The sequence below is a fragment of the Schistocerca serialis genome, chromosome 7, assembly GCF_023864345.2.
Source record: "Schistocerca serialis cubense isolate TAMUIC-IGC-003099 chromosome 7, iqSchSeri2.2, whole genome shotgun sequence".
Taxonomy (NCBI): domain Eukaryota; kingdom Metazoa; phylum Arthropoda; class Insecta; order Orthoptera; family Acrididae; genus Schistocerca; species Schistocerca serialis.
The window spans coordinates 492,136,726-492,208,814 of NC_064644.1; positions in this window are offsets into that span (position 1 = coordinate 492,136,726).

Here is a 72,089-nt window from a genome sequence, read left to right on the forward strand (position 1 = left end):
GAGTAATGATATTGCTTTTCCTAGTAGCACAGCCACATAACATTAATTCTAGGAAATAGCATTTTCGAGCAGCCAGTAAGGAGAAGAGGGAACCGGAGAAATCAAGTAAGAAGTAAATACATACACTAAAAGAATGCTCATTTGGCACATGCGAATTTAACGTTCAGATATTACGAATTGATACGTGATTCTTACTAAGGTTCATACAACAGATTCGGCGCAAATTGTGTTAGACGCTAGTAATGGAATGCATATACATTAATTCTAAATTAAACTTATGTATATTTAGTGTAGAGTAAGAGGCCAAAACACACATGTCTGAAGTATTCCATATGATAATACACTGAATACACAAATTCATTTTTGGGATCAGATGCTGTGAAGTATGCTGTAGAACTCCCTGTTCCGTTGAGGAAGAAATGGCAATATTGTCAACAGCTCTTTCTGTTTTGCAACCGACAAAATACGCTGGTCTTTCAGATGAAATATGGCGTGCATCAGCCATTGTATTTCAATACGTTGACATTTTTGAATTCTTATATTTCGCAACAGGCATTTTGAATTGCTATTTGAGATGGATGAGTGTGACACATTTTAATCCTACCACTTATGGATATCTCATATTGCTGCTTTGAAAACATTATTTCAGCAGTATCTTTAAAATCATTACATGGAATGAGTTCATAGCTTTAGCTGATTCAAAAATGTAGTCTAAATATAATGCAGAGCAAAAGCTTCTGTTAACTTACTTCGTTTCCCTAAAATTGCAAAATCTCTGTTGCAGATCTAAAAGCTCTGCCTGCTTACCAAAATCTCGTGAGTTATCTCTTCAGACCATCCTAGGCCCAATGGAGGACACGTTGACGCATGGAATTTGGTCCTCCAGACTAAAGTACTGCTTGGCACCAAGACCATACGCCTATAGTAATGAACAGTTGAAAACATTTTCTCCATGGTTTGAGACTTAGAGCAAATCTAGGGACGTGAAATAGAGTATCTACAACACAAAAACACGTTTTGTAAAAAATGGCTATTAGAACATTTGATATTTCACTTTTCATTTGTCGATGGTAACAAAAAAAATTACAACACCATAAAAAAGCGTTTTTGTTAAAACTCCTGACATACAGTAATGGATTGAAAGGTAAACTGTTATTCATGACTGTCACCTTCCCACTGACAGTTGACACCCAGGTCATTAATATGAAAGAATAGTTCTCTACTCTCCACCAAATCGTGAAATTATACTCACAAAGCTCACGCTGCTGCTTGTAAAACATGGTTTGATCATAAGGAACTATGAGCCCGTTAAACTCTAATGCTCCTAGTCATTTCTCACTACAATGTGTCTGATCAACATTAATAATAATAACAATGGTAAATTGTTATGTGCATATTTTCAACACATAGCACCCTACATTGCCTTTGCAATCAATGTTTGCAAGATTTACCACATGAAACCTAGGCCATGGTGAAAGATCAGTAGCCCCCTGTTTGTTAGCACAGATATCCATTTTCTTTAATTTGTTAATCGACAGACTATGGTGTGAGGTATCAGTGACAATGGTTAGGGACAAAATATCTGTACTCTGGCTAAACTTGCATTCATTTCTGAACATTCATTTAAAATACCAATGGCCGTAGTATTTCTAGCTCTGAGGATATTAGAATCACAAGATACTGAAAATACTGTCTTTGATTCGTTTTTCATAATCAGTTTTCAGAAGGGAAACGTTCTATCCTTCCGTTACCACAACTGCAGTTCGCATTTTTCACATGCAGGTAAGCCACTTCCTTCTTTATTCACTAAACCCTGATTTTTTACCGTTGTAGGTTTTGAATTGTAGTTAACTTTGTTAACGTCCCAAATGAAAAAGCATAAGATACGCAGCACCATGTCATATGTTCATTTGGTTCAAAGCAGGTTAAAGGTGCCTTGGTGCCTCTAGCAGTGATGAACCGCAGATACCTGCACAGCGATATGTCTTCATCTGCGGTATAAGATGTGGAGGTGACGATGGGTGTCGCATCTCCACTACCCCGCTGAATTTTCCAGTCATAACCGCACAGAAAACGTCCGATTGTTTGCAACAGCAGGTGAAGCACAGCAATCAATATTCCCGTTATCTGGTAGCTCCTCTACATCCAATTATGAATTATGTAGGAGTAACGTTTTAAAGTGATATGAAATGGAACGAAATCACCGTGTTCGTTGTAGGGTAGGCGAATAGTCGACTTCGTTTTATTGGGAAAATTTTCGGAGAGTGCAGCTGCCTATGAAGGAGACTGCAATAGAACACTTATGCGACCCACTCCATTTGGAATCGCCACTAGGTCGGATTAAAGTAAAACGTCGAAGCAATTCAAATGCGTCCTGTAAGATTTCTTAACTGTAGTATCAACACGTGACTGTTACGAAAATTTTCCGTGAATTCAAATGGGGGGGGGGGAGGGGGAGGGGACACGACGTTCTTTTAGCGAAACCTTAATGAGAAATTTAGGGAACAGGCAATTGACACTGAATTGCCTCGCATAAGGAAGGCGAAGACATAAAGAGTTCTTACTGAGGTACAGACAGTCGTTACTTCCTCGCTCCGTTTGTGAGTGGTTACAGTGGTACAATGTACCCTGTGCCATACACCGTGCGGTAGCTTACGCAGTATGTATGTTGATGTAGATGTAGAGTGAGTGGCTTCAACTGGATAGCGTACTTGAAGGTCTCTCTGTCTCGCCGATTCGTGGATACCATAAAGACTAGAGGCTATGTTAGACAGTGTTACCGTGATGTCTCCTCGATGTAGCAAAATTTTCTGTGTAGTATGGTAACGTAACAATTAGCACGCTCCTTTAGGGTCATTTCTGAGACGAGGAAAACGTATATAAAGTACCACTGTTGACTAAATATCGAAAAGACCGTTACCAGCTGAATGTTTCATCGCACCTCTACAGGAAACAGTAAAATAATGGGGCAAAATTGTGGGCTAGAGGATGTATCACCACGTTGCTTCCTGAGAAGGTTTAAATGGTGGCACTGTTATAACCCATACTTATTATCCGCACTTCTGATAAACGATTACGTTGCTACATGAAATGTGCATCTCCTGCATGGGCATCTACAGAAATTTATTCAAAATGCTTTAAAATTCTATCCTCTCATGATGAAAAGCAAGAGCTCCAAAATTTTTATATGAACTCTCTTAAGGCTTCTTAAATAAAGCAAACTCTTTTAACATTCCACATGTCTATTCTGCATGACTATATCTTTATTATTCTACATAGTCACCCGGCTGATGAACACATTTCTCCTGACGAGAATCCAGTTTGTTGATATCTTCACTGTAGACTTCGTAGACGGAGCAATAACCTCACCTCTGCTTTCACCTCTTCATCATTATAAAAGTGAAGTTCTAACGAGTTCCTTAAGTCTTGGAAACATTCCGAGCTCTGTAACAAGCGTCGGTGTAAGTAGGCCTACTACAGTTTCCTTCATGACTAGCACCAACGACTCGATGGCGCGTATTACAGATTTCGATACAATCATCACCGTACACTGCTTCGTTCTTCTCCGGATTCCAATTGGAGGCATGTTTTCCTCAGTTAGAAACTCGATTATAGCACGCTGTTTCTCACACACCGCCAAGTTACACGCAACGGTTTGGAGCCCTCTAGCGTCAGAGCCTCTTGTGTCAGCGAAGCGGGGAAATCGACCGAGTAATATGAATGATATGTGATAGCTCGACCGATATTGATAACATAATTAAAAATCCGGAGATATATGTACATGGCATCCCCAAAAAACACCGACAAGCCTTAGGGACAGGTTTCTTATACCGAAACAAGAAAAATGTTTGAAAATTTCTCGGGTATTCAGCCGGGTAGCTAGCACAAGAAAAAATGCCAAGTAAACATGAGCTCTTATGCCTTAAGAGCTATGAGCACGTGGTCAGTAGAAGAGAGCTTTGCCAAGTAATGTTGCACGTGCACATTTTCTGATAACAACTGATGTGTCGACAGAAGTGCCGACACAGTGTTATTTTGAGGGGGCCAATAGGCACGCTATCTATGCAGACGGGCGTGAATTCTGGAACAGGATAAGTAGTGAATTCTAACAAGAAAAGTATGCAGCTCCTCGAATACTTATCTTTATTCCATCCTTGTGGTACATCGCTCTTGATAATACAAATAAGACTATCTTCAGATACGGTTAATGGCGCCTTGCTAGGTCGTAGCCATAGACTTAGCTGAAGGCTATTCTAACTGTCTCTCGGCAAATGAGAGAAAGCTTCGTCAGTGTAGTCGCTAGCAAAGTCGTCGTACAACTGGGGGCGAGTGCTATATCGTATCTCGAGACCTGCCTTGTGGTGGCGCTCGGTCTGCGATCACACAGTGGAGACACGCGGGTCCGACATGTACTAAATGGACCGCGGCCGATTTAAACTACCACCTAGCAAGTGTGGTGTCTGGCGGTGACACCACAACAACATTAGATGAGAGACTGCAGTGACAAATAGGATAACCTGCCAGCCTCATATTCTAGGGAATAATGGGAAATCAGGTGTAGTGATATTAGTTTATTTAATTTCGCACTCCCCCCAAATCACTTCTGACGAATAATCAGGCACATAATAATGATGCCTTAGAGGATAAATTCCCATCTGCGACTATGGTAATGTTTAGGATTGATCTAGCAGTACAAGCTATGCGAGTCTACGTAATACCCAGCAGGCTCGGAACTATTTTCGACAACTCTTAGAATCGTTAAATATATTCTGCCAGGTTCGATAAACTATTTTCTTGCAAAATCTCCACGGCAAATTTCGATTGCAACAAGTTTTGCGTAAAATATACTTTACTTTAAAGGAGATTCCTGTAGTTCATTTGGCGTGGCAAAATAGCAGTTACATCTTTAGTGTTTTGCGGAAGAATATTTCTTTCTCAGAGAACCATCTACTCAGTTGCAATACTTTTATGTATTTGTTTTTCTCTTGTGACGTTATCTGCAAAGGCACGTTTATGCTCAAACGAACTAAGCACATTTATGAAATTCCACATATTTGATCTGTGTATGTACGATGAAATGATCGACTCATAAACATGTGATGACACCATTATTAACTTAATGCAATTTTGTCATATGATGACATGTTGGAGACCGTCGCTGTTTTGGAAGACAAATGTTGATCGTGTTAGGACAGCAACCAGCCACAAATTTACTTTGAGTTCCTTTATTCACAGGAAACCGTTACCGGTTTCGAATCGTTGCGATTCATCATCAGACGGTTTACACGCTTTCTTTCTACATTTGGTGTGTTTTTTACAGATTAATTGTCCTAAAATATAAATAAAACACAATTACAAACACGCCACACACAGATGGTTGCATTACAGATTTTCGTTGCATGTGACTTACGTGAAACGTCGGTTACGAGTGATTGTTTCTATAACGTTCATCCAATCGATGTAAATGCATTCCCACTGCATCCTCGTTGTTGCACACGTAATAGTTGTCACTGTACACTTTAGACTTGTCGCTGAGTTCATTCCAACCACGCACAACATGTTTTGGTACATACAAAGAGCTTACAAACATATGGGTGTCACAGATGCTATGATATATCGTAACATTTGACGATGATGTCCTATGTTTGGAAAGGACCATATATTCTTTTACAAAACTCTAATGTCTTTTACATTAGTGTAGAGAGATTGAATTTTTTTTATAATTTATATATAAATCTGTTATTGCTAATTTAATTATAAAGTTTTTTATATATATTTAGAGCTGTATAGGTAAAATAGTACATTATTTTATTACATTTGGCAGTATGAGAATTATAGTAACATATAAATTTTCTACTTGATCTGCAGATAGGTGTATTAATATTATTTGCTTTGGAGGCTGGAAAGTAATTTTTGGAAATTTTTCAGGAAAGGGGCGTTAGCCAACTCTGTTTGTTCGTTAAGGATATAGTCTGGGGTGCTGTTTTTGTGTGTGTGTATTTCTAATTCTTCTAATATATTCATAGTGGCCACTTTTTCTGTTAGATGTAAAATCTTTAAGTTGTCCTCAATGTTACCCACTGAATGGTTTTCTTCAGCAGTATGGGCTGCAAATGCTGATTTGTTCAAGTTACCAAGTCTTAGGGCGTCAATATGTTCTTTATATCTAATTTCAAAACTTCTGCCTGTCTGTCCAATGTAGAATTTTGGGCATGTATCACACTTGAGTTTGTATATTCCTGATTTATGGTAGGGACTCTTGGAGGTGTTTACATCATGTATCACTTTTTGTTGTAATTTATTTTTTGTGGAAAAGCTGATTCTGATATTTTTCTTCTTTCTAAATAAGCTTGCTATTTGGTATGAGAGTGGGCTTATGTATGGGAGAGTAGCATATTTAGGTTTGACTTCAGTGGCACACTGATTTGGCTTGAAGTGACTGCTGTGAAGTGGATCTGTGGGTTTTGTCTGCATTTTGTTGTGGAGTTTTTCTATTATTTTGGGTTTATATTCATTATTATGAGCAACTGTTTTAATTATGTTGATTTCATTTTGTTGGTCTGTGTCACTCATTGGTACTTTTTTATTTCGGTGTAGCATCGTTCTGAAATATGCCATTTTTTGTTGGCGGGGGTGGCAAGATGAGTTGCTAATACTGACATCTGTGGTGATAGGTTTTCTGTAAATACTGAATTGATGTTTATTGTTACTATTGCAAATTTTCAGGTCAAGAAAGTTAATGCTTTTATTAGTTTCATGTTCAACTGTGAATTTAATATTTTTGTGCATTTTGTTAAGATCTGCTGCTAATGTATCTATTTCATTGCTTGTACCATCAAAAAGCAGTATTGTATCACCAACATATCTTCTGTGGTATATTATTTTGTTTGAGGTGTGCTGGTTGGCAGAAAAGAATTTTTGTTCTATATGGTTGATGTAAATGTCAGCCAATATCCCAGCTAAGCTACTTCCCATTGCCAAGCCATCATGTTGTTGGTACAGTTTGTTGTTGAAGCTAAAGTAATTATGGTCTAGAATAAGTGAAAGTATTTCTATGAGTTCACAGATCTCTGCAACACTAATTTTCTTATATTTAAGCAGATTGTTTCTTATAATGTTAATAGTCTCTTTTACAGGGATGTTTGTGTACAGGTTGACTATGTCTAGTGATGCTAATTTAGCTGTTGGTGGGATGTGGATGTCTTTAATTAAGCTTATGAGTTCAAGTGTGTTATGTATGGTGTAGTTATTTTAAAATGTATAGTATTTGGTAATGAGGTCTTTTAATTTACGGCTTATGAAGTATGCAGGGCTGTTTCTTGAGTTAACAATCGGGCGAATGGGACAATTTTCTTTATGAACCTTTGGCTGTGCACGCAGTTTTGGTGCCGAGGGATTCATTGTTATGCAGTTACGTATTTCATATTTGTTCAGTAAAAAGTTACAGTTTTGTAGTAGCTTTCGGAGTTTAGTTTGGAGTTTTACTGTAGGATCCGTCTTTATTTCAGTAATATTGTTACTATGGAAAAATTGCAAGGTTTTCTCTACATATTCCCTTTCATGCATTATGATTAAAGAATTTCCTTTGTCAGCTTTTACTATGAGTGCTTTACTTTCAGACAGTTTGCTATTAATATTTTTCACATCTTTAAGTTCAGTGTTTTTGTGGGTATTATTTGTTTGAAGTTGTTTCATTATCAGTTTATTTGTCTTGTATGCAACTGCATTTTTCTCACATGTGTCTAGTTTTGCTGTGTCACAAGCAAGTTTTGTGCAGGCTATGAGGTTTTTAACACTGTGATTATTGAGATTTGTTCCAATATTATGTTTCAGACCTTTATTTAACAAAGTGAGTTCACTGCTGCTAAATTGGATATCAGTTGTATTAATGACTCTATCAAAAAATTTGTGTTGGCTTAGCTGTTTGTTATTATCAAACTCTGGATTGTTCATAGATTTTAAGGCTTCAATTTTCTTTTTGTGTTTGGATAGGATTATCTTTTGTTCTTTGTCTACTTTATCGTCTATGTGCTGTAGGATGTGCGAGAATTGTAAAGGTGAGAGGCTGTGTCCTAGCTGCAGATGCAAGTTGTACATGACATTGTTTAAGTGTTCTTTTTTCTTGTATTGCATTTTAATCTCTGTTTTTAACCATATATTTTCACATTTCTGCTTAGCAAATCTGGCAGCTTTAGTTTTGCAGTTAATTTTGACTTTGACATATTTTGGGACTATTTTAAGTGACATACACTCTTTGTTGAATTTAATGTTAAGAGACGTTTTCATTAGGTTACTTTTATGTTTCTTGAAAGCATGTATATTTCTCATTACCTGGCGAGGTAAGCTTAATGCAATTTTGTCATATGATGACATGTTGGAGACCGTGGCTGTTTTTGAAGACAAATGTTGATCGTGTTAGGACATCAACCAGCCACAAATTTACTTTGAGTTCCTTTATTCAAAGGAAACCGTTACCGGTTTCGAATCGTTGCGATTCATCATCAGACGGTTTACACGCTTTCTTTCTACATTTGGTGTGTTTTTTACAGATTAATTGTCCTAAAATATAAATAAAACACAATTACAAACACGCCACACCATCTGTGTGTGGCGTGTTTGTAATTGTGTTTTATTTATATTTTAGGACACACCATCTGTGTGTGGCGTGTTTGTAATTGTGTTTTATTTATATTTTAGGACAATTAATCTGTAAAAAACACACCAAATGTAGAAAGAAAGCGTGTAAACCGTCTGATGATGAATCGCAACGATTCGAAACCGGTAACGGTTTCCTTTGAATAAAGGAACTCAAAGTAAATTTGTGGCTGGTTGATGTCCTAACACGATCAACATTTGTCTTCAAAAACAGCCACGGTCTCCAACATGTCATCATATGACAAAATTGCATTAAGCTTACCTCGCCAGGTAATGAGAAATATACATGCTTTCAAGAAACATAAAAGTAACCTAATGAAAACGTCTCTTAACATTAAATTCAACAAAGAGTGTATGTCACTTAAAATAGTCCTAAAATATGTCAAAGTCAAAATTAACTGCAAAACTAAAGCTGCCAGATTTGCTAAGCAGAAATGTGAAAATATATGGTTAAAAACAGAGATTAAAATGCAATACAAGAAAAAAGAACACTTAAACAATGTCATGTACAACTTGCATCTGCAGCTAGGACACAGCCTCTCACCTTTACAATTCTCGCACATCCTACAGCACATAGACGATAAAGTAGACAAAGAACAAAAGATAATCCTATCCAAACACAAAAAGAAAATTGAAGCCTTAAAATCTATGAACAATCCAGAGTTTGATAATAACAAACAGCTACGCCGACACAAATTTTTTGATAGAGTCATTAATACAACTGATATCCAATTTAGCAGCAGTGAACTCACTTTGTTAAATAAAGGTCTGAAACATAATATTGGAACAAATTTCAATAATCACAGTGTTAAAAACCTCATAGCCTGCACAAAACTTGCTTGTGACACAGCAAAACTAGACACATGTGAGAAAAATGCAGTTGCGTACAAGACAAATAAACTGATAATGAAACAACTTCAAACAAATAATACCCACAAAAACACTGAACTTAAAGATTTGAAAAATATTAATAGCAAACTGTCTGAAAGTGAAGCACTCATAGTAATAGCTGACAAAGGAAATTCTTTAATCATAATGCATGAAAGGGAATATGTAGAGAAAACCTTGCAATTTTTCCATAGTAACAATATTACTGAAATAAAGACGGATCCTACAGTAAAACTCCAAACTAAACTCCGAAAGCTACTACAAAACTGTAACTTTTTACTGAACAAATATGAAATACGTAACTGCATAACAATGAATCCCTCGGCACCAAAACTGCGTGCACAGCCAAAGGTTCATAAAGAAAATTGTCCCATTCGCCCGATTGTTAACTCAAGAAACAGCCCTGCATACTTCATAAGCCGTAAATTAAAAGACCTCATTACCAAATACTATACATTTTAAAATAACTACACCATACATAACACACATGAACTCATAAGCTTAATTAAAGACATCCACATCCCACCAACAGCTAAATTAGCATCACTAGACATAGTCAACCTGTACACAAACATCCCTGTAAAAGAGACTATTAACATTATAAGAAACAATCTGCTTAAATATAAGAAAATTAGTGTTGCAGAGATCTGTGAACTCATAGAAATACTTTCACTTATTCTAGACCATAATTACTTTAGCTTCAACAACAAACTGTACCAACAACATGATGGCTTGGCAATGGGAAGTAGCTTAGCTGGGATATTGGCTGACATTTACATCAACCGTATAGAACAAAAATTCTTTTCTGCCAACCAGCACACCTCAAACAAAATAATATACCACAGAAGATATGTTGGTGATACAATACTGCTTTTTGATGGTACAAGCAATGAAATAGATACATTAGCAGCAGATCTTAACAAAATGCACAAAAATATTAAATTCACAGTTGAACATGAAACTAATAAAAGCATTAACTTTCTTGACCTGAAAATTTGCAATAGTAACAATAAACATAAATTCAGTATTTACAGAAAACCTACCACCACAGATGTCAGTATTAGCAACTCATCTTGCCACCCCCGCCAACAAAAAATGGCATATTTCAGAACGATGCTACACCGAAATAAAAAAGTACCAATGAGTGACACAGACCAACAAAATGAAATCAACATAATTAAAACAGTTGCTCATAATAATGAATTGTTGTTGTTGTTGTGGTCTTCAGTCCTGAGACTGGTTTGATGCAGCCCTCCATGCTACTCTATCCTGTGCAAGCCTTTTCATCTCCCAGTACCTACTGCAACCCACATCCTTCTGAATCTGCTTAGTGTAATCATCTCTTGGTCTCCCTCTAAGATTTTTACCCTCCACGCTGCCCTCCAATACTAAATTGGTGATCTCTTGATGCCTCAGAACATGTCCTATCAACCGATCCCTTCTTCTGGTCAAGTTGTGCCACAAACTTCTCTTCTCCCCAATCCTATTCAATACTTCCTCATTAGTTATGTGATCTACCCATCTAATCTTCAGCATTCTTCTGTAGCACCACATTTCGAAAGCTTCTATTCTCTTCTTGTCCAAACTATTTATCGTCCATGTTTCACTTCCATACATGGCTACACTCCATACGAATACTTTCAGAAATGACTTCCTGACACTTAAATCAATACTGGATGTTAACAAATTTCTCTTCTTCAGAAACGCTTTCCTTGCCATTGCCAGCCTACATTTTATATCCTCTCTACTTCGACCATCATCAGTTATTTTGCTCCCCAAATAGCAAAACTCCTTTACTACTTTAAGTGCCTCATTTCCTAATCTAATTCCCTCAGCATCACCTGACTTAATTAGACTACATTCCATTATCCTTGTTTTGCTTTTGTTGATGTTCATCTTATATCCTCCTTTCAAGACACTGTCCATTCCATTCAACTGCTCTTCCAAGTCCTTTGCTGTCTCTGACAGAATTACAATGTCATCGGCGAACCTCAAAGTTTTTATTTCTTCTCCATGAATTTTAATACCTACTCCGAATTTTTCTTTTGTTTCCTTTACTGCTTGCTCAATATACAGATTGAACAACATCGGGGAGAGGCTACAACCCTGTCTTACTCCCTTCCCAACCACTGCTTCCCTTTCATGTCCCTCGACTCTTATAACTGCCATCTGGTTTCTGTACAAATTGTAAATAGCCTTTCGCTCCCTGTATTTTACCCCTGCCACCTTTAGAATTTGAAAGAGAGTATTCCAGTCAACATTGTCAAAAGCTTTCTCTAAGTCTACAAAGGCTAGAAACGTAGGTTTGCCTTTCCTTAATCTTTCTTCTAAGATAAGTCGTAAGGTCAGTATTGCCTCACGTGTTCCAGTGTTTCTACGGAATCCAAACTGATCTTCCCCGAGGTTGGCTTCTACTAGTTTTTCCATTCGTCTGTAAAGAATTCGTGTTAGTATTTTGCAGCTGTGACTTATTAAGCTGATAGTTCGGTAATTTTCACATCTGTCAACACCTGCTTTCTTTGGGATTGGAATTATTATATTCTTCTTGAAGTCTGAGGGTATTTCGCCTGTTTCATACATCTTGCTCACCAAATGGTAGAGTTTTGTCAGGACTGGCTCTCCCACGGCCGTCAGTAGTTCCAATGGAATATTGTCTACTCCGGGGGCCTTGTTTCGACTCAGGTCTTTCAGTGCTCTGTCAAACTCTTCACGCAGTATCATATCTCCCATTTCATCTTCATCTACATCCTCTTCCATTTCCATAATATTGTCCTCAAGTACATCTCCCTTGTATAGACCCTCTATATACTCCTTCCACCTTTCTGCTTTCCCTTCTTTGCTTAGAACTGGGTTTCCATCTGAGCTCTTGATATTCATACAAGTCGTTCTCTTACCTCCAAAGGTCTCTTTAATTTTCCTGTAGGCGGTATCTATCTTACCCCTAGTGAGATAGGCCTCTACATCCTTACATTTGTCCTCTAGCCATCCCTGCTTAGCCATTTTGCACTTCCTGTCGATCTCATTTTTGAGACGTTTGTATTCCTTTTTGCCTGTTTCACTTACTGCATTTTTATATTTTCTCCTTTCATCAATTAAATTCAATATTTCTTCTGTTACCCAAGGATTTCTACTAGCCCTCGTCTTTTTACCTACCTGATCCTCTGCTGCCTTCACTACTTCATCCCTCAAAGCTACCCATTCTTCTTCTACTGTATTTATTTCCCCCATTCCTGTCAATTGCTCCCTTATGCTCTCCCTGAATCTCTGTACCACCTCTGGTTCTTTTAGTTTATCCAGGTCCCATCTCCTTAAATTCCCACCTTTTTGCAGTTTCTTCAGTTTAATAATGAATATAAACCCAAAATAATAGAAAAACTCCACAACAAAATGCAGACAAAACCCACAGATCCACTTCACAGCAGTCACTTCAAGCCAAATCAGTGTGCCACTGAAGCCAAACCTAAATATGCTACTCTCCCATACATAAGCCCACTCTCATACCAAATAGCAAGCTTATTTAGAAAGAAGAAAAATATCAGAATCAGCTTTTCCACAAAAAATAAATTACAACAAAAAGTGATACATGATGTAAACACCTCCAAGAGTCCCTACCATAAATCAGGAATATACAAACTCAAGTGTGATACATGCCCAAAATTCTACATTGGACAGACAGGCAGAAGTTTTGAAATTAGATATAAAGAACATATTGACGCCCTAAGACTTGGTAACTTGAACAAATCAGCATTTGCAGCCCATACTGCTGAAGAAAACCATTCAGTGGGTAACATTGAGGACAACTTAAAGATTTTACATCTAACAGAAAAAGTGGCCACTATGAATATATTAGAAGAATTAGAAATACACACACACAAAAACAGCACCCCAGACTATATCCTTAACGAACAAACAGAGTTGGCTAACGCCCCTTTCCTGAAAAATTTCCAAAAATTACTTTCCAGCCTCCAAAGCAAATAATATTAATACACCTATCTGCAGATCAAGTAGAAAATTTATATGTTACTATAATTCTCATACTGCCAAATGTAATAAAATAATGTACTATTTTACCTATACAGCTCTAAATATATATAAAAAACTTTATAATTAAATTAGCAATAACAGATTTATATATAAATTATAAAAAAAATTCAATCTCTCTACACTAATGTAAAAGACATTAGAGTTTTGTAAAAGAATATATGGTCCTTTCCAAACATAGGACATCATCGTCAAATGTTACGATATATCATAGCATCTGTGACACCCATATGTTTGTAAGCTCTTTGTATGTACCAAAACATGTTGTGCGTGGTTGGAATGAACTCAGCGACAAATCTAAAGTGTACAGTGACAACTATTACGTGTGCAACAACGAGGATGCAGTGGGAATGCATTTACATCGATTGGATGAACGTTATAGAAACAATCACTCGAAACCGACGTTTCACGTAAGTCACATGCAACGAAAATCTGCAATGCAACCATCTGTGTGTGGCGTGTTTGTAATTGTGTTTTATTTATATTTTAGGACAATTAATCTGTAAAAAACACACCAAATGTAGAAAGAAAGCGTGTAAACCGTCTGATGATGAATCGCAACGATTCGAAACCGGTAACGGTTTCCTGTGAATAAAGGAACTCAAAGTAAATTTGTGGCTGGTTGCTGTCCTAACAAGATCAACAATTATTAACTTAGTCTGTGCATATGTTCCCTACTACGTGGTTAGCGTGTGTGCTATGCACTGAAGAGCCAAAGAAACTGGTACACCTGCCTAATATCGAGAAGGGCCCCCGTGAGCTATCAGAAGTGCCCCAACACGACTTGGCATGGACTCGACTAATGTATCAAATAGTGCTGGAGTGGACTGACATCATGAATCCTGCAGGGCTGTCCATAAATCCGTAGGAGTACGAGGATGTGGAGATCCCTTCTGAAGAGCACGTTGCAAGACACCCCAGATACGCTCAATAATGTTCATGTATGGGGATTTTGGTTCAGCGGAAGTGTTTAAACTCAGAAGAGTGCTGCTGGAACCACTCTATAGCAGTCCTGAACATATGGGGTGTCACACTGTCCTGCTGGAATTGCCGAAGTCGTCTGAATGCACGACGGACATGAATGAGTGCAGGTGCTCAGACAGGATGCTTAGGTACGAGTTACCTGTGAGGGTCGTACCTAGACATACCATGGGTCCCGTATCACTCCAACTGCACGGGACCCTCACCATTACAGAGCCCCCAGCAGCTTGAAGAGTCCCCTGCTGACATGCAGGGTCCATGGATTCATGAAGTTGTCCTCATACCCATACACTTCCATCCACTAGATACAATTTGAAACGAGACTCGTCCACCAGGCAACATATTACCAGTCATCAACAGTCCAATGTTGGCGTTGACGGACCCAGGCGAGGCATGAAGCTTTGTGTTTGCTGTCACCAAGAGTACACGAGTGCTCCTTTGTTTCAAAAAGCCCATGTCGATGATGTTTCGATGAATGGTTCGCACGCTGACACTTGCTAATGGCGCAGCATTGAAATCTGCAGCAATTTGCGGAAGGGTTGCACTTCTGTCACGTTGAACGATTACCTCAGAGATGCTCTGTCCCATGGCTCGTGCGCCAACACCTCGTTCAAAGTCACTTAAATCTTGATAACCTGCCATCGTGGCAGCAGTAACCGAGCTGAAACTACGTCAGACACTTGTTATCTTGTATAGGCGTTGCCGCCTGCAGCACCGTATTCTGCCTCTTTACAAATGTCCGTACTTGAATATGCATGCATATACCTGTTTCCTTGGCGCTTCAGTGTATATTTTTTGTATAAAGTGTTTCAGTCATGGTGTGCGGTTTGCCTTTTTATTTTCCAAGTTTTCCCGATTCTTTATAACGACTTATTTTGATGTGCTTTGTTATTTCTTCCAGTGGAATAAGTGGCATGTAACTGAAACACGAATATATTCTAATTAGTTACGAACGGAGGTCTTATCCCACAGCTGTAGTACTGTCTCGCTGTATGATAGTTCTCGTGTGTGTGTGTGTGTGTGTGTGTCTGTGAGTGTGTGTATGTGTTTGTATGTTTGTACCGTTTTCCTAACACTGAAACGCGTAGATGTGTGTTTAAACTTACTTAGAACAGGCGTAAAAAAACGGAAGCTTGTCCAGCAATCTGTTTATACCTGTAGAGCAGCTGTACACGGTCTTTCATCATTACAGGCACAGACTAAATGGGCGACTTACAGTGAAACAAGCATGTAATCCTTCAAAACATAGATATGAGAAACCAATGGTTTCCCCGATATGACGTATGGACGAGCGCAGTCATGTCAGTGTTAGAAAACTATTAATGTCTAAAGCAACGTTTATTTCCAAAACACTGCAACTGAGACGTAAAATATATAGTGATAAACTGCTCTCGTTTGATTTCATCATTTTTCAGGAGAGCTAAGTACTTGCAAACTGCGTTTCGACAACAGGCATATTGGTCATGCCTCGCCAATTCAGTGGCCTTCCAGGTCGCCTTGTTTCAACGTGGTGAATAACTATTATTATTACTTTTTTTTAGGGGTAGGGCGCGGGGGACTTATATTTAGAAACTTTGGCATTTGCCAGTCCTGTACACAGTGCTTATGAACTCCGGGAAGCAAGGAACGATGAGGAGACAGGTTGAAGCCTGCCTTCACTTGAACTGTGGCAATTTGGAACAGGTATTGCAATGTGTTTGCCCTCAAATGCCTATCGACAGTCTGGATCCCGGAGCTCTGTTGTAAGCTGGTGACGTGCTCAGTCGTAATACGTAATGAACATTTTTGGGAAGTGACTATCAATAGCAGTCAGTTAATGTATGAAATGCATGTTTGACCATCAGCTCCTTTTTTATTTAAATCCCCAATATCGACCGTTTTCAGTGACTGAACATCTTCACGGATTCTATCTCAAGACACAAGAAATACATGTTGTAGATAGGACGTATTACAAAATCTTTTCCAACGAAGTGCAAAATATAGCGGAATAATTACAGGGATAAACCAGTTTAGGCCACACATCACATCTGTCGTTACTTAAATAGTGGCCAAATCTCATATGTAGAGCATGCCATGAATTCTAGACGTTTTAAAGCCAAACAGGCTAATAACATGAGTAAACAGACCAGTACTGGAGTGACAAAGTGCTGCAATTGTACAAAATATTGAGGAATTAGTCAAAGATCTTTACAAAGTGTTTTCGTGGTTACAGTAACGAAACAATACTATAAAATATTAACTACATTTAGAAGAAAACATCGTATGTATCTTTTGTGCGTGTGGACCTTGGGTGATATTTAAACCTATTTCTGCACAATGTATTTTAACTTGCTTTCATGTTATGGATACTATTTTCATTACAATCAAAATATCCACGGGTGTACTGCTGGTCTACAGTGTCCAACGGGCACAATATTTCGGCGATCATACATGTCGCCATCATCAGGTGAACTGATGGACTGTGAACGCGCCAGCACGGTCATGAGGAAGCCCGGCGTGTACCAGATTCTGTGTCAATGTGGCAAGTCGTATATTGGTCAGCTGATGCGTACTGTCGAAGATCGATGCCGTGAACACCAGAGGCACACTCGACTGATGTATCCGAGCAAGTCGGCGGCCGCTGAACATTGTTTGTCGGAAAATCACGCTATGGAGTATGAACGCACGAGGATTCTGGTACAGACGTCGAGATACTGGGACAGCGTTGTTAGAGAGGCCATCGAAATTCGCACCAATGACGACCTCATAAACCGAGACTGTGGCTATAATCTTAGCAAGGCTTGGGAACCAGCTATTGGGTTAATCAAGAGTAAATCGAGCAAACGTATAGTAGTGACGACCACGGTGGACAGAGCCATCACTCCGACGTCATCTCAGACGCCGTCGCAATCTAACCCAGTTCCCTCTGAGCAGCCATAGCGTACTGATCTCCGTGCCGGCACGTTCACAGGAGCTCAGTTCGTCAGTTCACCTGATGATGGCGACATGTATGATCGCCGAAATATTGTGCCCGTTGGACACTGTAGACCGGCAGTACACCCGCGGATATTTTGATTATCAAATACGCCGGGAGAAACTCAAGAATCATATTTTCATTACGTTTATGAAATAATTGACGTTTGTTTATGTAGATTTCATGGAGTATATGCAATGATTATGCTACTGTTTAACATTAGGTTTTTATCATGATTTCTACCTTATATTGTAAGATCGATATTATTTTATGTTCTGGGTAGCAAATTGGTCTTTCTGTTTACATGTGAAACTCTACCAAATATGTTCTTCAAAGATAGTCCTGTTCATTGCACGCAGTAGGAAACTTATCATAGATGTATATCACCGAAATATTATTGTACCATATGACGAATATACTTTGAACAGATCTTTCACTAATTTCTCAATATTTTGTACAATTGTTGCAATTATGCCTCTGATTCTCTCTTCAGCACTTTTCTGTTTACGCATGTTATTAGTATGTTTGCCTTTAAATATCCTGTGTGCTATGCTGAAGTCATGACATGCTCTACATAAGCGACGTGGTCCTTGTGGCAGATGAAATGCTGTTGCCTAAACTGTTTTAGGCCTGTAACTACTCATGTATATTTTGCACATCTTCGGAGAAATTTTGTGACATTTCCTGTATACTACATGTATTTTTTGTACCTTTGGATAGGATCCGTGAAGATGGTCTGTGACTGAAACCGGCCGATATTTGAGCTTCAAATAAAAAAGCAGCCGATTGTCAAACATGCAGTTTATACGTCTAATACGTCTTATCGGGAAAACATACGCGCCCGGTGGACATCTTATCTTTCTGTATATATATGATGCAAAGAATGTTAACGAACAGTTTCTTTTAATCCTGTGAACTGGATTAGGAAACTTTGTGCGCTGCACCTTTACGTTCTTTTTGAATTTGTATTTTGAAAGCTACTTGAAAATGGATATGGTGAGTAAAAAGATACTTCTATTTCCACTTGTGATATAGGCTTTCAAGGAACGTCGCACTTGCGTCATTTTTTGGCAACGATGTAAGGTGCCGGACGGCGGTGTCACAGACAGTATTGCACCCACCTATTATTCTGGCGAATCAGGTTTCGAGACTCCGTCTGGACCTGGTGATCCAAGTTTACTCCATTTTGTACTTACTCAAAATCACTTCTGACGAATAACAAGGTGGCACATCCTCCCTCATTCATATTTTTCTAAGTTTTCCTCTCTAGTGAACTCATCATCAATTTGACGTTTACCATCAGCTCTCCCATTAACCCTTCAGAATTTTCGAAAATCTGATGTCAGCTGATAAGTAACTCATTATGATGTCTTAGTGTATAAAACTCCACCTGCAACAGTGGTAATGTTTAGAGGTACTATGAGTTTTTTATTTTTCTGACCTGATCCGAAATAACCGACAAAGCCGTTACTCAACGATACGTGTACCTAATAGAACATAATTTTATCTAGGGGAACAAGATATGACCGCGCACGTAATACTCAGTAAATTTATAGCTATTTTCGGTAATGTTTACAAACTCTTTCTGAGTAGTGCTATTATTTGTTGCATAATTTCCACGCCAGAGATTGAGTACAGCCTGTTTTGGCAAAAAGTCCGTCGTTTTTGAAGGGGTTTCGTACAGTTTCTTTCGTGCAGTCAAGTAGTACTTCTGTCTTCAGTGTTTGCGCAAGTTTATTTCTTTCTCTGAGGAACGTCGGCTCAGTGGCCATATTTGCCGTATGATGGTTTTTTTCTCTTGAAAAGTGACCTGCAAAGACACGGTTCTGATACGTGGTGTTCAGAACACTTCAATTTGAAATTCTGTATATGTGGCATATGTATGCAGACTGAAAAGGTCTACAGATTGACACGTGAATAACACCTTTGTTAGATTATTTTGTCTGTCCGTATGTCTTTGCTCATTAGACAGTCTTGTGTTCTGTTACTTGTATTGTATGTTAGTTTCCAATATTTCCCCTATTATGTGATTAGTGTTAGTGCGCTATGTACTATTTCAGTTCAGTTCTTTTGCGATCTCTGCGTTTACCATCTTTTAGCTTTCTAATTCTTTACCACGACCTGTTTTGTCTCTGCTCGTTTCTGTCTTCTGTTGGATTAAGTAGAATGTAAATTGAAGATCAATTTTTGCGCATCATCCGTGTATGGGCGTCTCAACATATATCTAGAGTTTTGTCCAGCATCTGATAATTCGCAACAACGAAACTAGTTGAGAATATTAGCACGGACTTCAGAATCACACCTTCTTCAATTATGCTTTAGTGCAGAATGGTGTTTCGCATGTTCGTACCTGCAGAGCAGCTTCACAGAGCGGGTTGTTGACACGCCAATCTGGCGAGCGTGTACAGATATTTATTTTGAGAAGGTTGAGGGAGAAAATAGGAGTGGAACAAGGACGTGACTGTAAAAGCTGGATGATACCGTATCTCATGACAATTTCCGAGATGTGATTGACAGAACTGGCGATGTAGCTAACGTAACTCAAAGCGAAGAGCACTGATTTAATATATATATTCTAATAGACGTAATGTAAACTTCTTCGGAGTTATGTGACAGTACAGCATTAGAGGAGTGAAGTCAACGTTTAACATTAAGAAATCTGTCCTCACTGGGACACGAGCCAATACCCTGACAGAATCTTCATTACTCTTTCTGATATACCAGCACATACTTGTTCATGATCTCATAAAGGAGAACATGACGCTTAGTGATGCCATTCACGTGCCTGAAAATAAGTTCACTGTCGGAAGTGACAAATACAGCAGCAAATAAACGAAAAAATTTGCATCCTATTGTAAGTAGGCTGTTTAGGTTTTTATATTGGTAACGTCACGTAGCGCTCTGCATGAAAATCACTGGCTGTGCTGTGTGTAGTCTGTGGCTGGGTGGCATTGTTGTAATATTCGCTATTGTAGTGTTGGGCAGTTGGCTGTTAACAGCGCATAGCGTTGCGAAGTTGCAGGTGAGCCGCCAGCAGTGGTGGATGTGGGGAGAGAGACGGCGGAACTTTGAGAGCGGACGATCTGGTCGTGTGTCCATCAGAGACAGTAAATTTGTAACATTGGATATCATGGACTGATATATATATTATGACTTTTGAACACTATTAAGGTAAATACATTGTTTGTTCTCTATCAAAATCTTTCTTTTGCTAACTATTCCTATCAGTACTTAGTGCCTTCAGTAGTTAGAATCTTTTATTTAGCTGGCAGTAGTGGCGCTCGCTGTTTTGCAGTAGTTCTAGTAACGAAGATTTTTGCGAGGTAAGTGACTTGTGAAACGTATAGGTTAATGTTAGTCAGGGCCATTCTTTTGTAGGGATTTTTGAAAGTCAGATTGCGTTGCGTCAAAAATATTGTGTGTCAGTTTAGTAATGGTCAGATTAAGTAAAGAGATGAATGTCTGAGTACGTTCAGTTTTGCTCAGCTGTTTGAAAATCAAATAACGTAAGGGGTTTACCAGCACAATCATTCATTAATTTTTCTAAGGGGACGTTACACTATAACAAACGGTATGGCCTTTTATGAAATACATCTAAGCTGTGGACCCACATACAAACAAGACCTTTATGATATATTACGAACTACTTAGACTTCCTGATTATTATTCATTAAGTAGCTAACGGCGCGGTAGCGATATAGGGAAATTTCAGCATCCTTTCGGAACTGACAACTGTCCACTTTAGCATGTAGGATTCAATTAAAAACGTAGCTATATAATTATAATTACGGCTGTAACACTATGATTAGCGTTTCGAATAGCGGAATGAATACTTTATTTGATACCAGTGTAGAATGAGAAAAGCTATGGCCATTTCTGTGCGTTCCTAATGTTGGTTATAATGACAAATTTTACTGCTGACTTGTTTGAGTTGAGATTATTCACTGCTCTGTCAAAATCTGACTACATTTTTGACTTACCAATTTCTTCAAGAGTAACCTCCTTCTCTTCTTCTATACTTCTTTGTGGCAGTTCACTCTGACGTATTTTCTCTGCTGTGTGCCAGTCATCTGCCTGTCTTTCTTTTTTGCGTTTAATAGTTGTGTTCCGTCTGCATCTCGTAGGTTAGAAGCTTTACTTTTTACTTTTCTGAAGCTGAGTCTTCATGAACACTATTTGAATTTTTTCTACGACCATATCGTTCTCAGTATCTTTACATCGTACTCTCATTTATCCTGACGGTTCACTATGCATTTCCTTTTCGTTTAAATCCTAGCAAGCTTTATCGCTGGAGTACTACTTCACTCTTAAAATTCTTCTATTTTCTTTCTTCTTCTACCCTCAACATCGAGTATTTCCTCAGCCGCCCACTTTCCTTTCACATCCACTTACGCTATATCTATAGTGCCCTCTCATCTATTAATTAACATGTTCTTTATTGTATTGCACCGTCCGTCTGTTTAACTACTCTAAACGTTTCTTTAGGCCATTGGACATTACCTTACAGAATGTTCACTTCATCTCATCGAGTCTGCCCTCTTATTGCAGCTTTCCTACCAGCTGTGATTTTCATCTTTGTTCACATATTCTGTTTTTCCAATTCCTCAATTTCCACATAAACTCTCTTTATTTTCTGAACGTTCCATTGTGATGTGGGCATGTTAACCACTGCTGTGATGGTTACTGTTGGTGGGTTTTAAGACCTCATAATAATAATTCAGACGCTGCCTAATTCAGTGTAGCTTACCCTATTATCTAGCTCCCTATTTGAAAGAATCGCGCCACCTACTGTACCATTCACTGCTGCTATTGTTGTTACCCTGTACTTATCTGACCAGCATTCTCTTTCCTCTTTCCACCGTACTGCACTAATACATACTGTTTAACTTTATCAAAGCAGTCTCTCTTTTCATACGTTCAACATTGCATGTTTGGATTGTTAGAACTTTATTATTTTTCGTCCTCCTGCTTGATAACCCTCTCCGGAGCATTCTCTTAAAGGAAGACTAGTTGAACTCCGGAATTCTGGTCATTATAATATATTTAATGGTTATGGATACACTATGCGCGTTTTTGCCTGGACTTTTACATCCTCCAGTCGTCAGTCCGTGTTAACAGAGATTATCCGAATATTAACTACACATGACACCTAATGGCAGAGTCCACACAGACGAGGCTGTCCACAGCACGCCGCCGCTGCGGCTGGTTGCTGCCTACCGCATTTCCCGTAGCGCTGCCTCGCAGCTAGGCCTCCGCTCCGTGCATGTGTCCATGACGCTCACATGGGAACTTAGGTTTGTGCCTCAGGATCTTGGCTCCTGTCCCAGTGATCTCTGGCTCTGAATGTGTGTGTGTGTGTGTGAAAGAGAGAGAGAGAGAGACAGAACTGGATCGCAATATGTCTCTGGTTTCAAATTTATCTGCTATTCACAAGGTTTCTTCTTCAAATTCAAATGGCTCTGAGCACTATGGGACGTAACATCTATGGTCATCAGTCCCCTAGAACTTGGAACTACTTAAACCTAACCAACCTAAGGACATCACACAACACCCAGTCAACACGAGGCAGAGAAAATCCCTGACCCCGCCGGGAATCGAACCCGGGAACGCGGGCGCGGGGATGAGAACGCTACCGCACGACCATGAGCTGCGGACGTTTCTTCTTCAAATGTGTAATATTTCGAACAAACATTTTTATTTATTACGGAAGATGGTTCAAATGGCTCTGAGCACTATGGTACTTAACTTCTGAGGTCATCAGTCCCCTAGAACTTAGAACTACTTAAACCTAATTAACCTAAGGACATTAGACACTTCCATGCCCAAGGCAGGATTCGAACCTGCGACCGTAGCGGTCGCGCGGTTCCAAACTGTAGCGCCTAGAACCGCTCTATTACGGAAGAGAAGCGGATGATAATTTTAATGTGTTTTCGTCATTTGTGAGTTAAATAAACGTTGCCCAACAGAGGAGAGAAGCGAAGGGCATGACATATGCGCACATGTCACACTTGCAGCCTACGGGCAAGTGGAGCGATCGCGTGATATCCGCGATCACGTGCCCAAGCTCGTCATGTGTACCTGCCCACATCAAGAAGCTCAGTGGCTTGTCTCACTAAGCGAGGACGCACTGGTGATCTTCGGCAACTTCCGCCAACGTTCGCGAAGGGTATTCGCACTCTCTCTCGCACACCGCAGACACACCCAGACCACGCCTATAGGCCACGCGCTTGCAGGGTTCTACCATAGGGTCCAGAATTGTAGTAATTACTTAGAATCATGTACAGTGGGAGTACACGACACTACACACATTACCACTTGGAAATGGCCGAAACTGGTGATTGTGACCGAAGGTAAAAAAGCAACTGGAGCTGTTATTGGAATCAAGGCAACATTGCTTTGCTACGTCTGTTCAGGCAATGCTTCAGATTCCCCTTACATGGAAAGATTGGCTGCCTTCTTTGTCTTTAGTCAATCTAGCACATGAATTTCTAAATTTTGCATGAAAATTGCAGTTTATTAGTCAGTCCTATTAGAGTCAGTGATTTCTTACATCCTGTGACTATGGATAGACTCACCGTATTGTTGTGTATGGAAACGAAACAACGCTGCTGATAGTATATTTGATACATATCAAACATAACCAGAAATAACCACATTATAAATAAACAAATAAGTGGTTTTGGGATCATCTCTGCATATTTGGAATTCCAGGCTGATGTTTAGTGGCCAAATTAACAACTTAACATCTAGGTTTGTGCTATACATAACTAATATTACTATAATTCCCGATCTGGCTTTCATTGTCCGCATCTGGTACCATAATTGATAAACATTCTGATGGTATGATATGGAGTAATGGTGTAAAACGCTAAGAGTATTGGCCAGTTGTAATAGTAAATCAGTTAACAAATAAATGTCGCTTGACACACAGTCTCGTGAAACAGGAAAAACCTGACACCACTCTGGAGCCATGCTTGTCAGTGCAACTATTCTAATCAAATCTTCTAGGTTTTCAAGCCACGTGACTTCGATTAAACCACTTGAGCCATCTTCGTCAGGAGTAAAGCCCAGTTTTATGGAGCACGCTCGATATGCCGTTTGTATAGGCGCTATTGCAACGTGTGGAACATTCCAGAGCGGGCCGTAGTGAGCATTGCTCGGGAAGGTGAGACAGCCAGCTGATAACCGCTCCAGCCCACCACAGGACCGGGTGAGTGAAGAAGTGTTGCGACGGGACGGCGCCACGTTTGAAACTGTCGCTCCCGACCTCCTATAGCTGACATTAGTCTTTGTTGCCATTCAGAATCCAGAGCCCAACCCCATGCCCTGCAGTGAACGACTGGTCTCGATTACGATTGTTTATTCTCGTCTCGGTCCCCCAGTAAAACGGACGAAACGATGACTCATAAGAGGAACACTCCTTCTGATGCTAATGCTGATGCTTAGTGAGCGTCTAAGGAGAGCAATCAGCTATCACCATCAGTCTCCTGTCCACCACCCATGACACGAGCAGTGGACCCAACCTGTGTACAAGAATACGCCTCTGTTCATAAATTGTGCTTCATTTACGTTTTTCATGGAATGTTCAGCTGCGGCCACCTTTACTCACCATTTGTTCAATACGCCGCATGTGCTCAGAACAACACTAAGCAAAGGTGCGAATAGAAAATGCTTCTGCATTCGTAGGCGACACCGTACACACCTAGTATTCGAGGACGTGCGTCATCTTTAGAGGGCCGTAACGTATCTTGTATTCTGGAGGTGCACCGGAACACTGGACTCAGTCCATGTTTCGGCAACTAGCACTCCATCTTTCTGGTCGTTGTTCCACAATATGGAAGAAATGTAACCGGATTCGCCTCCTCCGCTGGCTCCAGTAGCGAACTATTTCTACTCTTGACGGCAATGGCGTGTGCTCAGTACATCGCTAAGCAAAGGTGAGAATAGTAAATGCCCGTGCATTCATAGGCGACACCGTATACACCTACTATTCGGAGACGTGCGTCGTCTTTAAAGGGACGTAACGTATCTTGTATCCTGGAGGCGCCCCATCTTCCTAGTCGTCGTTACACAATATGGAGCCGGCTTCGCCATTTCCGCTGGCTCCAGTAGGGAACAAAATTTAATCTTGACGGCGTAATATCGGGCATTTTAATCCAAGTGACGTCGCTTGAAAACAGAAAATTTTATCGATGAAGGCAACTGTCGAAAACTCCGAGGACAAACACAACTACTTATTTTAATGTGCATCACGTCTTTAAACGCCTTGTGTAGACAGACACAGAATAAGAAAAGGACAGACAGAGAGAGAGTTACGGTCGGGGAGTGCGGGGGGGGGGGGGCAGAGGAGAGAGAGAGGGATGATAAGAGGATTGGAGACAATGGGAGATAGTAGGGGGCGGATTGTTCGAAGTTTACCAATGGGCAGTGACAGAGAGGGGTGGGGGAGGAGCACTAGACTAATGAGCAGTTCTTAAGAAGTACTGCTTTGAACAACAGTGAATAAAGTTCTATCGCCACTGGAGTACAGCCATGCCCCAGCACCCTCCTGTTGTGGCGTAACAAGACAGCTACGCCACACTGAAGTAGCCGAAAGGCACGCGTAATCTCTCTTAGGCTAGAGAGAGGTCTGAAACAGGATACGTAATAAGTGGTAACAAGAAAAGTACGTAGCTGTTTTAATACTTAACTTTTAATCGTCCTTGTTGTATACATCGTTCTTGATGAGACATTTCATACGATAACTATCAAACTATGTAAGGCTAATGGCGCCTTGCTAGGTTGTAGCCATGGACTTAGCTGAAGGCTATTCTAACTGTCTCTCGGCAAATGAGAGAAAGGCTTCGTCAGTGTAGTCGCTAGCAAAGTCGTCGTACAACTGGGGCGAGTGCTAGTCCGTATCTCGAGACCTGCCTTGTGGTGGCGCTCGGTCTGCGATCACACAGTGGCGACACGCGGGTCCGACATGTACTAAATGGACCGCGGCCGATTTAAGCTACCACCTAGCAAGTGTGGTGTCTGGCGGTGACACCACACCTCCGACATGACATCTCCCAATGGCCGGAATATGGCTGTGTACAACATGTTTGTGGTATTAGTCGCCTTATCAGTTTGAGGTTTAATGTTGGATAGGACCTGAATAGCTCTAGTAGGGATCCAGTTTGAAACTTACTATGAATATTTACTGCGTCTGTTAGCCCAGATCAAATTGTATGCGTGATGTGATCAGGTGAATTTAAGTTTTTCCAATTTCAGTGTCTGTGAAAAGTTATACTGTATCTATCAGATAGGAAAACTGCCACTAGCACAAGATAAACATCTGCTGGGCTGGGTGTGCAACTAGTGAAGTTTCTAATACTGCAGTTTTGCTGTGACTAGGAGGGTGACTGTCGCATTATATTTTCAAATGAAGTTTTTTTATTACAGGCTGACTTGTAGATAGGCTGATGTCTAGATTATGTGTGTGGCCGATGTTTCACTTGTAAGTCAGCGAAACTAGCGAATGATATGGCATTTCCGTTATATTTCACTTCACGTTTTCTCATGTTTTATTATGTAGTACACACTCCGGCCCCGGTAGCTGAGTGGTCAGCGTGACAGAATGCCAATCCTAAGGTCCCGGGTTCGATTTTCGGCTGGGTCGGAGATTTTCTCCGCTCAGGGACTGGGTGTTGTGTTGTCCTAATCATTTCATCCCCATCGACGCGCAGGTCGCCGAAGTGGCGTCAACTCGAAAGACCTGCACCAGGCGAACGGTCTACCCAACGGGAGGCCCTAGCCACACGACATTTCATGTAATACTTATAAGCTTATGCTGCTCTAAATTGGCGAACAGGCAAGATTGGTAGACCTATCTCTACAGAAAGCCACAGACGGTCACGAACCATGGGAAAGGTGGTATCAGTAGAAGCAGTGTCGTTCTGGAGCGTGTAGAGGGAGCGGTGATTTACCTACAAGGCTGGACGTAAAGAGCCATACTTTGATTACTTACATTTACTGTTTAAATGTTTGTCACGGATCCCAGCTATGCTGACGACGTTGTCCACACTGACAGGTTTGTAATTATAATTCCAGTAACTTTAAATTAGTGCTAGAAGGGTAAATAAAAATATCAGTTAACGTTTTAAATCACGAGCAGAATGAGATGGCCAACAATAAACGTACCTTGAGGGCCAGGCGCGAAACAGGCTAGCTCATTAGGCAGTTTGTAACTTGAACACCAGAAACTCGTGAGACGAGTGGATATTTTGTCTTATTCAAATTTTGTTAAAGTCCACAAAAGGGTTGGAAAAAGGTTGTAAGGAAGTCTAGCATTCATATGCATGATGGCCACATGTTGTTACTATGCTTATTTCAGTTTATCAGAAGTAAGTAGTGTTCAAATGGGCCTCAACTAGGCAGTGTTCAAATGAGCCTTGGGAAACGTTTATAATAGGCAGTCGTCGATTAGTATCCCGGCAGGCAATACGTGTGCGCCTGTACGATTCTTAAGTTTGTGTGATAGTGAATTAATCCTTGAATTGCCTCGTAAAATATATTTATATGATACTGCACAGACATGGAAATCGTGTGGAGAGGTCTTGCGAACTGTTATGGTGTTCAATAAACGATCATTTGTATTCGAAATCTTTGATGCAGACATTGCTGCTGGTCTGACTTACAGGATTTTTTTCAGGCCGCAGTCATGTCGGAGATTTGATGTTTTACCAGATTCCTGATATTCACAGTACACTCGTGAAATGGTCCTACGGGAAAATTCCCACTTCCTCACTACATCGGAGATGCTGTGTCCAATGGCTCGTCCGCCCACTATAGCACCACATTCAGAGTCACTTAAATCTTGGTAACCTGCCATCGTGGCAGCAGTAACCGAGCTGAAACTACGTCAGACAGTTGTTATCTTGTATAGGCGTTGCCGTCTGCAGCACCGTATTCTGCCTCTTTACAAATGTCCGTACTTGAATATGTATCCATATACCTGTTTCTTTGTCGCTTCAGTGTATATTTTTTGTATAAAGTGTTTCAGTCATGGTGTGCGGTTTGCCTTTTTATTTTCCAAGTTTTCCCGATTCTTTATAAGGACTTATTTTGATGTGCATTGTTAGTTCTTCCAGTGGAATAAGTGGCATGTAACTGAAACACGAAAATTTCTAATTAGCTACGAACGGAGATCTTATCCCACAGCCGTAGTACTGTCTCGCTGTATGATAGTTCTCGTGTGTGTGTGTGTGTGTGTGTGTGTGTGTGTGTGTGTGTGCTTGTATATTTGTACCGACTTCCTAACAGTGAAACGCTTACATAGAACAGGCATAAACAAACCGAAGCTTATCCCCGGTGTTTCATCATTACAGGCACAGACTAAATGGGCGACTTACAGTGAAAGAAGCATATAAACCTTAAAAACATAGATATGAGAAACCAATGGTTTCCCCAATATGACGTATGGATGAGCGCAGTCATGTCAGTGTTAGAAAACTCTTAATGTCTAAAGCAACGTTTATTTCCAAAACACTGCAACTGAGACGTAAAATATATAGTGATAAACTGCTCTCGTTTGATTTGATCATTATTCAGGACAGCTAAGTACTTGCAAACTGCGTTTAGACAACAGGCGTATTGGTCATGCCCCGCCAGTTCAGTTGCTCCCAGGTCTCCTCATTCAGCGTGCTGAATGACTATTAATAATACTTGTTTTTTAGGTGGCGGGGGGGGGGGGGGTGGCGGGGGGATGGATGTTTAGAAACTTTGGCGTTTGCCAGTCCTGTTCAGTGCTTATGAACTCCGGGAAACTAGGAATGATGTTAGACAGGTTGAAGCCTGCCTTCACTTGAAACGTGACAATTTGGAAGAGTTATTGCAATGTGTTTGCTCTCAAATGCATATCGACAGTCTGGATCCCTGACGTGCTCAGTCGTAATATGTTGTGAACATTTTTGGAAAGTGACTATCAACACCAGTCAGTTAATGTATAAAATGCACGTTTGACCGTCAGCTCCTTTTTATTTAAAACCCAAATATCGACCTCTTTCAGTCACAGAACATCTTCATGGATTCCAAAGCCAAGACACAAGAAATACGTACTATAGATAGGACATGTTACAAAATATTTTCCAACGAAGAACAAAATATAGCTGAATACTTACAGGGTTAAAACAGTTTAGTCCACAACATCACATCTGTAATTACTTAAATAATGGCGAAATCTCGTACGTAGAGCATTCCATGAATTACAGTACGATATGCAGAAGTTCGAATGCCACGAGTAAGCAGACCAGTACTGGAGTGACAAAGTGCTGTAATTGTACAAAATATTGAGGAATTAGTCAAAGATCTTTACAAAGTGTTTTCGTGGTTACAGTAACGAAACAATACTATAAGATATTAACTACATTTAGAGGAAAACCTCTTATGTAACTTATTAGCGTATGGACGTTGGGTGACATTTAAACTTATTTCTGCACAATGTATTTCAACTTGCTTTTATGTTATAGATACTATTTTTATTACGTTTATGAAATAATTGACGTTTGTTTATGTAGATATCATGGATTATATGCAATGATTATGCTAGTGTTAAACATTAGGTTTTTATCACGATTTCTACCTTATATTGTAAGATCGATATTATTTTATGTTTGAGGTAGCAAATTCGTCTTTCTGTTTACATGTGAAACTCTACCAAAGATGTTCGTCAAAGATAGTCCTGTTCATTGCACTCAGTAAGAAACTTATTATCAATATATATCATCGAGATATTCTTGTACCACATGACGAAAATACTTTGTGCAGATCTTTAACTAATTCCTCAATGTTTTGTACAATTCTTGCACCTATGCCTCAGATTCTCTCTTCAGTACGTTTCTGTTTACGTATGTTATTAGTATTTTTGCCTTCAAATGTCCTTTGTGCTATGCTGGAAGTCATGGCATGCTCTACATATGCGGCGTGGCCATTGTAACAGATGAAAGGTTGTTGCCTAAACTATTTTAACCCTGTAAGGACTCATGTATATTTTGCACTTCCTCAGTGAAGAATTTGTAAAATTTCCTGTATACTACATGTATTTTTTGTACCTTTGAGTAGGTACCTTTGAATAGGTACCTTTGAATAGGTCTTAAATGGCTACACAGGATAATTGAAATGGTCTGGGAGTCGGGAGAGGTTCCATCAGACTGGACAAAAGCAGTAATCACACCAATCTTTAAACATGGAAACAGAAAAGATTGTAGCAACTACAGAGGTATCTCTTTAATCAGCGTTGTGGGTAAAATCTTCTCAGGTATTGTTGAAAGGAAAGTGCGAGTATTAGTTGAGGACCAATTGGATGAAAATCAGTGTGGGTTTAGGCCTCTTAGAGGTTGTTAGGACTAGATCTTTAGCTTACGGCAAATAATGGAGAAGTGTTATGAGTGGAACAGGGAATTGTATCTATGCTTTATAGATCTAGAAAAGGCATATGACCGGGTTGCTAGGAGGAAGTTATTGTCTGTTCTACAAGAGTATGGAATAGGAGGCAAACTTTTGCAAGCAATTAAAGGTCTTTACATGGATAGTCAGGCAGCAGTTAGAGTTGACGGTAAATTGAGTTCATGGTTCAGAGTAGTTTCAGGGGTAAGACAAGGCTGCAACCTGTCTCCACTGTTGTTTATATTATTTATGGATCATATGTTGAAAACAATAGACTGGCTGGGTGAGATTAAGATATGTGAACACAAAATAAGCAGTCTTGCATATGCGGATGACTTAGTTGTGATGGCAGATTCGATTGAAAGTTTGCAAAGTAATATTTCAGAGCTAGATCAGAAATGTAAGGACTATGGTATGAAGATTAGCATCTCCAAAACGAAAGTAATGTCAGTGGGAAAGAAATATAAACGGATTGAGTGCCAAATAGGAGGAACAAAGTTAGAACAGGTGGACGGTTTCAAGTACTTAGGATGCATATTCTCACAGGATGGCAACATAGTGAAAGAACTGGAAGCGAGGTGTAGCAAAGCTAATGCAGTGAGCGCTCAGCTACGATCTACTCTCTTCTGCAAGAAGGAAGTCAGTACCAAGCCTAAGTTATCTGTGCACCGTTCAATCTTTCGACCAACTTTGTTGTACGGGAGCGAAAGCTGGGTGGATTCAGGTTACCTTATCAACAAGGTTGAGGTTACGGATATGAAAGTAGCTAGGATGATTGCAGGTACTAGTAGATGGGAACAATGGCAGGAGGGTGTCCACAATGAGGAAATCAAAGAAAAACTGGGAATGAACTCTATGGATGTAGCAGTCGGGGCGAACAGGCTTAGATGGTGGGGTCATGTTACACGCATGGGAAAAGCAAGGTTACCCAAGAGACTCATGGATTCAGCAGTAGAGGGTAGGAGGAGTCGGGGCAGACCGAGGAGAAGGTACCTGGATTCGGTTAAGAATGATTTTGAAGTAATAGGTTTAACATCAGAAGAGGCACCAATGTTAACACTGAATAGGGGATCATGGAGGAACTGTATAAGGGGGGCTATGCTCCAGACTGAACGCTGAAAGGCATAATCAGTCTTAAATGATGATGATGATGATGATGATGATCGAATAGGATCCGTGAAGATGGTCTGTGACTGAAACCGGCAGCTGATGGCCAAACATGCATTTTATACGTCTAATACGTCTTACCGGGAAAACATCCGCGCCCGGTGGACATCTTATCTTTCCCTTATCTTTCTGTATATATATGACCCGAACAATGTTAACTAACAGATATCTTCAAGTTCTTTTAGCCCTGTGAACTTGATAAGGAAGCTTTGTTTGCTACATCTTTACGTTCTTTTTGATTTTGAAAGCTATCTGAAAATTAATATGGTGAGTAAAAACGTCCCACTTGGGTCATTTTCTGGCAACGATGTAAGGTACCGGACGGCGGTGTCACAGACAGTATTGCACCCACCTATTATTCTGGCGAATCAGGTTTCGAGATTCCGTCTGGACGTGGTGGTTCAATTTACTTCATTTCGTACTTACTCAAAATCACTTCTGACGAGTAACAAAGTGGATTCATCGAGTCAGTCATTGGCACTTCCACCCTTATCCATATTTTTCTAAGTTTTCCTCTCTAGTGGACTCGTTATCAATTTGACGTTTGCCATCAGCTCTCCCATTAACCCTTCAGAATTTCCGAAAATCTATTGTCAACTGATAAGTAACAAATTATGGTATCTTAGAGTATAAAACCCCACCTGCAATAGTGGTAATGTTTACAGGTACTATGAGTTTTTTTATTGTTCTGACATGATCCGAAGTAACCGACAAAGCCGTTAGTCAACGATTCGTGTACCTAATAGAACATAATTGTATCTAGGGGAACAAGATATGATCGCGCACATAATACTCAGTAAATACACAGCTATTTTCGGTAATGCTTACAAACTCTTTCTGCATAGTGCTATTATTTGTTGCATAATAACAGTGAATAAGATTCTATCGCCACTGAAGTACAGCCACGCCAAGCACCCTCCGACATGACGTCTGCCAATGTCCGGAATAAGGCTGTGTACAACATTTTTGTGGCATTAGTCACGTTATCAATTTGAGGTGTAATGTTGTATAGGGCCAGAATAACTCTAGTTGGCATCCAGCTTTGAAGCTTAGCATGAATATTTACTTTGTCTGTTAGCCCAGGTGAATATGGATGCATCACGTGATCAGGTGAATTTAAGATTCCCCTATTTCGGTGTCTAGGAAAAAGTAATGCTGTATCTATCAGACAGGAAAACTGCCACTAACAGAAGATAAACATCTGCTGGGCTGGGTGTACGACTAGTGAAGTTTCTAATACTGCAGTTTTGCTGTGACCAGGAAGGTGACTGTCGCATTATATTTTCAAACGAAGTTTTTTATTACAGGATGACCTGTACACAGGCTGATGTCTAGATTATGTGTGTGGCCGGTGCTTCAGTTCTAAGTCAGCGAAACTGGCGAATGATGTGGCATTTCTGTCATATTTCAGCTCACGTTTTATCGTGTTTCATTATGTAGTACATATAAGGTTATGCTGCTCTAAATTGGCGAACAGGCAAGATTGGTAGACCTATCTCTACAGAAAGCCACAGACGGTCACGAACCATGGGAAAGGTGGTATCAGTAGAAGCAGTGTCGTTCTGGAGCGTGTAGAGGGAGCGGTGAGTTACCTACAAGGCTTGACGTAAAGAGCCATACTTTGATTACTTACATTTACTGTTTAAATGTTTGTCACGGATCCCAGCTATGCTGACGACGTTCTCCACACTGACAGGTTTGTAATTATAATTCCAGTAACTTTAAATTAGTGCTTGAAGTGTAAATAAAAATATCAGTTAACGTTTTAAATCATGAGCAGAATGAGATGGCCAACAATAAACGTACCTTGAGGGCCAGGCGCGAAACAGGCTAGATCATTAGGCAGTTTGTAACTTGAACACCAGAGACTCGTGAGACGAGGGGATATTTTGTCTTATTCAAATTTTGTTAAATCCAAAAAAAGGTTGGAAAAAGGTTGTAAGGAAGTCTAGCGTTCATATGCATGATGGCCACATGTTGTTACTATGCTTATTTCAGTTTATCAGAAGTAAGTAGTGTTCAAATGGGCCTCAACTAGGCAGTGTTCAAATGAGCCTTGGGAAACGTTTATAATAGGCAGTCGTCGATTAGTATCCCGGCAGGCAATACGTGTGCGCCTGTACGATTCTTAAGTTTGTGTGATAGTGAATTAATCCTTGAATTGCCTCGTAAAATATATTTATATGATACTGCACAGACATGGAAATCGTGTGGAGAGGTCTTGTAAACTGTTATGGTGTTCAATAAACGATCATTTGTATTCGAAATCTTCGATGCAGACATTGCTGCTGGGCTGACTTACAGGATTTTTTTCAGGCCGCAGCGATGTCGGAGAATTGATGTTTTACCAGATTCCTGATATTCACGGTACATTCGTGAAATGGTCTTATGGGAAAATTCCCACTTCCTCGCTACCTCGGAGATGCTGTGTCCAATGGCTCGTCCGCCCACTATAGCACCACATTCAAAGTCACTTAAATCTTGGTAACCTGCCATCGTGGCAGCAGTAACCGAGCTGAAACTACGTCAGACAGTTGTTATCTTGTATAGGCGTTGCCGTCTGCAGCACCGTATTCTGCCTCTTTACAAATGTCCGTACTTGAATATGCATGCGTATACTTGTTCCTTTGGCGCTTCATTGTATATTTTTTGTATAAAGTGTTTCAATCGTGGTGTGTGCTTTGCCTTTTTATTTTCCGAGTTTTCCCCATTCTTTATAACGACTTATTTTGATGTGCTTTGTTATTTCTTCCAGTGGAATAAGTGACATGTAACTGAAACACGAATATATTCTAATTAGTTACGAACGGAAGTCTTATCCCACAGCTGTAGTACTGTCTCGCTGTATGATAGTTCTCGTGTGTGTGTGTGTGTGTGTGTGTGTGTGTGTGTGTGTGTGTGTGTGTGTGTGTGTGTGTACTGATTTCGTAACACTGAAACGCGTAGATGTGTGTTTAAACTTACTTAGAACAGGCATAAACAAACGGAAGCTTATCCAGCAATCTGTTTATACCTGTAGAGCAGCTGTACACGGTCTTTCATCATTACAGGCACAGACTAAATGGGCGACTTACAGTGAAACAAGCATGTAATCCGTAAAAACATAGATATGAGAAACCAATGGTTTTCCTGATATGACGTATGGACGAGCGCAGTCATGTCAGTGTTAATAAACTATTAATGTCTAAAGCAACGTTTATTTCCAAAACACTGCAACTGAGACGTAGAATATATAGTGATAAACTGCTCTCGTTTGATTTCATCTCCCACGCCCGGGTTCCCGGGTTCGATTCCCGGCGGGGTCAGGGATTTTCTCTGCCTCGTGATGGCTGGATGTTGTATGCTGTCCTTAGGTTAGTTAGGTTTAAGTAGTTCTAAGTTCTAGGGGACTGATGACCATAGATGTTAAGTCCCATAGTGCTCAGAGCCATTTGAACCATTTTTTGATTTCATCATTTTTCAGGACAGCTAAGTACTTGCAAACTGCGTTTCGACAACAGGCGTATTGGTCATGCCTCGCCAATTCAGTGGCCTCCCAGGTCGCCTTATTTCAACGTGGTGAATAACTATTTTTATTACTTTTTTTTAGGGGTAGGGCGCGGGGAGACTTATATTTAGAAACTTTGGCATTTGCCAGTCCTGTACACAGTGCTTATGAACTCCGGGAAGCAAGGAACGATGAGGAGACAGGTTGAAGCCTGCCTTCACTTGAACCGTGGCAATTTGGAACAGTTATTGCAATGTGTTTGCCCTCAAATGCCTATCGACAGTCTGGATCCCGGAGCTCTGTTGTAAGCTGGTGACGTGCTCAGTCGTAATATGTAGTGAACATTTTTGGGAAGTGACTATCAACAGCAGTCATTTAATGTATGAAATGCATGTTTGATCATCAGCTCCTTTTTTATTTACATCCCAAATATCGACCGCTTTGAGTCACAGAACGTCTTCACGGATTCTATCTCAAGACACAAGAAATACATGTCGTAGATAGGACACGTTACAAAATCTTTTCCAACGAAGTACAAAATATATCTGAATACTTACAGGGTTAAAACAGTTTAGCCCACAGCATCACATCTGTCACTACTTAAATAATGGCCAAATCTCATATGTAGAGCATGCCATGAATTACAGTACGATTTGCAGGAGTTTTAAAGTGAAAGCGGCTAATAACACGAGTAAGCAGACCAGTACTGGAGTGACAAAGTGCTGTTATTTGTTGCATAATCTCCACGCCAAAGATTGATTGCAGCCCGTTTTGGCAAAAAGTCCGTCGTTTTTGTAGGGGTTTCGTACAGATTCTTTCGTGCAGTCAAATAGTACTTCTGTCTTAAGTGTTTGCGCAAGATTATTTCTTTCTCTGAGGAACATCGGCTCAATGGCCATATTTTTGTATGATGGTTTTTTTCTCTTGAGACGTGACCTGCAAAGACACGGTTCTGATGCGTGGTGTTCAGAACACTTCAATTTGAAATTCTGTATTTGTGGCATATGTATGTAGACTGAAAAGGCCTACAGATTACCACGTGAATAACACCTTTGTTAGATTTGTCTGTGCGTATGTCATTGCTCGTAAGACAGTCCTGAGTTCTGTTACTTGTATTGTATGTTAGTTTTCAATATTTCCCCTATTATGTGATTAGTGTTAGTGTGCTATGTACTATCTCAGTTCAGTTCTTTTGCGATCTCTGCGTTTACCTTCTCTTGGGTTTCTAATTCTTTACCACGACCTGTTTTGTCTGCTCTTTTCTGTCTTCTGGTGCATTAAGTAGCATGTAAATTCAAGATCAATTTTTGCGCATCATCCGTGTATGGGCGTCTCAACATATATCTGGAGTTTTGTCCAGCATCTGATAGTTCGCAACAACGAAACTAGTTGAGAATAATAGCACGGTCTTCAGAATCACACCTTCTTCAATTATGCATTAGTGCAGAATGCTGTTTCGCATGTTCTTACCTGCAGAGCAGCTTCACAGAGCGGGTGGTAGACACGCCAATATGGCGAGCGTGTACAGATATTCATTTTGAGAAGGCTGAGGGAGACAATAGGAGTGGAACAAGGACGTGACTGTAAAAGCTGGATGATACCGTATCTCATGACAATTTCCGAGATGTGATTGATAATCCTGGCGATGTAGCTAACGTAACTCAAAGCGGAGAGCACTGTTTTAATATATATATTCAAGTAGAAGTAACCATGAAGCTCTGTCAGGCATGTGCGTTACTTTATTTTGACTTGGTTCTATACCGTTTCAGGTCAAATATACTAATCATGAATAATGACCATCTATTTTATATGGCCCGTATTGCCGGATCTTACAGATTAGATGTAGACTTGATCGTAAGTTCATTCATGACCATTGTGTGCTGAGTCAATAGGATGTTCATGTACTGTAACCATAGCTAAACAAATGCTTAACATTTACATCTCAAAAAAAATTTTTAGACCTAGTCATAATAATGACGATGTTGGCTTCATATTATCCTTCCCACTCCAAAGTTCTTTTTAGGCGATTAAACTTTGTGCTTAAGCACAAAATTTTCCTAGACAGGCCATACATGTAAGCACATGATGTCTTCCTCATATCATGACTAACGAATACTTCATAAATGGTAAGACAGTCGATCTAAGTACGTTCTGCACAGGATAACTTACACGCCCTTTTCCTCAGCTATACCTTTCTTTTATTTCACTTTACTAGTAAATTCAAGGTCAGGAGTTAGGTTCCCGTCTTGTCCCAACAAGTACCCATCACAAAGTTTAGGTGCAGGCGCAAGGTATTGTGTGCGCCTCGGTGGGCCTCATGACGCTACGGTCAGTCCCAGTACAGAATTCGTGGCTGCTGCATTGCGGTCGTGCAGTGGGGCCAAGGCAGATTCAGGGAAGGTTTTACATTCTGATGATAATTTATGGATTTGGAGTTTTAGCTTAACGATGTCCACTATGGACTAACGGTAGTTAATTTTATTGTGAAGAAGGTTGGGTTATCCTGACTTAAACCTAGGTAAATCTAGGTAAACTTTGCAACTGAGGCAGTTGGTTTTAAAATTTAAATTAATCGATTACGATTGTTTATTCTCATCTCGGTCCCTCAGTAAAACAGAGGCAAGGATGACTCATAAGTGGAACACTCCTGATTCCAGAATGAGATTTTCACTCTGCTGCGGAGTGTGCGCTGATATGAAACTTCCTGGCAGATTAAAACTGTGTGCCGGACCGAGACTCGAAATAAGGACATCTGCCTTTTGCGGGCAAGTGCTCTACCAACTGAGCTACCCAAACACGACTCACGCCCCGTTCTCACAGCTTTACTTCTACCAGTACCTCGCCTCCTACCTTCCAAACTTTACAGAAGCTCTCCTGAGAACCTTGCAGAACTAGCACTCCTGAAAGAAAGGACATTGCGGATACATGGCTTAGCCACAGCCTGGGGAATGTTTCTAGAATGAGATTTTCGCTCTGCAGCGGAGTGTGCGCTGATATGAAACTTCCTGGCAGATTAAAACTGTGTGCCAGACCGAGACTCAAACTCGGGACCTTTGCCTTTCGCAGGCAAGTGCTCCACCAATTGAGCTACCCAAGCACGACTCACGCCCCGTCCTCACAGCTTTACTTCCGCCAGTACCTCTACTCCTACCTTCCAAACTTTACAGAAGCTCTCCAGGAAGTTTCATATCAGCGCACACTCCGCTGCAGAGTGAAAATCTTATTCTGTAAACATCCCCCAGGCTGTGGCTAAGCCATGTCTCCGCAATATCCTTTCTTTCAGGAGTGCTAGTTCTGCAAGGTTCGCAGGAGAGCATCTGTAAAGTTTGGAAGGTAGGAGACGAGGTACTGGCAGAAGTAAAGCTCTGAGGATGGGGCGTGAGTCGTGCTTTGGTAGCTCAGTTTGTAGAGCACTTGGCCGCAAAAGGCAAAGGTCTACATCTACATCTACATTTATACTCCGCAAGCCACCCAAGCCACCCAACGAGTTCGAGTCTCGGTCCGGCACACAGTTTTAATCTGCCAGGAAGTTTCACTACTTCTGATGCTAATGCTGCTGCTGAGTGAGCGTATAAGAAGAGCAATCAGCTAACGCCATCAGTCTCCTATCCACCACCCATGACATGAGCAGTGGACCCAACCTGTGTACAAAAACACGCTTCTGTTTATAAATTGTGTTTCGTTTACGTTCTTCATGGAATGTTCAGCCACGGCTGCCTTTAAGCACCATTTGGTCATTACGTTGCGTGTGCTCAGTACATCGCTAAGCAAAGGTGAGAATAGTAAATGCCCGTGCATTCATAGGCGACACCGTATACACCTAGTATTCGAAGACGTGCGTCTTCTTGTATCCTGGAGGCGCCCCATCTTCCTAGTCGTTGTTACACAATATGGAGCCGGCTTCGCCACTTCCGCTGGCTCCAGTAGGGAACAAAATTTAATCTTGACGGCGTAATATCGGGCATTTTAATCGAAGTGACGTCGCTTGAAAACAGAAAATTTTATCGATGAAGGCAACCGTCGAAAACTCCGAGGACAAACACAACTACTTATTTTAATGTGCATCACGTCTTTAAACGCCTTGTGTAGACAGACACAGAATAAGAAAAGGACAGACAGAGAGAGAGTTACGGTCGGGGAGTGCGGGGGGGGGGGGGGGGCAGAGGAGAGAGAGAGGGATGATAAGAGGATTGGAGACAATGGGAGATAGTAGGGGGCGGATTGTTCGAAGTTTACCAATGGGCAGTGACAGAGAGGGGTGGGGGAGGAGCACTAGACTAATGAGCAGTTCTTAAGAAGTATTGCTTTGAACAACAGTGAATAAAGTTCTATCGCCACTGAAGTACAGCCATGCCCCAGCACCCTCCGACATGACATCTGCCAATGGCCGGAATAAGGCTGTGTACAACATTTTTGTGGCATTATTCGCCTTATCAGTTTGAGGTTTAATGTTGTATAGAACCAGAATAGCTCTAGTAGGGATCCAGTTTGAAACTTAATATGAATATTTACTGCGTCTCTTAGCCCAGATGGATATGGATGCATGATGTGATCAGGTGAAATTAAGTTTCCCCATTTTCGGCGTCTGTGGAAAAGTAATAGTGTATCTATCAGACAGGAAAACTGTCACTAGTGGAAGATAAACATCTGACGGGCCGCGTGTGCGGCTAGTGAAGTCTCAAATACTGCAGTTTTGCTGTGACCAGGAAGGTAACTGTCGTATTATACACTACTGGCCATTAAAATTGCTACACCACGAAGATGACGTGCTACAGACGCAAAATTTAGGCGACAGAAAGAAGATGCTGCGATGTACAAACGATTAGCTTTTCAGAGCATTCGCACAAGGTTGGCGCCGGTGGCGACACCTACAACGTGCTGGCATGAGGAAAGTTTCCAACCGATTTCTCATACACAAACAGCAGTTGACCGGCGTTGCCTGGTGAAACGTTGTTGTGATGCCTCGTGTAAGGAGGCACTTTCCACTTTGATAAAGGTCGAATTGTAGCCTATCGCGATTGCGGTTTATCGTATCGCGACACCGCTGCTCGCGTTGGTCGAGATCCAATGACTGTTAGCAGAATATGGAATTGGTGGGTTCAGGAGGGTAATACGGAACGCCGTGCTGGATCCCAAGAGCCTCGTATCACTAGCAGTCGAGATGACTGGTATCTTATCCGCATGGCTGTAACGTATCGTGCAGCCACGTCTCGATCCCTGAGTCAATAGATGGGGACATGGGGACGTTTGCAAGACAACAACCATCTGCACGAACAGTTCGACGACGTTTGCAGCAGCATGGACTATCAGCTCGGAGACCATGGCTGCGGTTAACCTAGGCGCTGCATCACAGACAGGAGCGCCTGCGAAGGTGTACTCAACGACGAACCTGGGTGCATGAATGGCAAAACGTCATTTTTTCGGATGAATCCAGGTTCTGTCTACAGCATCATGATGGTCGCATCCGTGTTTGGCGACATCGCGGTGAACACACATTGGAAGCGTGTATTCGTCATCGCCATACTAGCGTATCACCCGGCGTGATGGTATGGGGTGTCATTGGTTACACGTCTCGGTCACCTCTTGTTCGCATTGACGGCACTTTGAACACTGGACGTTACTTTTCAGATTTGTTACGGCCAGTGGCTCTACCCTTCATTCGAGCCCTGCGAAACCCTACATTTCAGCAGGATAATGCACGACCGCATTTTGCAGGTCCTGTTCGTGCCTCTCTGGATACAGAAAATGTTCGACTGCTGCCCTGGCCAGCACATTCTCCAGATCGCTCACCAATTGAAAACTTCTGGTCAATGGTGGCCGAGCAACTGGCTCGTCACAATACGCCAGTCACGACTCTTGTTGAACTGTGGTATCGTGTTGAAGCTGCATCGGCAGCTGTACCTGTACATGCCATCCACGCTCTGTTTGACTCAATGTCCAGGCGAATCAAGGCCGTTATTATGGCCAGAGGTGGTTGTTATGGATACTGATTTCTCAGGATCTATGCACCCAAATTGCGTGAAAATGTCATCACATGTCAGTTCTAGTATAATATATTTGTCCAATGAATGCCCGTTTATCATCTGCATTTCTTCTTGGTGTAGCAATTTTAATGGCCAGTAGTGTATCTTCAAACGAAGTTTTTTATTACAGACTAGCTTGTACATAGCCGGATATCTAGATTATGTGTGTGATCGGTGTTTCAGTTCCAAGTCAGCGAAACTAGCGAATGGTGTGGCATTTCTGTCATATTTGAGCTCACGTTTTATCATGTTTTATTATGTAGTACATATAACATTATGCTGCTCTAAATTTTCGAACACGCAAGATTGGTAGACCTATCCCCACAGAAAGCCGCAGACGTTCACGAAGCAAGGGAAAGGTGGTGTGAGTAGGAGCAGTGTCGTTCTGGAGCGTGTAGTGGGAACGGTGATTTTCCTACTGGGCTTGGCTGACTCTGAAGGTATTTATCGTGATAACAGTTCATATTCCTGATTTAGAAATTTATGGCAACAGAATGAGGTGGCATATCTTTACGCTGAGACTTCCATTGTAGTGGCGTTGAAGTATTCCGGTACTCACTGCTCGTAACTCGCATTTTGGAGTCTGCGGCCGCCGGAGACGAAAATCGAAGGGGACATCAAGATGACTTTAGAAGACATGAGGTAAGTAAACGTCCTCCTATTATTTTATGGTGGATACAGGAGAGAATTGCTCGATCTTTCCATTATGTATTGGTCAAAGTAACTCCCCCCACCCCCACCACCATTTTCCACAATTCAGAAGAGAAACTACCGCCGTTCTCCTGTCCGACCAAGTAATGTATAACGGCAAGAACATTCCATATCAGATTAGTTAATTACTTAGGAAAGCAATGAAGGTATACCGCTACAATGGTCATTTTGTCAATAGTACATTGGTAGCTATATTTATTATCTCAGTAGAAACCATCGTTTGCCACAATGGCTTGTTATTTTCAAATGGTTGACACATGTAAAGATGTGTAAAACAAAAACATCACCATTTCCACTGGTGTTCTCATACTGTGACAGTTACGATATGGGTGATTATGTGACGTGGCACCCGCTAGGGCACGTGGTGCTGAGAAATAGTTGCCTGTTTCTGACGGCACTGTTCGAAAGTGACAGGTTTATTTGTATTCTTCACTACTTCCTAGTGTGTTGTAAAACTCTTACACTTAGTTTCTTTGCTTACATTTCAACTTTTTGTTGTGTACAGAAGTAGTTTCAGACTTTCGGACTTCTTTGTGGATATTTAGATTACATTGTTCCATATTTATGAAAATTTTTCTTCATGTTGGTATATGTGGAACATTTTGACAGTAGTGTTTTCCCCACGAAAAGTGAGGTGTGACTGAGTGTGGTGTTGCAACTGTTTAGGCATGGGACAGGGTTTGTCGGTAACACAGTTGATATGCCATGTTGCATTCCTGATTTCGGTTCTCCAAAGAACTCCGCTACACGCCTAATGGTGGCTTCTTCAATATAGATGTGGTGTTGTTCTTATGGCCTGAAAATGGTTCAAATGGCTCTGAGCACTAAGGGACTTAACATCTGAGTTCATCAGTCGCCTAGAACTTAAAACTACTTAAACCTAAGTAACCTAAGGACATCACACACATTCATGCCCGAGGCAGGATTCGAACCTGCGACCATAGCGGTCACGCGGTTCCAAACAAGCGCCTAGAACCGCTCGGCCACAGCGGCCCGCTCTTATGATCTGAAGTCCCGATAGCAGTTTTATGCACCTCTCCATGCTACTCTATCTTGTGCAATCCTCTTCATCTCTGCCGCAATCTACATCTATTCGAAACTGCTTACTATACTCTTTCCATGGTCTCCCTCTACAGTGTTTACCCCCCGGCATTTCCCTATATTGTCGAATTGACGAAGATCCCACACTGCAGGAAACGGTCTCCTATCACTCAATCCCTTCTCTTAGTCAAGCTGTGCCAAGAACTTGATTTTTACCTCATTCGACTCAACACCTCAGCATTACGTACTCGATCTGCCAGTTTAATCTTCAACATTCTTCTGGAATGTCACATTTCAAAAGCTTCTTTTCTCTCTCTCGTCTGAACTGCTTATCATTTATGTTTCAGTTCCGGGTGAGGCTACACAGAAGCTGGAAAGAAAAACATAGGTACAAAGACGGTAACTGCAAAGAAACCATGGGTAACAGGAGAAATATTTCAGTTGATAGATGAATGAAGGAAGTACGAAAATGTTCATGGAAATTCAGGAGCACAAGTCGCTGTGGAAAGAAGTAAACAGGAAGTGCAGGGAAACTAAGACGAAACGCCTGCATGAAAAATATGGAGAAATCGAAAAAGAAATGATAGTCGGAAGGACTGACTCAGCATATAGGAAAGTCAAAACAATATTCGGTGAAATTAAAAGCTAGGGTGGTAACATTAAGACTGCAACCGGGAATCTATTGTTAAATGCAGAGAGAAAGCGGACTTAAGATCAAATAAACCAGAAGGGATAAAAAAAAAAATGGTCAAATGGCTCTGAGCACTATGGGACTTAACTTCTAAGGTCATCAGTCCCCTAGAACTTAGAACTACTTAAACCTAACTAACCTAAGGACATCACACACATCCATGCCCGAGGCAGGATTCGAACCTGCGACCGTAGCGGTCGCGCGGTTCCAGACTGAAGCGCCTAGAACCGCTCGGCCATCAGCGGCCGGCTCAGAAGGGATCGATAACATTCTATCTTTAGGGGAGCTGGCAACAAAACGACTATTAACAAAGTCTTCTTCTTCAGTAATTCTCTTCGCTTTATAGACAGTTTGGATTTCCTATTCTCTCAACTTCGGCCGTCATTCGTTATCTTCTAATTATTTTAGTCACCTTTACTCATTTAACTCCTTCACCTGATTTAACTTGACATTAGCCTTGTTTTACTTTTGTTGGTGTTCATTTTATAACCTCGTTCGAAGACAGAGATATTTGTAGGATCCGTCTCATATCGTTTACTTTTTCTAAGTTGTTCATTGGATTTGATTTCTTGCTAATTGTTTACAGATATCACCAGCCTCTCGAAGAGAAATGTGTCCGTTGTTTCTTTAGGTTTTTCAATGTTTAACGAATGATAGTCTCGGTTCACACTCCTCATTTCCTCCCTAATCCAACTAATATGTAGATCCAACCTGACACCAAACGCCAAATCAGCAAATTAATAAAAGAACATGGGAATATGCTGGCGTGTGTCTCACTAAATGCGCTTTGACCAGAACACCAACCTGCTGTGATTAAAAGTTAGCTAAGATTTCGAAATGTATTCAGACTGGCAGACGAAGAAACAAGCGTTTCCGCGTGTCTCTTACGCTAACGCCAAGACTTGAGCCCTCATTGGACACTAATACGTGACGTAATTCTGTCTGACGCTTGTAAGACGAGAGGAGGAGTCTCTTGTTAAAACTTTTCTCTTTTTATGAGCCCTGGTTCGCTGGCGCGAGTTTCGGAGCTAATTGTATTGGTCGAGATGGAGGAATTAGGGACGCTAATAGGAAGGAGAACATTCCATTTCAGAGAGTGTTACAGTAACTTGATATTTCCATTCTGGAGAGTGCTGAAGTAATGAGGAGATTATGGGTAAAGCTGATGGCGTCGGAGAGCAGTTGGTGATCTTTCGAGATCCAAGACGGCAGCTAAAAATGGCGGTCTTCTCGCAACTGTGTTAGGAATTTAATGGAGTTTAATGTCGTGTGAAATTTTGAAACCCTTTGATCATACATAGAGTTTTGTCTCAGCCAAACTCATGATTTTTAATTTTTCGTTTAAATTCTGTCGCGATTCGGGACTTAATGGTTTGTTACAGTGCATTCTAAGAGACCATTGACTTACTGATTAACTTGTCTGTTAATTAATTAATTAATGTGTGTGAAATCTTATGGGACCTAACTGCTAAGGTCATCAGTCCCTAAGCTTACACACTACATAACCTAAATTATCCCAAGGACAAACACACACACCCATGCCCGAGGGAGGTCTCGAACCTCCGCCGGGACCAGCCGCACAGTCCATGACTGCTAACTTGTCTGGTGCATGGATTAATTCTGGTGCATGTAACCTCTAAGTAAGGCCATGGATAACGTAATTATTTATGCCAAATCATGTGAAGTATATTTGGCCGTGGTCTTTGGAAGTAACGCCTCTTTTCCACAGTGTTTCCCAGTACCTTGAGGGCACAATATTGCCTGCCTATAATTGAAAGAATCTGAAACTTCTTTTTATTTCAGATCATTTTCCAATGAATTCTTTCATCGTGTACAGTTTGTTCCATCTTTGCAGATAGTTAAAAAATAAACGTGTATTAATCAAATTCCTCTGAACATCATTTTAGTAACTAATTCATCCCATGTAATTTCAGTACCGGTTAACTGAGGCCATCAGTCATATATATATGTGGAGGACATTGGTTTTCTATGACGATTAAGTGATGTTTATTTCCTTCTAAAGCTGTAGATATCTTTCGATTAACCTGTAGTCAATAAGAAATATATTTGTTTTAATCAGTGATGTTCAGGCATCTGGCGACACTTGAACTGAATAATTAAAAAAGTCGAACAACGACAGCTCTCGAGGTCCACCCCCCCCCCCCCCCCGCCCTCCCTCCCCCTTGCCCTCCCCCCACACACGCAGTAACAGTCAGATTTCATTAGCTTATCCTGCCAGCAAAGTGATAGTCTTCTGTCATTATCCATTCGATCAGACTGCTCTTCTTGTGCTTCACTGCCTCTAACTCAATCACGATGTCATTGGCAAACCTTTCATTTTCTTCTCCCTGAAATTGAATTACATCGCCAAATTTCTTCTTGGTTATCTTTACTGCTTGTTCAATGTACAGATTGAATAACATCGGACATAGCCTACAACCCTCTCTCTCTCTCTCTCTCCGTTGTCAGCCACTGCTTCTCTTTCAAATTCCCTCTTATAACTGCAATCTGGTTTCTGTACAACATTTAAATCATCTTTCAGTCCCTGTGTTTTATGCCTGATACCTGAAGAATACAAAGACGGTATTCTTGTCAACATTATGAGAAGGTTTCGCTAAATATACAAATGCTGTAAATATAGGTTTAAGTTATCTTCTAAAATAAGTCGTAGCGTGCTTCTACATTTCTCCCGAATCCGTACTGATCTTCCCCGAAGTCGACTTCTACTAGTGTTTCCATTCGTCCGTAATTCGTGTCAGTATTTTGCAAGCGTTACCTATTAAATGGATAATTCAGTAGGACTCGAACCTGTCAGCTCCTGCTTTCCTTGGAATTGGAATTATTACATTCTTCTGGGAGTCTGAGGGCATTTTGCCTGCTCCATGATTCTGAGGGACGTCGCCTACTCCAGGTGCCCCATTTTGAGTGACGTTGTTCAGTGCTCTGTAAAGTTCTTTCTGCAGTATCATATTTCCCACCTTCTCTTTGCATAATATTGTCCTCGGTTCATTCCCCCTGAATAGCCCTTCCATCCTTCCACTTTCCGGCTTCCCCGCCACTCGCTTGCTTAGTACTGGTATGTCATCTAAGAATTTCATATTTATGCATCTGTTTTTCTCTTCTCAACAGGTCACTTTAATTTTCCTACAGGCGGTATCTATTTTTCCCATTCACTTAAATTTCTCCCTTATATTAGTCGTCTACCAATTCTAGCTTTGCTATTTGGCACTTCTTGTCAACCTCATTTTTAGATCCACGTACTCATTTCTCCTTGCTTCATTTGCTACATTTTATATTTTTGCTCTTTTCCTCTGTTATATTCAATTCCTGTGCCTTATTCATGGATTTGCGCTGGATTTCATTTTTCTGCCTGTTTGATTGCCACCTGTCTTCGCTATTTCATTTCTTAAGGTTACCCATTCTACTACTGTATTCCTTAAACCTGTCCATTGTTGCCTAATGTTCCCTTTGAAACCCTCAATTACCTCTGGTACTTTCAACTTATCCAAGCCATATCTCATCAATAGCCTAACTTTTTGCAACTTATTCATTTTTAATCTGCAGTCCATACCAACAAATTATGGTCAGAGTCCATAGAGATACATGTACAATTTTGTAGATTTAACATTTTAGAAAATGACGCACAAATTTTTTTTATCGAAACTTAACAATTTTTTGTACATTCTATTATTCTTGAGGAATTTATAGTCCTTGCTCCTCATCAAAATGAAAGTATTTATCTAACGATCTCATTCATTCACAGGACACCAAAAAAATGATGCGATGGCTGGCCTTAGTGTCACTATGCATATCTGCATGCAGCACAACAGTGATTCTGCCGTGCCACACGTATTCTAGACCAGATTTTATCAATGAATGTTGGGAATGTTCTGGTGCAGAGGTGAAGGCTGTGCCGAAACTACTGCGCAGTAGCCTGCAGATGCTAATAATGGATGGTACAGCCATCACGTCTGTGGACAACACCACCTTTGAGAGGTCCCAATTGCCGAAGCTAAAGATCCTGTACCTGACTGCAGGTGCGCTCACCAGCGTCGGGGCCCACGCCTTCTGCTCCTTGCCGGCCCTGAGAATGCTCTACTTGGACAACAACCGGTGAGTATTACAGTGTACGAACCCTTTCCTTTAATGAACCGTGTAGGTGACCACTTTTAATCCATACCAAATACTATTCAATCCTGTTACCTACCTTGTCTCCAAACTTTCTTATTTATGCAGATACACAGCCCGAAATAAAAGGCGAACCTCCCACAAGACACTGTCGGATCTCAGTCTTTGCGTGCCTGTACACCATCAGTGGGTATGTAAATAAACAGAGTTGCAATTCTCTGTAATAGAATGGCCACAAGAGTGCATTAGTCTTGTTTATATTTGGTTTAGAAAGAAAGAGATGGGGCCCCTCCACGCCCGCACCAACGTGGTGACCAAACCAAAAGTTCTACTATCACCTCCGTAAACATGTTAGTTATCTAGTAAGTGGATCACAGGATGCTGGGCTGTGATGTTATCCGTGCGTCTGGGTAAGATTACGCATTAACACGGTCCATCAGGTGATAGATAGTGGACGAAACGCGAGTGAGGGTAGCGATTTGAAGAGCAGAGGGAAAAAAGTGCCATGGCTCGTGCCGTGGGAAAAAAACCTCTGCGACATTGGGATGGGTAGTAAGAGCAGTAGTGGCTTACTAGCTGCGATAGTTCATGCAAGGTTGGATTTGTTAGTATGGGTATCATGCATCATTACCGTGGCAAGCGATGGCGATGTTTCCTAGTTGCTGCAGCCGCTACATTCCTGGAACAATCAAGATCGTTATACAGTAGTGGGAGATCGGCCATAGATCATCTCACTGTGTGGAGGATGTGTGGAGCTTGTCTGCATGAAGTGTACGGTACGGCTTCCCTGCGTGGTGCCAGTTATTCGGCAGTGTTTTCCAGTTGGGTATCCAGTAATGGCGTCTGATTAACAGGGGCTCGCCTGTACCGTTATGTTTGCGTATGCTTGGCCATAGATGTTAGGTCCTTACAAGTATGTCTTTTGGTCTTTTATATTTCCATCTATGGTTGTGGTCGTAGTTCCCCATATTCAGAATAAACGGGTTCTACGAATGTCTGGAATTTCTGTATAGTCTTGTGGTGAGTTTGTGGATTACCTCCGTGAGAGTCTCAAGTCGGTATTCCCGGTGAAGGTCCGCGATGCGTGTGTATCGTGGAGCATTGCTTATGATTTTGAGTACTTTGTTTTGTATGAGCTGCAAACGGCGCAGGCATGTAGGCGCAGCATATCCCCAGACAGGAGCTGCGTACGTCATCAGGTGTCGGATAAGTGTCATGTACATGGACCTCGACACCCTTCTGTTCAGTGTGTTACGCCTGTTGAGCATAGGGTAGAGCTGTTTGAGCCTCGCGCTAGCTCGGTTGGTCATGTGTTGCACGTAGTCCCCCCAGAGTAATTTCCGGTCCAGCCAGACACCGAGGTATTTGACTTTCTCGCGGAAACGTATTGGGCTTGCATGTAGAGTTATTAGTCTGCAGTATCGGTGTTTGCGCAGTTGCTTCGGTCTTCTAGTGAACCGGCTTCGCACTTGTTGTCACCAGGCCTGGTAGGGTATGTAAGAGGCATGAATAGCATCAGATTTTGAGTGATCACTGTGACTGACATCGAGGTACCACGTACTCATTGTGGGTCTCCATTTGGTCGTCTGGTTGAACTGTAAAATATCCAGATTTCTGAGGCACTAGGATGTGACAATGGCCCGATGTTTGTCGTCGAGGTTCCAGTCAACCAAGTCAGACCGTCACCAGGTAGGATCACAGTATTACCCACCAGATACATCGCGACTCCTTCACATCTGTGTCTGCTGTCTGAAAACGAGTAATGTGCTTCCTGGAATATTCTGTGACATCCTGTACCACTAGTCAAAGACTACCAGCAGCCGGTCTAGGGAACTAACATGCCGTTCGTAGGCTGCCATTAATACTGAAACACAAACGCCTATGTTTGGAGTGGTGCTGTGACTGGAAAGCATGCACTGCTGATCAATGGCATCGCATTATGTTACTGATTCTGCACTACCCCAGATGACAATAATCGAGAATATGGCGGCGACCTGGAGAGAGGTTCCATTCATCCAATGTCTTAGCGTTACTCTTGCCGTCACCGTCTGGGGTGCCATCCGGGGTAGCTCCAGGTCATGACTGGTAGTCATTGAGCGAATTCTGATTGCACAATGCTACGTCATGGACGTTCTGCGTTCTCACGTGTTACCTCTATTTCGTCAGTATCGTACTGCCATTTTTCAACACGATAATGCTCGCTCACACACGGCGTATGTCTCTGTGAACTGTTTGCTGATGTTGAGGTAATCTAGTGGTCAGTGAAATGCCCAGATTTGTCTCCGATAGAACATTTGTAGATTCGGTGCGAGCGTGAAGCATATCGAGAACAAGTTATAAGATTCGTGGGGCTGCTTGCCTTAGGAGACGACACAAAGATTTTATGATATCCTTTATAACAGAATCAGTGCATGCGTCCGGGCCAGAAAGGGTACAACATCATACTGATAAGTGCACTCAGACTACGAAGTAGTTTGGCACCATTGAATCAGCATCACATACCTTCTCAACTCACGGAGTTTCATTTCTTTTATTCCCCATTCCCACCCCTCCCCTTTCCTACTATTCATTTTTTGTGATGCAATGTATTTTTTTTCTAACGTAACCTAAAAAAAATCTGTTTTAGTAGTGACACTTTTGTTCAATAGCTGAGTGCAATGTAACTGAAGGAAGAGGATGAGGTGAGAAAGTAAATGCAATACACTAACTAAATACAGGATTTTACAAATATTCACTTATGTAGTATACTATACTCGTTGTAGTATACTATACTCGTTGGTTATTCGTTAATGCACTTAGATACTTGGAAAGATACTGATTTACAAAAAAATGTAGAAACTAATTTATTCTGTTTATTTTCGACCTCTATTGAGATGCAGTAGAATTGTTTTGAAAACTCTGCTGGTATCGTTTACAGAATGTCTCTTTTAAGTTAACTTTTTCACAATATGTATCCGTCTCATACTCTTCTATCTCAGCGTGCTCAGAAACTATTATAAGGAGTTGTTTCAACACACAGAATTTAAAGTCTCAAGAAAAAATTCATAGCTTTGAGAATAGTTTAGATCTATGGACCGTTTACAATAACCAATGAGAACATGTGAAATTCTGCTTTTGAAATACAGTCAAGATCATTCTGTTTCATTACACTTTGCATTGTCGATAAAATTATAAATCGGGATCATTGTTTTCTCTTGTCAAAAAAATGCAGCCTTTGTCTAAGCTAATAGTGTTTAAGGAGAACTGAAACAATGTGAGTCGTCCAGCATCTTCTAGAAGGGTAAAGACTACCCTCAAACGGACTGTAAAGCTAGTACGAAAAGGCTCAGCAATTACTTAAAATATTTTAACTACAATTAATTTGTTCAATAATTTGTAAAGTACAGTATTTCACAATCTAAAGTAATTTTATTGTGCAGTGCATAAGTTAAATGAACACCTATCCGCATTCTGGACAGTTCTCTCAGTGGAACTTACCGACTGTTATTCAGGAACGCAAAGTAGTATCACCCTCGAAAGCTGTGGCTCTGCCCTTGTATCTGTACCGTAATTTATTACTCACATTTCCTCCTCCTCCTTTCCTCTAGAAATGGCTCTGAGCACTATGGGACTAAACTTCTGAGGTCATCAGTCCCTTAGAACTTAGAACTACTTAAACCTAACTAACCTAAGGACATCACACACATCAAAGCCCGAGGCAGGATTCGAACCTGCGACCGTAGCGGTCGCGCGGTTCCAGACTGTAGCGCCTAGAACCGCTCGGCCACCCCGGCCGGCCTTTCCTCCACACATCTCTTCCTTCCACCTATCTGCTTCCATTTTCTTCTTCCCCTATATCTTTGTCTTTCTCCTCCTACCCCCATCTCTTTCCATCTTCTCTTTCCCCGCCTCTCTGTCCATCTCATTCTCCACCTCTCACTATTCTTCCCTTTCTCCCCCTTACTCTCAGCTCAGCCACGCCCATCCGCAAATATAGCCTCCAAAATGCAATCTAGTACAACCCTCCTTCGATTTCTCTTTCTGGCGTCATATAAAACTGTAGAATCTTGCCACTTGTTGCGAAAAATTGCTACGACCTTTGAATAACGCGCAAATCACTGAAGATACAAGTATAATATTGCAACCAGATGCGAGGAATACCCTTGGAAATCCTCTTTAACACGTGCGAGAGAACAGTAAATTGTAACAAGTAACGTAGTGAAGCAGTATTGTTTCTATTCTTACGGTGGGTAATAGGTGAAATGTGAACTCAATTAGATGAGTGTTAGTCGACAAGTTTACATTTCAAGTAGATTTGACTTCTGTTTAGGATATTCGTGGTTGAGATATGTGTCCGACAATTCTGATTTAGGTTTCCCATAGTTTCCCTGCATCACGTGAGACATCAACTAAGATGATTGTTTATGCAGAGTCCTGAGCTTTTACCTGCTCTATCTTCCGATTCTGTGTTCCATGCATAAAAGAGCCCGAAGTCGACGATATGTTCAACGTTAACCATCCATTCTTTATGGTGGAGACCAAAGTGCAAATTTGCAAGCAAAGGGCGAATTACGTGTTCAAGTTTCAGGCATGGAACGAAGCAAAGGAAAAATACTATGGAGGAAACGGGACTATTCTGTACCATTTGTTTAAGACGTACACCGAAGCTCCAAATAACCTGGTATAGGCATGCGTGTTCAGTGTCGGGCGTAGTTGTCACATCGGTTATTGCTGCTACAATGGCAGATTATCGAGATTTAAGCGAGTTTGAACGTGGTTTTATAGTTGGCGCGATGGGACACAGCAACTCCGAGGCAGCGATGAAGTAGGGATTTTCCCTTACGACCATTTCACAAGTGTACCGCGAATATCAGGAATCCGGTGAAACATCAAATCTCCGACATCGCTGCGGCCGGAGAAAGATCCTGTAAGAACCGGACCAACGACGACTCTAAAGAATCGTTCAACGTGACAGAAGTGCAACCCTTCGGAAAATTGCTGCAGATTTCAATGCAAGTGTCAGCGAGCGAACCATTCAACGAAACATCATCGATATAGACTTTCGGAGCCGAAGACCCGCTCGTATACCAGTGATGACTGCACGACACAAAGCTTTACGCATCACCTGGATCCGTCAACACCGGCATTGGACCGTTGATGACTGGAAACAATTTGCCTGGTCGGATGAGTCGCGTTTCAAATTGTATTGAGCGGATGGACGTGTACGGGTACAACCTCATGAATTCATGGACCCTGCATGTCATCAGAGAAATGTTCAAGCTGGTGGAGGCCCTGTAATGGGGTGGAGAGTGTGCAGTTGCAGTGATATGGGACCTCTGATACGTCTAGATACGATTCTGACAGGTGACACCCACGTTAGTATCCTGTCTGATCATCTGAATCCATTCATGTGCATTATGCATTCCGATGAACTTGGACAATTACAGCAGGACAATGCGACACCCCAGACGTCCAGAATTGCTACAGAGTGGTTCACTGTTCTGAGTTGAACACTTCCACTGGCCACCAAACTCCCCAGACATGAACATTACTGAGCAAATCTGGGATGTCTTGGGACGTGCTGTTCAGAAGAGATCTCCACCCCTCGTACTTTTACGGATGTATGAACAGCCCTGCAGAATTAATGATGTCAGTTCCCTCCAGTACTACTTCAGACATTGGGCGAGTCCATTCGAGTCCATGCCACGTCGTGTTGCGCCACTTCTGCGTGCTCGCGGGGACTCTACATGATATTAGGCAGTTTTACCAATTTCTTTGGCTCTTCAGGGTATGTGATTTGTTGATTGAAAGATGGCAGAGGCAATGAAAATTAAAAACTATGAACAGAGACACAAATTGAACGTGCGATACGTACTACGAGGAACTCAATATAACACATACTCTCAGGACACGTGAAAATGAGAACATACAAAGTGCTGTTGATCCACTACCTCTAACTGCCATTTGAGTTCCGCTATTGTTCAGTTTCTACATCAATATGCAATACTGAATTATGTCGTTACATTCTAATTCGTGTTTTAGATGTTTTGATAAGTAGTACTGCTACAGTCAAATGAATTTTCCAACGTCTTTTGTTTCAGGTTGGAAATTCTAAATGAACTGAGTTTCAGCTGCAACCAGAAATTAACAACTGTAAGCCTGCAGAACAATCGCAGCCTTTTCAAGTTGCCACGTCTCTTCAGCCCTTCAGTGGAAACGCTGGAACTAGAAAACTGCAGCCTAACGAGCATCGACGTTGCTACCGTGGAGGGTATGACCGCCCTCAAGGTTCTGTCTTTGACTGGAAATCGAGGTCTCCAATGCGACTTCGTGAAAGCGCAGTTTAAGCAAGCTCGACCGGATCTACGGGTCAACTGCGAAGATTCCGCTGGAGATACCCTTTCCTCTGTTTTCCCTAGTGACGAAGAAAGAACTTCAGAACATTCACTCTACGAGCCACATTCCACCATCAATAATACGAAGAGTATCATTGATGACGAAAAAACCACTTCGGATAAATCGTTCACAGAGTCAGATTTCACCATCAAAAATACGAACAACATCACTGGTGACGAAAAACACACTTCAGAACAATCACTTACAGAGTCAGATTCGGCTATCGGGAGAACGATAAAAGATAACACTGACGATATAGAACGCAATGAGACAGATGTCATCAAGAACAAGGAAAAAGATACCAATGCGAATACTGCACCTGATATTTGGCTAATAGCGGTTATTGTAATAACTATCATAATTTTAGTGGGTGTATACATGTATGTAAAACCTAAAATAATTTCTTTAGTTGTGTTCTGTGCATACAGGTATAGAAACAGGCATAGAAACTCTGTGCAAAAATCACAATCAGATGACCCTTCTGAACAACCCTTGAATGAAATCGCATAGGGAACCTACCTGTTGTGTATCGGTGCAACGTGCCCACGAGAAGGTGCAGCAGAGACTAGATACTCGCTGCAGGCAAGAACCTATAAACACAGAAAACTGTCACCAGTCAGGTTTTTTAAATATTTATTTATTCTTATAATCTAGTTTTCGAAGCTTTTGAAGCTAACCTTCAGATGAGACACAAGGAAAATATATGTTTATTTCCATAGTGAAAAACTGGGAATTGTGCTCTATATGTGTGTCTTCCATGTGCCCTATCTAAAGATGGGCCTGTGTTTATATTCAGTCGTGGGTTCTAAAAAACCTAAAATGGATGAGCTTAATTTCACAGTTTACATTCTGATGGAACCATGGTCTCAGATTTCGACCAGTGATAAAAATTGACGGACCTCATCTTAAATGCACGGAAACAGTGAAAGTAGATCAGTTTAAAACAAACAGTAAAGCTCTGAGTAATACTTTCACTTGTGGATATAAAGAATCATATTTTCTGGAGAAAAGTTACTTTGTAGTTGGCAAAGGTAACACAGTCGAAGTATTTACAGACTTTCAGAGACATCTGACTCTTTGTCCTCCAACAGACATTTTGGAAAATCACCCCTCTGCTCCAAGCAGAGAGAAGGGACACATACTGCTAATAAAAGGGAAAGTGTAAAACCTTTGAAACAAGCAGAAAACAGAGAAAAGCAGAAAATTTAGCTGCAGCCTGTCTTTGGAGAACTCAGCACAGAACAGCCACGTGTACCGAAACAATGTGACATTTTCAGAGTGAAGCAAGCAATCGTAAATGCATAAGGAACGTTGGTCAGAAGATACCAACTTCTCGACACGTTTTTGAACACACGTAAGTATCCTTGTTCATTTCTATGAATTAACGTATACCTATTGAAAATAAATAGTGTGTGAAGACTCTGTGTAAAGCTTCAAAGATTATGAATAAAAATCCGCCAATTTTAGCATATTTGGCACTTACAAAGATACAAGTTTTCTTTTTGTTGGTATTTCTTGAATACCTGGATGCGTACCTATACATACCATATGCGCTACAGATTGATTTCCTGGCTTCACAGTCTAGTAATATTTTACTGTCGGACTATTGGTGACAGATCTGGACCTTAAAGTGATAAAGGGCAAGTATTTTACTGATCGCTTCACATAATTTGACCTGTTGATTAACACAGCAGTACACAATAGACTCTTGTGTTTCTTTAGACGAGTAACCCTGTTTAAACATTCGCATGAGATTGTGCCATTGAATTCTCCGTACACTGAAAATCGAGTGCAAACACCATAGACATAACGAAAGATATGTACTTTAACAATAGGAATTTTGCCTCTTATAACATTACAGGAAAAATTCCGAGAGGGTATATGCTATGTGATGCTCCTGAAGGATATCATACATAGGAATGGATGATAAAATAATAAATAATGGTAAAAAGGAAGTAATACTATGTTTACTTCAAATTTTTCAAAAATATGAAGAAAACAGTTTTTTGCTACAATTTCATGTTTAGGCCCTTAGATCTTGAAACTTGTAATAGAAGACGCACTAGAGAGACAGGGGGGCGACAAATATTAACGTAAGTAGAAGAGTTGTCGAGGAAGATAGGTGAAGCACATCGCGTTATGTGAAGATGGAAAGTCTAGCACGAGATTGTGGGAGATGAAAGAGTGCATCAAAGCTGCCGATACATTGATGATGTGAAAAACGAAACGTAATATACATAACTTATTCTTTTCGGGGCGCCATTCTACAGTCACACATTCTTCTAATCTACGTCACGGAAAGTGGATGACATACGCGTTCGTATCTGGACTACAGGCGCTGTCGTGACCCCTTGTGTCCAGTGAAGCGGTACTCACTGGGCTACAGACGCTCTGGAAACTGTCAGTTAAGGCTGGTTCACATCCGGCCAAAATTCTGGAGGATGTGCCACGCTCGAGACCCACTTGCTTCCATAGGATTCCAGAACGGATCTTTCACTTTGCAGAGACTGTTCCATTCTGGAAACAGCGCATCAGACCGGTTGTCGACAATCTTTCAGCGATCAAGGGTCATCTAGTGGCAAAATCAAATAAAGGTCGGTTATACTTATAAATAGTTTTGTGTGCCTATAACTATATCGAAGATAGCCTACTAATAATTCAAAAACACCAATATTTACGTTTACATTTTATTCAACATCACTTTTATCAACAAGTGGGGACAATGGCGAAAAATGAGGAAAAAACAGACAAATTAAATGAGAACTTAGAAATAAATGAAAATGTGAGTGGGATCAAAATTTAACGTAATTTTTTACACGATACTTAACTGGCTATTTGTCGAATTTTTGTTTTCATTTCTTTAGTAGAAATTCACAGCATGGAACTCGTGCAGAGGCACTGGGACCCATACATTAGGAAAGAGTGTAAACGATTGACTGAGTGACAGATGCATTACATAAAAAAAACTCATTTTTTAAAAAAAAGCACGAAAAAAGCTTTCACAGATCACAATGTACGCTTGTGTGTTCCATAGAACAATTGTGTTGTATCATTAAACACATCATAAGAACAAATTGCTATGGTGAAACATAATTATTCAAACCAGCAATAGTTTAATATTACTAAACTTCTCTTAAAACAATAATTGATCCAACAGCAAAGAAGGTGACCGAATTAAAAAAAATCAGCTGACCACAGTAAACAGTTATTTACAAGAGCATCAAGTAAGTTTTCTGAATTGAATTTACACCATAAACTCCAGAATATTCACAAGTCCCACACTTTGGGCAACGTAACTGTACAGTTGATAAGTGAACTAAGGTTGCGGTTCTAAAGCAAAACAACACGACAAACGTAAGCAATTATATCACCAAATAGATTTAAACACGTCAACATATTCCATCGGTTATACTCAGAACACCAATCAGTAATGATCAAAATCGCATATTGAGCAAATTCTGCCTATTTCATCTGGCAGCCTGATCAACATTAAAATTATTATCATCAGTCAAAATTGTCAGCAAAGATTCATTCCGTTTTGCAGTGCTCGTTCAGTTTCACTTTACGAGGGGATACTCGTCTGATCGGTTTCCAAATCCTTCATACAGAACACAAAATATCCCATAGTACACCTGAGACAACACAGTTTTAGAAAAGGAACTACAATATGTGCCCAGCGAAAACTTATCATACATCAGCAGAATCAAGAAAGTACATTGTATATGTTTCTAATGCAGTACCGACAATAGCTACCACTAAATAAATAGAAAAAGAATGAATTTCAGTGTAATGAAGGTTAGCCCAATGGCCCATGCGGAAATGATAAAGCAGTGTACATCAACTTTCCTCCGATTAGTAACACACGCTGGAGGAGGTGATGACTAGAGCACAGCAAGTAAAAGAATGCGTCTGCAATCCAAGTGTATGTACATCAAAGTTTCACGTGGGCCATCAAATCTAGCAGCTGCTTCATGAACAATAAGCCTTAACCTGAGGTACAATGATCATTACACAGCACCTGAAAACAACGAGCCTCCACCATTGTTAAGATAGACGATTTCTACCCGTCTTATTCGTCCACAGACTTCAATGCTTAGCACGCTCGCGACCAATATACACAATGATGACATCCTAAGACACAGCACGGCGCCTTCCGTCTAGAGCCAAGTAAACAAGTTGTGTGCGCTGACCGTGCATACAGCAAGACGTGCATTCGTTGCTTACCCGGCGTAACTGTCCCAAGTCAGTGCTGCTCTTCTACCGCGACACTGGACAGATAAAGCATCATGCCAGTCAGAGAGGTCACCTCAGTATCGATAGACAGTACTGCCAACATAACTATAGTGCCGAACAGGGCACAAATTCAAATGCTCAACATGCTCATCTCCGAAACGAGAACAATATTTATTGTTTCTGCAACTGGTAACTGAAAAATTTTGCTAGCACAAGTAAATGCAGTCAAAAGCTGTAATTATTTGCTAAGAAAAAATTTTCAGTTCTTCGAAATTGGATGACATAAAGCCATAAAACTTACCAATATCATTGAAAGAGTTTTTTGTATCACCAGACTGAATATTAAGTACATTCCTCAGCAAATTACTCGTTACGTCCGCAATATGACAAGAAAACAGGGTTTTAAAAAATCTTCAGTTTACTAGAAACCTTCTCGAAGTCAGAAAATCTCTCACAGAATTGATTTTATAGCTGCATTAAAATGCATTTCATTTTACCCTTTTTTCAATTAAAAAATTATTCCAGAGTTCTCGAAAGCTTTTACAATTTGTAAAATGGTCATCAATATTTTTTATGAAGAGTTTTTTTTCATTTGGAAGGCCTTTCAATCAGTGTGCACATCAGATATTAATTTTTGTTTTCCTTCAAGACTCGTATTCGGTGTAATTAACTCATTAGTTAAATCAATCAAAAATCCGTTGAGGATCTGTAAGTTCTGGAATAGAGTTACCGTCTTCTATCACAAATGTGTTGATTTTTACTCTGAAATTAAACAATCCTTCAGCACTGCACCTCTACTTAATCATCTTGTGGTGTCACCGCCAGACACCACACTTGCTAGGTGGTAGCATTTAAATCGGCCGCGGTCCATTAGTATACGCCGGACCCGCGTGTCGCCACTGTCAGTAATTGCAGACCGAGCGCCACCACACGGCAGGTCTAGAGAGACGTCCTGGCACTCGCCCAGTTGTACAGCCGACGTTGCTAGGAAAGGTTCACTGAGAATTACGCTCTCATTTGCCGAGACGATAGTTAGCATAGCCTTCAGCTAAGTCAATTGCTACGACCTAGCAAGGCGCCATTTATCCTTTGCTATGTATCTAATGAAGCATGTACAGTAACAAGACCAATGTTCACCAACTGTGGATTAAAGTTAAGTATTCCAGAAGCTACGTACTTTTCTTTATAGCATTCATTACGTTTCCTGTTTCAGACCTCACGCCATCCTGCGTGAGCTTATAGCGTGCATTTCGGCTTCCTCAAACAACACGGTGTTAGCACTTCTGCCGACACTTCACATCTCATTCCTGGATAATATAGGATTTTCCTGTGATTTGCTTTCATAATTGACAGAAACTGTTGGAACTGTCGTTGTGTCAACCCATTTTTTCTGAGAAAGCTTACACTGGATATCACCATGTCCATTACTTCTTTCCATGCAAGAACTATGCAGCATAACGCTTCTAGGAAGACAATAAAAGGGAAAGGTATTGGAATATCGCAATCTATGTCTGTCCATTTAATTTTAATTTTATTCACTAGATCCCTGTTCTGTCCACTCATGTTTCTGTCTCCATCAGTTGTAACGCTTACCAACTGTAGCCATCGAAACTGCGTTGTTGCTGACGCTCATTCCAAGTGGCGAAATAAATTTTTGCCTCTACTTATTCCTTTCAAACAGCATAACGGTGAAATCTCCTCCAAATCATTATAGTTACTATCAATTCCGCGAACAAGTATTAGTGGTTGAGCAGTATCTGAAACGTCATCCCTTTGTTCCATGGTTGAAGAGATCCATTCAAATAATCGCACCTTTTCTGACGCTGCTCGCATAAATTATTGCCCACATCTTGAGCACATCGAGAGCACGTTCTGGTAGATAGACAAATAGCGTCTATTTATTTCTTTCCTCTCCTTTTCTGTCTTTTTTTTCTCTTTTGTATTTCCTCAGCCATAGCTAAAGCACACTGTTTTACTAGATCTCTGTCAGTAACGTTCGCAAGACTTCGTAAGTACTTCGGCACCCTTAAACTCGCACGTACGCGCAACTCGTTCCTTATACGAGTAGATCGCAGTCAAGAAAAAAATCTAAATCTCTGCTTGCATTTTTTTAAAGAAAAGCCATCAACAGAATTGTTAAGTCTATTATTTTGTTGCATATACACTATTTAGCTTTATGAACTCAAATATGTGAAATAAAAAAGAGCTGTCACACACACCGAAATTTATAATAAAGTAGTTGTAGCGCCGTGGATGCACAGTAACTCGTTTCGCTCGATTAGCCATCACCGGTGGCGCGCACGCGCGACCGAAAAATGTCGTTCGTCGTGGCCTGTATTCCGTTTGGTTGTCATTGTTGCTCAGATTTCAGTTTTGTCAGAAAAAGACCGTGGCTTGCCGACCGCTGCGCTATGTAAAATGGACTGAGCGAGGACTCCATCAAGGACTTAGCCTAAGGGGGTCCAGGGGGTTCTGACGTCCCCTATAATCTAAACGAAGTTACACACGACCTGCTTGCTGTGTATTTTGATTTTCATTCACACAACGGAAAAGTGATATGCACCATCCACAATCAGCAAGGCCCTCGATAGATTTAAACTATCCATCCATATCGATAGCACTATCGGCTACCGCCGATCCATAATTTAACCAAGACCAACTACTGTACGTTGTTGGCCTTGCTTAAGCTCAGTTGTTGATTTCTTAGTCAGCTCAGTTCGTTCTTGCCGCTGAATTTAATGTCAGTGCTGTGGTTTATTACTTTTGTGCTGTGTGCTGTTATGATAGTTCCTGATTATGTCATTAGTAGCCCAAATGGCAAAATACCGCCCAGTCTACAGCCCCGGCTGGTACGCTGTTATGAAAAACATTTCTGATACGGAACGATGGGGAGGGAATTGTGGAGAGCGGAAGGGGTATGTAAGTATAGCACATTCTGTAGTTCATTCGTTTACAAAAGGTTTTTTCAGCGGGTTGCTTCAGTTCGTCCGAGCCGACGGCGCGCTGCGTCCCCCTGCCTCTTTTCATTCAAAATCTATTATGCTCTTGTTATGCTATAATAACTGAAGCCAGGAACTCCATGCACCATGAAATCTTAAAATATGCATGCGTTCGTGCACTATCAGATGACCAAACGCTCACAATTAAAGGGAAAACAGCAATATCAGAATTCCTTCTTTTGTTGTGATGCTTTTTATTTTATTTGCAAACAATGTGCAACAGCCAGTTTTTCCAGATTCTCCAAATAACGGGGTAGATCTGCGGGTTGAGGCGCCGAGCTACAACTCATATATTTGGGAGGCGAGATAGTTCGAACCCATCCGCCGGCAGCCTTCAGAATGTGTTCTGTGGTTCCTCATTTTCGATTCAAGCGAGTGTCGGTGTTGGTCCCTTATCATAGCTAACAACCAATTTCTTCCGAATTCCTTTCTTTCCCGATCGATTCCAGCTCTCTTAAAGATACAGCCTCCCTGCTTAAGTGAAAAAAGCTGCATCGAAAGCGAGTGGAATATCTCTTGTGAGAATCCCACCACTAAAACACACACGATAAATCGGTGAGCAGGTGACGGCATGAGCTATCTAATATATTCCGAAACTTCGGAACTCTGCACATAAAAACAGTATTCTTCCGTGGCTCATTACTCGGAATCTATCGGTGACAGAAGGGTAGGGTTAAGCGTTTTCGATAGCCCTTGGGCTAGGGACCACTTGTATACCCAACAGAAGGATCGTCTACATGTAACTACCTTACAGTACAGCATGAAAGTATGAATGCCACACTCTTATTCCTGCTGAGACAAATGGAGCACATCGATTGGTCTTTTCGCATTTGATGTGATGTACGGAGGGCCTTAAGGGGCTTGTGGAGGCACCATTAGTTCATGGACGATTCTTTGGAAAACTTCAAAAAATAAGTCTTTACCATATTTTTCGTACCAAAACCGAGCCGCGAATTTGAAATAGCTGAAATTTACAATATATTCCTAAGATCCCTGCCTCGACAAACCTCGAAAATTTGGTTGATATCTTTATCCATTTTCGAGATACAGAGATTCAAAAATTACATTACGTGAAATCCGATGTGAGATGAACTCTAAATAATAAATAACCAAAGCAAAGTGCTAAAATTTTAACTTTATATTCACTAGGCACTGATCTAGAAGTGCCATCTTCCCGTTCTCAAACATCTTCATCCGTCATCAAGAAACATTCCAGAAACATAGTTCTTGTGTAGGGAAACCGAGCCGCAGATTCCAGTATGGCTACGCACGGCAAATGGGTGAATTTTTACTGCATACTCCTAAGATCTAGATCTCAAACAATCTAGAAAGTCTTGTTGATATCTTTATCCGTTTCCAAGATTCAGAGGTTAAAATTTGCCGTACTTGTAGACATAAAATATACACGTAAAATCTGGTTTGTGGCGAAAATGTAGTTTATAAAGTGACGTGGCATGGAAAAATATGCTGTAAGGTGCCTCCGCTGTCACAAGAATAGTTCAGTACTACAACCTCATGTAGCAGTACTGAAGTACATGCAAAGTTTTTGTGCGCATAAAATCCGGTTTGAGGTGTAAAATTATTTTTGCGTTATTTCAGTTTCACATAAATAAACTATCAAAATTTTATTGACCCGTACAGTTTTTTCCATGTGAGTGACATGCCCTGTTATAGCAGGGAAAAGCAGGAAACCAGCGGAAAAAGCTCCTTTTAGAGCACAAAAAGCCGAATATGCTTGCGTTTAAAGAAGCCTTTCTGAAAAGTTAGGGTACCAGCTGCTTCAGTTCTCCTTCCTCAGTATCTTTAGTTTACCAAATTCTGGTACGCGAGTATATTAGTGCCTTTTTTATGGTCAGAGTAGAGACAGTGGCAGTGAGAAGAGAGAAGGAAATGTAAAAAGGACTGGAAGACAGTGGTTGTGGTATGAAGAGCGAAGAAGACGATGGCAGTATGAAATAAAGAGAGGGACACATTAGCAGTGGAACATAGTTGAAAGTGACAGAACAATGGTAGGAAAAGAGCGAAGAAAACAGTGGGAGTGGGAGAAGAATAAAGTGACGGAGAAATGGGTGAGACACAGTGGTAATGAGAGACAGAGTATATGGCAATGGCAATGAAGAACAGAGAGATAGTGAGAAGACACAGCAGCAGTGGGCAGGAATAAATGAGGCAGTTGCAGTAAGAGAGAGCAAGAGGGAGATAGTGACAACGAGAGGAGACAGTATTAGTAGTACAGAAGGAACGAAACTTCGGTTGTCAGACAGAGAACAGTGACACAGACACACAAAGATATAATGACAAGGAGTTGGGCTGAATGAGTGAGTGAGAACGGAAAGTGGGAGTGGATTAGTATGAGCGACAATTGAGCGATGGACTAGTGGAAGTGGGTGAGTTACAGTTAGGGGAGCTCGTGGGAGTGTGAGGTTCGTTGTATGTTGAAAAGAGCGCGAACATGTTCACATGCGAAAATGTATGGGAAAATTTTTAAAGATACTAAGGAAGGTAGACTGATGCAACTGGTACCTCACTTTTCAGTTCTAGAAGTGCCATTTAAACAAGAACATGCTCGCCTTTTTTTTGCGCCATAGGCGCTTTTTTTGCTGTTATATAATAATCTAAATTCTCCTCATTCAGACTGATGCGTTTATCTGCAGAAAATGACCTTTCTCGATTGCAAGAAATGATAGATGAATACTCAAATGAGGCAGTTTGGGAAAGTGTAAGATCCTTTGCATTTTCGCCACCAAAAATTGTTGCAGCTTCTATCGGACACAGCAATATCAGCTCTGTCCATTCCAACAACCCTGCCGGGCAATGATCATGGTGCCTCAAAAAATTCACGTTTGTTGCCTCCTGACCATATCCTCATCTCAAATCGAGATTAAAGAAAGGAAAAGTGTAAGATAAACTTGGAGGGTAAAGGGAGATTAGAGGATGGCCGCTTCTTAGTTCCGTGCCAAATTGTAGCACTCCAGATTAATCAGGTTATGTCTCCGCTGGGTGAAAACTCCGAGATCATTGTCGAAGAAGATGGTTTATTGTTCTTTATAAAAATTCCATATTTTATGGAGCAAAAGTGAGAAACTGTCAAGAGTATATTTAAACATTTTAAGGCAGATGTTGTTGCTTCATTTTATAGACCAAATACTATTTGTATGAAGGCATCCCGAAAGCAAATAATGTAAATCAAAGTTAAAAAATTTATAAATGTGTTCCCAGAATAAATTAAAATCATGAGCCCTTTTAAGGTTCTCTTTAAAAAGTTGAACCTCTCCTCTGACAAAATCCTGGATACCTCCTCGATCCTACAGCTAGACCATCCATCTACACTCTTGCAAATTGAAATAAGAACACCGTGAATTCATTGTCCCAGGAAGGGGAAACTTTATTGATACATTCCTAGGGTCAGATACATCACATGATCACACTGACAGACCCACAGGCACATAGACACAGGCAACAGAGCATGCACAATGTCGGCACTAGTACAGTGTATATCCACCTTTCGCAGCAATGCAGGCTTCTATTCTCCCATGGAGACGATCGTAGAGATGCTGGATGTAGTCCTGTGGAACGGCTTGCCATGCCACTTCCACCTGGCGCCTCAGTTGGACCAGCGTTCGTGCTGGACGTGCAGACCGCGTGAGACGACGCTTCATCCAGTCCCAAACATGCTCAATGGGGGACAGATCCGGAGATCTTGCTATCTTGCTGGCCAGGGTAGTTGACTTACACCTTCTACAGCACGTTGGGTGGCACGGGATACATGCAGACGTGCATTGTCCTGTTGGAACAGCAAGTTCCCTTGCCGGTCTAGGAATGGTAGAACGATGGGTTCGATGACGGTTTGGATGTACCGTGCACTATTCAGTGTCCCCTCGACGATCACCAGTGGTGTACGGCCAGTGTAGGAGATCGCTCCCCACACCATGATGCCGGGTGTTGGCCCTGTGTGCCTCGGTCGTATGCAGTCCTGATTGTGGCGCTCACCTGCACGGCGCCAAACACGCATACGACCATCATTGGCACCAAGGCAGAAGCGACTCTCATCGCTGAAGACGACACGTCTCCATTCGTCCCTCCATTTACGCCTGTCGCGACACCACTGGAGGCGGGCTGCACGATGTTGGGGCGTGAGCGGAAGACGGCCTAACGGTGTGCGGGACCGTAGCCCAGCTTCATGGAGACGGTTGCGAATGGTCCTCGCCGATACCCCAGGAGCAACAGTGTCCCTAATTTGCTGGGAAGTGGCGGTGCGGTCCCCTACGGCACTGCATAGGATCCTACGGTCTTGGCGTGCATCCGTGCGTCGCTGCGGTCCGGTCTCAGGTCGACGGGCACGTGCACCTTCCGCCGACCACTGGCGACAACATCGATGTACTGTGGAGACCTCACGCCCCACGTGTTGAGCAATTCGGCGGTACGTCCACCCGGCCTCCCGCATGCCCACTATACGCCCTCGCTCAAAGTCCGTCAACTGCACATACCGTTCACGTCCACGCTGTCGCGGCATGCTACCAGTGTTAAAGACTGCGATGGAGCTCCGTATGCCACGGCAAACTGGCTGACACTGACGGCGGCGGTGCACAAATGCTGCGCAGCTAGCGCCATTCGACGGCCAACACCGCGGTTCCTGGTGTGTCCGCTGTGCCGTGCGTGTGATCATTGCTTGTACAGCCCTCTCGCAGTATCCGGAGCAAGTATGGTGGGTCTGACACACCGGTGTCAATGTGTTCTTTTTTCCATTTCCAGGAGTGTATTTATGTATTCAGCTGGTCCTTGCTGAAATATTCATGGAAAATTTAGAAAAACAGTTTTTAGAAAATAAACCAGTCGCTTCCAATGTTGGCCACTGGTTTAGGTATCTTGATGAAGTGTTTTGTTTAAAGACAGGTTCTACCAGACGGCTTCAAAAATTTTCCAAGCAACTCAATTAGTTACATCTAACCATAGACATCAGTGGTCATGTTCATACATTCAAGATTTGTGACAAACCTACCATTACATGTATTGTGACACCTGACAATTTTCAACACTGAGTGACCCATAAACGTGCTGCCTTTCATTCAATGAATCATCGCTTGGTGTCCATCCTAATGAGTGAACCAGCTTCCAAATGGAATTAAATAAGTCAAACCAAAAGCATCAAACTATGGTTACCCTCCTCGGTTGGTGGACTCCAGAATTCAAGAAAAGGAGGAACAACATGTGTATTCCCTTCTTCACCCTCTTGTCGACCCATCACCTCTAGAACATAGTATATGATGACAATTCCACATTTAGGGAAGGGGTCACTGAGCGAGTATGTCTGTGCGCTGTGCTGTGTGTTATTTGAAGAGTTTGGGAGTACAGAGCTCGTTGTGGATATTGTGTACTGCATTATCTAAGAGCTGTTTGCTATAGTGTGGTGAAATTAGGAGTTTTTTACGTGTTTGTGGCCTGTGCCAGATGACCACAGTCAGATCAGTGCGGGTGTTTTGTGACAAATATACTCCGTGAGTAAATAAAAGAGCTCGAAATAAATAGAGTGCAGTCCATGCTTACTTCCCCGAGCAGCACAGCGCAGTCTGAGCGGTTTTTGCGCAAAATCGGCAATCTGGTCAGACTGTGAGTGAGTCAACAAATAACTGGACAAATTTATCTGTAGAGTAGTTACAGGTCTGGATTGGAATGAATATCTTGATGGGTGTGGCTGTGTTGCCAAGTGTAGTGCACTACTGGAGTTCAGAACCTGCCTTAGGTCAGCCTTACATATCGAAACCTATGAGAAGCAAAAGTTTCTAAAAGATATGTAAAACTATTGACATATCCTGATGTCAGAGGGAGGGGGGAGGTGTCCCATGTACTAAGTCAGCTGGACCGTGGACTGAGTGGCGAATACAGAGGGTGATGGTGCTGTCTATCTCTAGTTGTTTAAATAAAGACAGGTGTATGATTTTGAAGAGTTGACATTTAGGGGGCACGGTATTATAGATTGATTATTATTTAGAGAAATTAAGAGTTGTTCGGTTCTATGGGCGTGAATGTTTTGAACTATTTAGGTGTACTTCACATGTCTGTAGGCTGTGCAGTGACTTTTTTGACGGTTTACAATTAGCAAGTGTGTGTGTGTGTAGAGTGTTATATATGAGTTATGTAGGAGTAGTTTGCAGGTCTGTATGCTATGGGGGCGTGTGAGAGCGTGTGTTCTGTGATACATATACTCCATCCCTAAATAAATTGCTCCCAAATAAATAAAGTACACTCCTTCTTCCTTCCAGAGGCCTAGTGCGGGCTGAGTCGTTTTACCAACCGCCCACTAGGAAGTGGTGGTGGTGGTGGTGGTGGTAGACTTCGTTTTCAGCAATTATCTTATGTTGGTAGCAAAGAGGCAAGTGAGCTTTGTTTACTGGCAGATTTAACACTTGGCGCCTGTTCCTACGAGGAAGTAGAGGTCGGGTGGATGAGGTTAGTACAAGTGCCCTTTCTTTACGTGCAATTTTCTTAGGTTGGTAGCAAAAGCGCAAGTGATGTTTCTTTACTGACAGAATTCAAACTCGGTGAGGGTTCCTAAGAAGAGGTGGCGGTCTGGTGCTAGAAAAGTAGTTGAAAGTAGGTAGTTGAACACCTTTGCATACGTATATGAAATTGTAAATTGAATTATTTAATATGATTAAAACTGAAATGGAATTAAGTACTTAGGTAATTGATAGGTTAGATGAGTGATGTGGGAGTTAGCATATTTGCAGAAGACTATGTCCGTCGCGTGTATGGATGGGGGCGATCAAGGGTGTGTGACGTAAGCGGTCGGACGTAATTGGGGCGGCGGCGGCGCAGCGAGTGTCCGAGTCAATTAACTTAGCGAGCATTCTCGTGGAGACGAAATGTGCTGTTACACAGTGAAGGCGGATTCCACTGTCGAGCAAACTTTGGCGCCAGAAGTGTAGCACAGCATTCTCGGTCGCACAAAGACACGTGGTGGACGGTGAACGTTCGTCATCGACAAGTTTGAACGCGTCCAGCGAACAGCTTTGGCGCCGACTGGTCGGTGGGGGCAGACGCCCCTGTCCACGAAAGTATGTTGTTGACGAGAGCGCTGGACCGGCCGTGATGTAGGGCGATGCGGTCGCTCCCTTACCTGTGGCGCGCGGGGCTATGCGGCCGCTCGCTCGGCGACAGTGGCGCCTGGGAGACTCGGCCAGGTGCGGCGACGATTTCAACTAATTCAGTTGTAGCGCGGACGTCGTGGCGACTGCTCTGGGATCTCGAAGATGTGTACTGATTGTGTTGGAGAACAAGTAATGATCGTACTGCATGAAATAAAGACATAAGCCCTTTTTCCCCATACAAAATCAAAGGATGTGAAATAGGTCATTTAAGTGCACTTTATTATTTGATGCGATTTTCATAGCTTAGCAGTGAAAGGATAAATGAGCGCGAAAGTTCGTAGGATGTGGGCTATTTCGTATGTGTGATAGATTATGGTGTTGTAATTTGAACTTGTGACAGATTTTTTGTTATGGAGGGTAACGCAAATGTGTTTCTTCCCACCGAAATCGGACATGTTGAATAAATAATAATTGATAATAATAAATAGAAGTGCAGTTCTCGAGACATTATCGTGTTGGAATTTGAATTTGGAGCAATTTTCTAGTGGAGGTAGGCCAATAATAATAAATAATAATAATAAATGATGAATGATACTGAATAATAATAAATAATAATAAAGACAAGTACGGTTTTGCAGCTATTATCGTGCTGGAATTTGAATTTGGAGCGAATTTTCTAGTGGAGGTAAGCTAATAATAATAAATAATAATGATAATGAATGATAATGAACAATAATGAATAATGCATGCAAAACCTTACTTTTTTTATTATTATCTTGTTGGAATTTGAATTTGGTGCACCGGCCGAAGTGGCCGTGCAGTTAAAGGCGCTGCAGTCTGGAACCGCAAGACCGCTACGGTCGCAGGTTCGAATCCTGCCCCGGGCATGGATATTTGTGATGTCCTTAGGTTAGTTAGGTTTAACTAGTTCTAAGTTCTAGGGGACTAATGACCTCAGCAGTCGAGTCCCATAGTGCTCAGAGCCATTTGAACCATTTAAATTTGGTGCCAATTTCATCTGGAGGCTTAGGTTACTGGACGTAGCCCAATTCACCTATTTTCCCGCCAAAATTCAACTTCCCGCCATTTTTTCTTGGGGGTTGGGTTAGTGGACGTAGCCCAATTGGCCTATTTTCCCGCCAAAATTCAAACTTCGCGCCTTTTTTTCTGGAGGTTAGGTTAGTAGAGGTAGCCCAGTTGGCCTATTTTCCCACCAAAAGCCGCCATATTGGATGACGTCATGCACTGTTGCCAAGTCTACATGCCGACATCTTGAATGACGTCATCGCCGCCATCTTGAATAAATTTGGCAACAATGCAGCGTGTCGTCGTACATAGGTTGCTCTACTACTCACGCCACCGCGCAGAAGCTCGCGGAAACAGAATTTTCTTGTAATCAGTAGCGAGCCAGGATGGGAATCGGACATTCAACAAAGCTACGATCGCCTTGAAATTGTCCTAACAGATGCGACGAAACGTGGGGTTTTAAAGTGAAATCCCGTCGACTACGGCATAATACCGCGGAATAATTTATTTATTGTGACAGTTCTGGCCGTGAAAGTTTAAAATGGTTCAATTGGCTCTGAGCACTATGGGAGTTAAAATCTAAAGTCATCAGTCCCCTAGAACCTAACTAACCTAAGTACATCACACACATCCACGCCCGAGGCAGGATTCGAACCTTCGAACCTTCGACTGTAGTGGTCGCGCAGTTCCAGACTGATGTGCCTAGAACCGCTCGGCCGCACTGGCCGGCGTGAAAGTTTAGGTTTTGCATATGTATTACTGTCAACACAAAACGATTCCGTGCTGTAGTCGAGTTACACGGTCCTTACTCATTCTCCCCAATGCTTCAGCATGTCTCTGTAGTGATAGTTGTTAATGGATCAAGTCCTCAGGCTGCATAAATTGCACAAAATTTCTCAAGTAGAGATTCAGATCACCCTTTCTTACATTCCACCAATATTTCTCTGCGACCCTTCAGTTTATTGCTCTGTATCCTCGATTATGCGACAACATGCGATCATGCACCTGTCTCAGGACTACTTCTGTCAACTTAGCTGGCACCAACGTTCACAAACCTCATCTAGTTACTTTACACTACAGACCATTACTTAACTGCATTCTCGTGTGTTCTACAGCTTCCAGTCAATGTCAGTGTTCAGCATTGGTTGCCATTCAGCACAGCCATAACCCAGTACTTACATAATTGTCACATTTCTGCTCAAAGCCACTTCATAACCGAACTCACTGACCCTTAACACACTACCCGTTAGTCTAGTGGATAGGTCTTTCAGACTTAATAACCATTTCAGAGCTGGTGGTTGGTCACCACTTTAACCTTTCTGTAAAGGCAACAAGAAAAATATGTGACAAAATACACTCAAGTGGCAAAGAAACTTTTATAGGCATGCGTTTACAGAGATACGTAAACAGGCAGAATACGGCACTGCGGTCGGCAAAACGTATGTAACACAACAAGTGTCTGGCGTAGTTGTGAAATCGGTTACTGCTGCTACAGTGGCAGGTTCTCAAGATTTAAGTGAGTTTGAACGTGGTGTTATAGTCGGGGCACGAGCGATGCGACACAGCATCTCCGAGGTAGCGATGAAGTGGGAATTTTCCCGTACGACCATTTCACGAATGTATCGTGAATATCACGATTCCGGTAAAATATCGAATTAACGATATCGCCGCGGCCAGAAGAAGATCCTGCAAGAATGGGACCAACGACGACTGAAGAGAATCGTTCAACCTGATAGAAGTGCAACCCTTCGCAAATTGCTGCAGATTTCAGTGCTGGGCAATCAACAAGTATCAGCGTGCGAACCATTCAACGAAACATCATCGAAATGGGCTTTCGGGCCGAAGGATCGCCCGTGTTTCCTTGATGACTGCACGACACAAAGCTTTATGCCTTGCCTATGTCGGTCAACTTTGACATTGGGCTGTTGATGACTGGAAATATGTTGTCTGGTCGGACGAGTCACGTTTCAAATTCTATGGAGCCGATGGACGTGTACGGGTATGGAGACAACCTAATGAATCCATGGACTCTTCATGTCAGCAGGGGACTGTTCAAGCTGGTGGAAGCTATGTAATAGTGTGGAGCGTGTGCAGCTGGAGTGATATGGGACCCATGATACGTCTAGATACGACTGTGACGGGTGACATGCACGTGAGCATCATGTCTGAATATCTGTATCCATTCGCGTCCACTG